The 72,089-nt window shown below is 36.3% G+C and overlaps 1 long non-coding RNA gene across 1 annotated transcript; it reads right to left on the bottom strand.

The window, feature by feature from the left end:
* Window positions 1–24,607: 24,607 nt before the first annotated feature.
* On the bottom strand, window positions 24,608–30,465 carry LOC124080497 (uncharacterized). Its single transcript, XR_006847733.2, has 2 exons — window positions 30,354–30,465; window positions 24,608–24,741 (listed from the first exon to the last, which is right to left on the bottom strand). It is a non-coding gene; the product is annotated as an uncharacterized LOC124080497 (long non-coding RNA).
* Window positions 30,466–72,089: the final 41,624 nt, after the last annotated feature.

Genomic DNA, 72,089 nt, shown 5'->3' with positions numbered 1-72,089 from the left:
GGGGAGTGCCCCCCCCCCCAAATTGGGGGATGGGTATGTGAATGGGTTTGCAGTGAGAGATTCTTTTCTTGGCCTAACTTTAGTTAGGCTTTGAATCTTTTTCTAGACCCACCTGCACACTTCCTTGTAAAACCCAGTCTTAGCAAAGAACTCTGCCAAGTTGGTTTAACAAGAAATCCCACCCTTGATAATGTATCATCCTTGCTATCTGATCAGGCTCCTTACCTTCCAGGTGATGTCTGATCACTATGGCCTGTCTCTGGTTAGAATCCTTTTAGGTCTGCTTAGGCAGAATCTCCAGTAGCTTTGGTGTCTCCTCTTGGTATTTTTCTATCACTGACCTTTATCTTATTGCTTGGCTGTAAATTCCCACTGGTCCATACTGTATTTGAAGTTGAGCCCAATCTCTCTTGCCACTGCAAGACCCCCTTGCAACAGCCCCTGTACCTATCTCCCTAATCCTGAAGAAAGTCTTTCTTAACATTGTTTAACAAGTATCCTTGGATAATTTTTTTTTTTTAATATCAGGGGCTGTCTTGGTTGGTTTCCCACTGAAAAGCATGCCAGAGCTTAATTCTAAAATAAAGGAGAGGGAAGGAGAGGGAAGAAAGGAAGAATAATCCGGGAAGAGGGAGGAGAGAAGCAAAAACCCACAGGAGAGATGAGTAGAGTATGTTGTGATGATCACCAAACAATTCATCTTGCGGTGAGCAAAAGGTCAGAACAGGGACAGTAGAATTTGTAAGAAAGCTTCATCAATAGCTTTAACCTGTGTAGGGAAGATATTTCCAGCAGTCTTCCTGATCCAAACAAGGAATGGTGCTCAGTGGCATGTTCAAAACCTGCGGGCTACATGACAATTTGTTAGTACTACAAAAAGTAAGAGAGCAAGGTCTCAGAATTTCAAATAGAGCTGTCCTTTATAAGAACCACATGCAGGAAGAAAGGAAGAGGAGGAGAATTGTTCTGATGTTTCTTGACACATGGAAATTGTAGGTTTTCTTTTCAACACTGCTGCTTAAGATCGCCTCCAGCACTGGTTTGTGGCTGGCAGAGGAGGAGGAATTGTGGCACTCAGAGAGGGCAGAGACCCTGGGGTCCTAGGTGGTGGATGGAGGGTGGATCTGTAGGGTAAACTTTAGAAAAGGCTATTTGAAAAGAGTTTGGAACAAATAATGCATAAAACAGTTATGACTTTGTTGAAGCTTGTAGTTATTCTAAGGATTGTCATGTAAAGCTAACCTATTGTTGAGGGGGCTGATTTTTTGCTTTCTTCAGTAACAATAGTAAACAAAGAAATCTAAGCACAAGGTTTGGACCAGATGGTCATTTGTGATGCTATATAGCTCCGAGTTTAGTAATTAGGAAATATTACTGGGAAAATATGCCTCAGGACTGTATTGTCTCATATCACACCAAGAAAGAATATCTTTGAGCGGAAGAAAGATAATTTTGACATTGTTGTCCATTTGCCTTTGCTTCTTGGGAATTAATAGAGAAACTTGCTCCCTAGCAGGAGCATTAAATAAGTTCTTTTTATGAATGAATGTGGTAGAGAAGCACTAATAATTTTCTGATGTCCTTTATCCTCATAGCTAATAGTTCTGTGTGCTAAGTAGCTTCCATGAATCTTTACACACACACACACACACACACACACACATCCCTTTTTATAGATGCAAAAGCAGAACAGCTAGGTTAGGCAACTTGTGTGAGATCACAGCTACTCAAGGATCGATCAGAAAGTCTTTCCAAGTCCTGAGGCTCCAGTCTGAGACTATTATATTGACAGATTTATTTGGCTTATTCTATTATTTGTTTTCTTTCTATATATTTTAAATTTTAGATCATTTTCAAAAGCTACACACAGAGAACAAGGTAGGAGTTTTTTCCCCCCTTAAATTTAGCCACAAGGTCCTTGGGCTTGTTAAGAAGAAATCTCAGGATAGCAACTTGCATTTCCCAAGGGAAGTCCCTGTCTGCTTTAGACATTTGTCCTATAATTTGGAGAACTGGTAGAAGCTGACAGTGGAGTGAGAAAGGTACAATCAGCTTCCTGACACGGCAGGAAAGACTGTGAAGAAGTCAACTCCCCAGAGACCCTGGGAGCCAACTGTGGCACAGAGCTAACGACTTCCAGAGGGAGCTGGGTCCAGCCTTGCCTTTCCAGATGGCTCATTGCCGGATGGAGGGCCCCACCGTGGGGGGCTGCAGAAGAAGCTGTCCTGGAGGCAGGAACAAGCAGGAACAATGAGAATCCCTTCCGATACCAACTGGGGCTCACTAGCCCTGAAAAAGAAGGATCCAAACTACTGTCACCTCCCAGCGGGGTGCTGTCTCTCACACTGCTCAGCTGGATGCACCCTGCACTCCCTTTGATGAGAATAATTATAAATACACTAGATACAGTCTTGCATATGCTCCATTCTTGGGCAAAAGTCATTATACTAATTACTGGCATTATGAGGGTGTGTCATTATAGTCAAACACTTGAGGTGAATGTGTTTTTTTTTTTTTACCTCATAAGCTGAAACACCCTGCACATATGGTACTGTATTAATGAGTTACCAAGAATGCAATTTAACAATTTTGACTATTTTCCTCTTACATATGCTATTTCCTCTCTACTTACCTGGATGTTGGTGCTTGCAAGGTCCGAAGCAATTGTAAGCAAGTTCCCATTTCTTGAACTTCTCTTTCAAACTGTATGATAAAGTAAATATAAAACCCACAAAGTTGATTTTGCATGAAAAGCTATTAAAATATGATTTTTTAAAAATCTATATTCCTTTGTTAATAAAATTTAAGAGAATCGCATGAATTTTTAAGAACCTTTATTTTAGCTTTCCTAAGATGTGATTATGTTGCACTCAGATTCATCTTTTATTGTATCACTAACCTCAAAGATCTTAGACAATGGCTAAGAAAATACATTCAATTACAAGTTGGAAACTACTGTTTGACTTATCATTTCCTTATTGTTAATTTGTTAAACAGCTGTAACAATGCAAACTTTTAAAAGAGCTTTTAACACATAAGATTTTTTGTTCATTAAAATAACTAGTCCAGTTTTATAGCTAAAATATTTACCCAGGGAACTTAAGTGACTTGCAGATTAGCAAGTGGGAGATTGAGGACCTCTGATTTTCAATCTAGAGCTTTAGTCATTGTGTTATTTTGCTTACCTGAGGCGGGGGAGGGGGATAATATCAGTTACTAGGAATCCTGCCTCAAGTCACTCCCTTCTATTCAGAGATTTAAAACAGGGTAAGAAGAGGAATTAGAACACGGAGGGGGGGTGTGCGGTGTAGGAGTCAATGGATCTGGGGAGTTTGGGCCTCTACTGATTTCTTCTGCCTCCTGGGAATACTTCTTTGTTGCTGCTCTCAGTTGGAAGCCCTCTTTCTCTCATAGATTTCTTGTTCAGTTATTATGGAAGAAATGACAAGATTAAGTTGAAGCTCAATGATCAAGCAACTCAGTCCCCAAATGCAGTGAGGGATGGGACTGGACAAGTTTAGTCACTCCTCTAGAATTTCCTGGGTCCCTTGCACCTCTTCTTTTCCACACTTTCTCTCCACCCTCTCCTTATTCTCTCTTCCTTTTTCTTCAGTGTTGCTCTGTTGCATCTTTCTCCTTCACAATTTTTGTGAGTCTGTTACTGTCGTTTCCTTTATTTATTTATTTTGTGTGTGTTAGAGTGTGTGCAATGGCTGTTGGTAGAATGAAGGACCTGGTTCATGTTTAAAATATGGTCAAGGAGCCAATGGCTTAGTGACCACATGCATGCTTTCTATGTGAATCATGGTGGCCTCTCTAGAGTGGGCAACACAGTCAGGTTATGTCTCTCTATCTCCATTTGATTTATCTCCATCTCTATTTTTCCTCTCTCTCTCAAAGTGGAATAGAAAAAATTATTCATTATATTTTGTTTTAACTTGAAATGAGAACATAATTTGATTTATACACATCTAAATACAATTAGTTTCTTATTTCTCCTGAACTTGCAAAGTAAGAGTTATGCATAACGGCACTTAAAATTAATTTGTTGAAACTAAAAACATAACATTTAATAAGAACATCTGAAAATGTTACAGCCAGGCAAGGAAGGCTGAGAGATGTCTGATTTCTACCCCAGGGAACCCTTCATTATAATGCCCAAGTCACTGGCAGTCATTGAATTGGAGACTATGTCCCTGGTTAACAATTTTTTTTTTCACATTCATGGAAAATTTTCACAATATATGTGATATTTATTACTTAAAATCAGTTGTAGGTTTTTTAAGATGGTGGAATACAGAAGGTTACTTTCCTGGCTGCTGTGTGGTGTGAAACCAAGAAAGCAGGCAGGCAGCTTCTCAGCAAGGTGGGTGAAAAAAAAGGGGGTTACTTTACTGAAGCTTAAAACTGGACATTCAAAGCAGATTGGGGACTCAGGAGGTTGGATATAATAAAATAAAGAAGAAATTCCCAGCAGTACAGCTGCTGCTGTGGTTGGGACAGAAGCAGTCAGAATGTCTCCTCTGCAAGCAAAGTAGAGGGATAAGGGAATTAAAGGAACCTGCATTTTTTAGGAGGCTTGAGTCCTGTCTGGGTATGGATCCTTCAGAGATCAAGGACATTGCCCTACTAAACTGAAAGGAACATGGCATAATAGCCTTGTCTGGGAAAGAATCTGCCATCTCTCCAGGTGGCATGCCAAGGACAAAGGAAGGAACCATTTTGCACACTGCAGCTCAGGGGCCAGCAGCTGTGGGGGCTGATTTCTGGCAAACCAGAGTTTGGCCTGAAATCCAGGAGGCCCAGTAAACATGTACTGCATGACATAGGGAGAGCTTAAGTGAGCAGGAGAAAATCAAACACAAAGAGAGGTTACACAGGGGACAACTGGTCAGGGAAACCCACCTGGCTCTAACCCTTCCCCCTCCAATCCAGCTGCTTGCAGGACCAGCAGGGAGAAACACATTTGGCTGGGAATTCTGAAGGGTAGGGCCAGGAGAGATTCAGTTTGGAGACTGAACCCAGACCAGGAAATGTGGGGTCTGCAGGTGACATAGGGGACTAAGAATTGGCTCCTCCACCAAACGAGTGGAATTCAGGGGAGATCGGTGGGGTACCGTCTTCCAGGATGAGCTGGCAATTACTGATTTTAATTGAGGTATGCTGATTTAAAGTCTCCATACTAGTTGGCATTCAGCAAAGAGCCTGGAGCCCACCTAAACCTGAATCCCACCTCCAGGAGTTCTGCCTATGAGATTACCTCTTTCACTCCAGCAATCCAGAGGGTAGAGTATCACGCTCCAGACAACCCCACCTAAAACTGCTGAGAAGAGAAGCTGAGAATCTTTTAAACTCCAATGATAAGAATTCTTTAAATTTTCATTGAGTCTTTTTTTCTTTTCTCTGTTTAATTATAACCTTAATGGTACATGGACATTCATACATACTCACATTTTTTTTTCTCATTTCTAACAGTTTTGAAGACAGTTACTTTTCATGGAACAGGTTTTTGAGGATTGGTATGTTTGATTAGTATATTTTAGTATTGCTTTGTATTCTTATTTTTTTTTGAGGATGAAATATTTTTTTAAAAATTCTTTTTAGTTATACATGACCGTAGAATGTATTTTGGCAGATTACACCTACATAGAGTGTAAGCTATTCTATTTAGGATCCCACTCTTGTGGCTGTACATGATGTGGAGTTATCCTGGTTTTGTACACAAATACAATTAATTCTACTGTCTTTCCTATTCCCCTTCCCCTCTCTTCTCTTCATTTCTCTTTGTCTAATCCAATGTATTTCTATTATTCCTCTCACCAACTTCCTTCATTTTGGGTTAGAACCCACAAATCAGAGACACCATTTGGCTTTTGGTTTTTTAGAATTGGCTTATTTCACTTAGCATAATATTCTCCAGTTTCATTAATTTACTCACAAATGCCATACTTTCATTCTTCTTTATAGCTGAGTAATATTCCATTGTGCATATATACCACATTTTCTTTATCCATTTATCTGTTGAAGGACACCTAGGTTGTTTCCATAACTTGGCTATTGTGAGTTGAGCTGGTATTAAAAGTTTGGATTGGATTAAAAATAAAAGACTCAACAATATGCTGTCTCCAAAAGAATCACCTCATAGGGAAAAACATCTATAGACTGAAGATAAAAGGATGAGAAAAGACATATGACTTACATGGATCATGTAAACAGGGTTTTCTATCCTCCTATCAGATAAAGTAGGCTTCAAGCCAAAGAGGGTCTGACCCAATGGTACTAAGCTGAGCCAGGAAACCCGGCAAAAATTTCTGGATTCTTCATGGCCTCCCTATGTGTGGCATTCTGACTCCTGGAATGGGGCAGGACTCTGGTCACATGAGGATTGTTACTGTTAAGATATGAGGTATTGTCCTAAAGCTCATGTGTGAGACAATGTAAGAATGTTCAGAGATGAAATGACTAAATGAAAGATTTAGCCTAATAGTGAATTAATCCACTGATATGGATTAACTGGGTGGTAAATGAGGCTTGGAGAGGATGGATGGAGGAGGTGGATCACTGGGGGTGTGGTTTAAGGTATATATTTTGTCTCTAGTGAGCAAAGCTAATTCTGCTTCTTGGCTGTCACATCTTGAGCTGCCACGCTTCTCCCAGACCTTTAGCATCATGAGGTTCTGCCTCATCTTGGGCCTAGAGCTATGGAGTCAGTTGACCATTAACTGAACTTCTGAAACCATGACCCAGAATAAACTTTTACTCCTTTAAATTGATCTTTTAAGAGGCTGGGGTTGTGGCTCAGCGGTAGAGCACTCGTCTAGCATGTGTGAGGCACTGAGTTCCATCCTCAGCACCACATAAAAATAAATGAAATAAATTGATCTTTTTTGGTCACCAAGAAGAAAAGCTCCTAAAAACAAGGATCTTCAAAGGAGAAGGGGGAAGTTAGGGAGTGATCTTTCTAGGTTTTTATGTCTTGCTTTGGGAAGTAGAATTCTAGTTTTTATGACCTATCCTCGTGGAAAGGAATTTTGACTTCTATGACTCCCTTTAGAGGAGAAAGCAGGATTGCAGTCTAGAGGACAAGAGAAGGTCAGAAAGACTTTTTTTTTTTTGAGGTCCTTTCAATCTCCTTTAGTTCAAAGTAATTGAACTAAATTCCTAAGCTCTGTGTCCCTCTAAGAAGAATGTACTAAAATGGAAGAATGTTGTATCTAATCTGGTTTATCAGCAAAAAGAAGATAAAAATTTTCTCTGTAAAATAATAGCATTTGGTTATCATGATAATTACTAACCCACTTATTTGCAATTTGTCTTTCTCCTTTGGCTTACTTTTTCCCTTTGTAATTAGGAGAATTTGAAGAATACTGTAATGCCCGTTTTTATGCTAATGTGGCAAAACATTTACCTAAAAAATTGTTTTGCCATGTTTTGATGTTTGTTTTTATAAATGCCCTTATTTTTAGCATTTTTTATAGGCCATATCCTAGTTAAAGACACCATGGTACAAATAACTTTCATTGAGTAAGTATAACACAATTGAGCTTGTACATATATGTACAGATCATTTACAAAGAAATGGCCCAGGGACCAATGAATTCATACTCTGAGGACTGAAGTGTTTTTACTCACAACAAACATGTTCTCATTAAAAATTGGAGATATTTTGGAAGCTTAGAGTCTACATTCAAAGAAGTGGTTCTGGTTTCTCAGCATTATTATTTGGTGGACATATTGCGTGACAGGTGGTCTTTTGCCAATATCTTTCCTGGTGGCTTAAATGAAAGTTAGATTGGCCCTGCCTACAAACCAGTACTGTGAAAAATCATTACTAGAAAAAGGAATGATCCTTTTGCCAGCTGAGGAAACTAACATTTTTTATCCTTTATCCCCCTCTAGTCATGATGGATAAACACATTAATTCATTGTGTACAAAGGACATGCAACTCAATTATTTACTAGAGGCATAAATTAAATGCTGAGCATAGTTCAGGCTGCCGGGCATCTTTCTTGAAAGAATAAAGGAGGAGAGAAAAGCCCTGGATGTTGCTAATTCTGCCTGTTCATATTATAGTGAACAAATTGGGTTTAATTCATTTCAGTGTCGGCTTTAAATTTTCATGTTTTCTTTCTGATTTTCAGTGGAAGCTGTTTTATGTGGACCAGCCATAGTAATTGTTTGTTTTTATGTAAACAAATGTCTCCATTCCCACCAAAGGGCTTGTGTATTCTTCACCCTTTCTCTTCCAAACGACCTGTCAAAACTCAGACATGTCATGTTAATGTTTTATGGATAGGCCATCCCCACTGCTTAGGAAACGGCAGCACCACCTCAATAATTCACTTTGTGTGTCTTCTCTCCTTTTTGGGGTGTCTGTAAAATTTCAGTAGTGAAAAACCAAAGGGCAACAGGGCATCTAGACAGTGCTCTCTCCCTAGAGCTTTGTCTACTTCTACTCCTACTCCCTACCTCCTTAAATGGGAAAGTCAAGCAATTTCCATTTTCTAGTGCTGGTGGGAACCATCAATCAATTCTCACATAAGAATGTTTCAAGTTGATGTTGTGGTCCAACTTCAACATTTCTTTTTACATATTGTGTATATTGACTATGTCTCATAATTGGCAATTTTATATTTATTTGTTCACCAAGGATTCCATTTATAAATATCTTGACTTCTTACCTAAATTAAAATACCTTGGCTGAGAAGAGAAGTTATGGCACTTGCATACATGTACACTACTTTCATGACAGTTTGATATAATCACATATGATGGGGCACATAAGAGCCTCTTAAGTTCTTGTCAAATTGAAAAAATATTACAATGAACAAAGTTTGTCTTTTGTTTAATATGTGTTGTGGTGGAGCAAAGAAAAAGGCGGTAGCCAGGAGGCCTAGGACTGAATGTGTTTCTTCTGTCCTCTTTTGGAATCATGGTCAAGGAATTCTGTTTTCCACCTATGGAGCAGGAATTTGAATATTTGTCTGACATTTCAGAGGGCTTGTGTGAGGATTAAGTGAGATTCCGTACATCATGTTTCATAAACAGACAAGATTAAACTAGATGAGCCCTTTTCTGTATTTAATCCAAAGCCTTGGAATTTATCAAACAAAACCAGCATCCATCAAAAGGGCATATGTTGAAGATTAATATTTAGGATTTTACTTTACGTGTAGATTATTTTTTAGATATGGCACTAAGTGTGATGAAAACTGTTAACAAACTTAAATATGTAATCTTATGGTATATTTAAATGACTTTAATCTAAATGTTTTGTACATAGTAGATTTTGGAAATTTCCCAATGTTCTCATATTCTATTTTTCTCCTTATCAAAAGGGTTAATGCCTTGATGTGGGAGTATTAAGTAGTGAGGTTTAATTTATACATACCTTGAGTTTATAATCATACTTACCTTATGGCTATATCTAGGCTTATCTTCCTATTGAAACAGGGATTCAATAAGATTTTTATAAACCACATAATTACTTGAACATGCTAGTTGCTCAATAAATGTTTGAAGAAGGAATGAATATTTTATTAGGTATTATCTGGACAAAATGATATCTTCACATATGATTTTCACAATGTTTTTCTCCCTGATGTTGACTATGGTATAACTCTTTGGCTTGTTAAGTGTGAATTCATGTGGCAAGTTATTTCATGTCTATTGGTGTCAATTTCCTCACCTATAGAATAAAGATGCTTCCATGGCAATTCCCAAATTATTGTTCAAGTTATTATGAACTTTTTTATCACTCAACTCTGTCCCACTTCCCGGTTTTGTATGCTATCACTTCTACCTGGAATCTCTCCTGTGCATTAATGCACACATGATTGTATGGAATAATGACGTTCCCATTCTACATGTATCTAAATTGTCCTGGAAGTTCTCTCTCCACTTTTTAAGGAGAAATTGGGTGCATGCAGGAACATTTGTGTGTGTGTGCGTGTGGGGGGGGTGCATGCATGTATGTGTGTGTGTGTAGAAATGGGAAAACGTTGGTAAAGTAGACATCCTTCATCTGTGATAAACTCATTTTTCTTATCTAACTGAAGAAAAGAAAATCAGTTTGTTGAACCAGGAAAGAATGATTTTCAAAGTTCTGGAACAATCTCCTACTATATGTAACTTAGGATATTGATAGAAGGGACACTCACACCAACAGCATCTTAGAGAAGGTAGTTGTAGAGAATAGGAAAGCTATATAAAATGTTGGGAAACTATATTGTTCTTTATTTTTTTATGGGGGATTGAACCCAGGGCCTTGTGCATGCAAGACAAGTACTCTACTAATTGAGCTATATCTCTCCGGCCTTATATTGTTCTTATATATTATATTTTCTTATGTTCTTATATTATTAGATTATAAGGAAGTGACTTATTAGAATAATATAAATAGTATTATTAAATGTATGTAAGTGAATAACTTGAGTTGAAAACTTTATAATAGTAGCTGTCATAAAAAATAAATGGAGCTTATTATTTTTCACTGGTGGCTATTTTCCATTCATGTAACCCATGGCATTACAGGGAAGGGAAATATCCCTGACAGTCATCACTAGAATGTTCCGCCTGTAGTGTGCATTGCCAAGGCTCTTGTGCTGCAGAGTTCCAGCTGTTCCCTCTCAATTTTTATCTTGGTTTAAAGAAGAACCACCCGCTTCTGCTCTTTGGAGACAAAAACGAACCATTTACCTCTGCTGCTTGTTCCAGTCAGCAGATGTTACTACTGTCTCTTAAGTAGATAGTAGACAAGAGCCACAAAAACAATTTAACATACTAACTATATTGTAAAATGACTTATCATTTGGTTTTCTGAATTGTGATTTATGAAAGAAACAAGCAAACAAGAGACATACTTGCAGGAGGAAGGTAAAGTGGATATAGTACCAAATTGAATATCAATGAGTCGTGAAAAACCTAAATGTGGTTACATAAGTTTAGAACATAACATTAGGTCTTGAGAATTTCTTGAAAGCTGAAACATGTAGCTGTGACATTTTCCTTTTGAAGGAAACTGGGCAGTAAGAAATGTGCTGTTTTTGGCAGAAAGTCACTGAGTGGTTCTTCAGTCCCAGCTGCAGGTTGATTGATGGCACCACATCGGAGAGCACTCTTGGGGGAGCCGTTTACCCCCATCTTCCATCTGGAGCTGCTGGGATATAGTTCATTGTGACAATGGCTACTGAATGAGCTGCACTGGCAGGACCTCTGTGACAAGAAAGGATGGTAGCTGGGGAGCTGGTCCAGAATCAAAGGACGTCAAGGAAATGAATGGAGCTGAGCACAAAAACAGCCAAGTCTTCTCAAACATGATGGGGTGGCAATTCAAAAAGAAAGATGGTGCACAGCTTGTAAAAATACAAAACGTGGAAACATTGTGTTCCTTTGTTCTTTCATTTTGAGAGTTTATAGAGACTTCATGTTAGCTACAGCTGAAATATAATGACTCCATTGGCCTACAGTTTAAAACACATTTGACCACGTTAGGTTATAAGCTTCTTTTAGAGAAGTCATCCAATATTTATTTGGGTGCATCAACAACCAGTATAAGAGAGGACTTGTTGATGCACAGGCTCTTTAGAAATCTATAATTTACTTGAGAAATTTCAGAAGGCAAAATACTCCTATATAGTGGGGGATAGTACAGAAAATTCCAAAAGAATAGTACAGAAAAACTCTTGCAAAGAATGGACACATGTAACGCTTATTCTACAACCACAGATGTAGCTGCAGTGCCAAAATGCAGTGATGGGAGTCTGCAGCAGAAGTGTGGGTATGTCTGGGAGTGAAGCCAGTGGGAGAGTGTCTAGAAACTTCTGTGGAAGAGAGTTGTAAGCAGAGCTTGCAAAGAGGGAAAGATGTAATGTTGTTTTTTATTTTTTTTTGTGGGGGATGATTTAACTCTGCTGTTTATAACTGCATATTATCACCGTGATGGTTTAGTTTTACACAACACTATTATAATGCATTTTTAATAATAATATTTATTTTCCATATTAATGCTGACAATTATAAAATAGGACATGTAAAATTTCCCAGGGATAGAAAACATAAGATTTTTGAGGGGGGTGAACACTTAAGCTAAATCTTTAGTTGGGTTGGAACTTGGGCAGATGTGACTTATAGATTCAATTTGTGAGCAGGTCTTGTAATTTGGTAGTTAATTGCATGATGATGTCCAAATGATCATTGAGAAAAGTAGAGTTAGCTGTGTTCAGTTTCTTAGGATTGTTTAGGAGAGGAAGTTCAATGGAGGGAAAGATGAAGTAGTAAGAACACAGTGAAGACATCTGCACACTTGGTTTTTCAAGTAAGCAGGGAAAGGACCAGCCTGAGAGAATATATTTGTTGTCAGCTTAAGTCTTTTATGAAAGTTTTGTTCATTCTGCTTTATGGAATTCATGGATTAATTCTGTGATTCCCTTTTTTTCTCATTATGGCCATGCATTATCACTCTGCTACCCAATTTTTACACAAAATTAACGTAAAGCTTTTTCTTTCTTTCTTTCTTTCTTTCTTTCTTTCTTTCTTTCTTTTTGCAGAAAGTACATTTCTTCAACTATGCTGATTAGATAAAACAAGCTGCTTTTGGAAGCAAAACTGCATTGTATATTCTTTTAAAAACTTTATAGGCAATTTTATAAAAAGTACTGCACTGAGAGACTCGTGGATTCTTATTAATTGAGGCAAGTATACACAGGCTTGGAATGACTAACACTTGGACATCAGTGGAAGGTACTAGTCACCTAATTTGGACCATTGCTTTGCATTTACTTGCTCTTTAATCTTTTTATGCAATGTTGTGATGTAGGGATTAAAATGAATTAAATACTGTGCTCAAGGTCATATAGTTAATGAAAAGATGAGCAGGGATTGGAACTCAAGTCTGAGAGGAAGCCTAGTGTCTTTCCATTACTCAGTTCTGCTTGGATTTTTATTGTGCTTGATCTATGGCTTGAGTTGTTCAAATTTTTGACATTTTCCCTGCTACATGTTAGCAACCTGCTCAAGGGAAAATGAAAGAAGTTTAATATAGAATTTATCAATCTTATTACTTACTACAGCTATTGTAATATTTTTGCTAAGGAGGAAATGGAAACATATTTAAAATTAGAAATTTGGTTACTAACTATAAGTTTCATTTTAAAAATTTTCTCTCCATTGTACAAAGTTGCCCCTCAAAAGCAAGGGTCATTGTGTGAAACTTACATATCTACTGTCAACCTATTAAGGGAACAGGAGTTTTCCATTCTTCCTTATGTCTGCACAAAATGTGGCTGCTGCTAGTTTATTAACTACAAAAATTGCTAGTTTTATTAAATATTATCCTAAAGTATTTAGCTCAAGTTACAATGCCTTTTTTTTTTTGCACTTTTTTTTAAAATTTTTTTTTATTGGTTGTTCAAAACATTTTAAAGCTCTTGACATATCATATTTCATACATTAGATTCAAGTTGGTTATGAACTCCCAATTTTACCCCAAATACAGATTGCAGAATCACATCGGTTACACATCCACATTTTTACATAATGCCCTATTAGTAACTGTTGTATTCTGCTACCTTTCCTATCCTCTACCATCCCCCCTCCCTCCCCTCCCATCTTCTCTCTCTACCCCATCCACTGTAATTCATATCTCTCCTTGTTTATTTTCCCATTCCCCTCACAACCTCTTATATGTAATTTTGTATAACAATGAGGGTCTCCCTCCATTACCATGCAATTTCCCTTTTCTCTCCCTTTCCATCCCACCTCATGTCTCTGTTTAATGTTAATCTTTTCTTCCTGCTCTTCCTCCCTGCTCTGTTCTTAGTTGCTCTCATTATATCAAAGAAGACATTTGGTATTTGTTTTTTAGGGATTGGCTAGCTTCACTAAGCATAATCTGCTCTAGTGCCATCCATTTCCCCGCAAATTCTATGATTTTGTCATTTCTTAGTGCTGCGTAATACTCCATGGTGTATAAATGCCACATTTTTTTTATCCATTCATCTATTGAAGGGCATCTGGGTTGGTTCCACAGTCTAGCAATTGTGAATTGTGCTGCTATGAACATCGATGTAGCAGAATCCCTGTAGTACGCTCTTTTAAGGTCTTCAGGGAAAAGTCCAAGAAGGGCAATAGCTGGGTCAAATGGTGGTTCCATTCCCAGCTTTCCCAGGAATCTCCATACTGCTTTCCAGATTGGCCGCACCAGTTTGCAGTCCCACCAGCAATGTACAAGAGTACCCTTTTCCCCACATCCTCTCAAGCACTTGTTGTTGTTTGACTTCATAATGGCTGCCAATCTTACTGGAGTGAGATGGTATCTTAGGGTGGTTTTGATTTGCATTTCTCTGACTGCTAGGGATGGTGAGCATTTTTTCATGTACTTGTTGATTGATTGTATGTCCTCCTCTGAGAAGTGTCTGTTCAGGTCCTTGGCCCATTTGTTGATTGGGTTATTTGTTTTCTTATTGTTTAATTTTTTGAGTTCTTTGTATACTCTGGATATTAGGGCTCTATCTGAAGTGTGAGGAGTAAAAATTTGTTCCCATGATGTAGGCTCCCTATTTACCTCTTTTATTGTTTCTCTTGCTGAGAGAAAACTTTTCAGTTTAAGTAAGTCCCATTTGTTGATTTTTGTTATCAACTTTTGTGCTATGGGTGTCCTATTAAGGAATTTGGAGCCCGACCCTACAATATGTAGATCGGAGCCAACTTTTTCTTCTATCAGACGCAGAGTCTCTGATTTGATATCTAGCTCCTTGATCCACTTTGAGTTAACTTTTGTGCATGGCGAGAGGAGGGGATTCAGTTTCATTTTGTTGCATATGGATTTCCAGTTTTCCCAGCACCATTTGTTGAAGATGCTATCCTCCCTCCATTGCATGCTTTTAGCTCCTTTATCAAATATAAGATAGTTGTAGCTTTGTGGATTAGTCTCTGTGTCCTCTATTCTGTACCATTGGTCCACCCTCCTGTTTTGGTACCAGTACCATGCTGTTTTTGTTACTATTGCTCTGTAAAATAGTTTTAAGTCTGGTATCGCTATACCGCCTGATTCGCACTTCCTGCTTAGAATTGCTTTTGCTATTCTGGGTCTTTTATTTTTCCATATGAATTTCATGATTGCTTTATCCATTTCTACAAGAAATGCCGTTGGGATTTTGATTGGCATTGCATTAAACCTATAGAGAACTTTTGGTAATATCGCCATTTTGATGATGTTAGTTCTGCCTATCCATGAACAGGGTATATTTTTCCATCTTCTAAGATCTTCTTCTACTTCTCTTTTTAGGGTTTTGTAGTTTTCATTATATAAGTCTTTCACCTCTTTTGTTAGGTTGATTCCCAAGTATTTTATTTTTTTTGAGGATATTGTGAATGGAGTGTTTTTCCTCATTTCCATTTCAGAAGTTTTGTCGCTGATATACAGAAATGCCTTTGATTTATGCGTGTTGATTTTATATCCTGCCACTTTGCTGAATTCATTTATTAGTTCTAGTAGTTTTTTTGTAGACCCTTTTGGGTCTTCTAGGTATAGAATCATGTCATCTGCAAATAGTGATAATTTAAGTTCTTCCTTTCCTATTTTTATGCCTTTAATTTCTTTCGTCTGTCTAATTGCTCTGGCCAGTGTTTCGAGAACTATATTGAATAGAAGTGGTGATAGAGGGCATCCCTGTCTTGTTCCAGATTTTAGGGGGAATGCCTTCAATTTTTCTCCATTGAGAATGATGCTAGCCTGAGGCTTAGCATAGATAGCTTTTACAATGTTGAGGTAAGTTCCTGTTATCGCTAGTTTTTCTAATGTTTTGAACATAAAGGGATGCTGTACTTTGTCGAATGCTTTTTCTGCGTCTATTGAGATGATCATATGGTTCTTATATTTAAGTCTATTGATGTGGTGAATAACATTTATTGATTTCCGTATATTGAACCATCCTTGCATCCCAGGGATGAATCCTACTTGATCATGGTGCACAATTTTTTTGATGTGCCTTTGTATCCGATTCGCCAGAATTTTATTGAGGATTTTTGCATCTAGGTTCATCAGAGATATTGGTCTGTAGTTTTCTTTCTTTGAGGTGTCTTTGTCTGGTTTCGGAATCAGGGTGATGTTGGCCTCATAGAATGAATTTGGCAGAGCTCCTTCTTTTTCTATTTCCTGAAATAACTTGAAAAGTATTGGTATTAATTCTTCCTTAAAGGTTTTGTAAAACCCATCCGGTCCTGGGCTTTTCTTGGTTGGAAGTCTTTTGATTGCTTCTTCTATTTCATCTATTGTTATTGGTATGTTTAAGTTGTGAGTATCCTCCTGACTCAGTCTGGGCAAATCATATGACTTAAGGAATTTATCGATGTCTTCACTATCTTCTATTTTATTGGAATATAGGTTTTCAAAATAATTTCTAATTGTCTTCTGTATTTCTGTAGTGTCTGTTGTGATATTGCCTTTTTCATCCCGTATGTTAGTGATTTGAGTTCTCTCTCTTCTTCTCTTCGTTAGCATGGCTAAGGGTCTGTCGATCTTATTTATTTTTTCAAAGAACCAACTTTTAGTTTTGTTAATTTTTTCAATAGTTTCTTTTGTTTCAATTTCGTTGATTTCCGCTCTGATTTTAATTATTTCTTGCCTTCTGCTACATTTGCTGTTGTTTTGCTCTTCCTTTTCTAGGGCTTTGAGATGAAGTGTGAGCTCATTTATTTGTTGGTTTTTCCTTTTTTTGAGGAATGACCTCCAAGCGATGAATTTCCCTCTTAAAACTGCTTTCATTGTGTCCCATAGATTCCGATATGTTGTGTCTGTATTTTCATTTATCTCTAAGAATTTTTTGATTTCTTCCTTTATGTCTTCTGTAACCCATTGATCATTCAGTAACATATTGTTCATTTTCCATGTGATGTAGGATTTTTCCTTCCGTCTTTTATCATTGATTTCCAGTTTCATTCCATTATGATCAGATAAAATGCATGGTATTATCTCCACCCCGGTATATTTACTGAGGGTTGCCCTATGGCATAATATATGGTCTATTTTTGAGGAGGATCCATGTGCTGCTGAGAAAAAAGTATATCCACTTGATGATGGTTGATATATTCTATATATGTCAGTTAAGTCTAGGTTGTTGATTGTGATATTGAGTTCTATAGTTTCTTTATTCAGCTTTTGTTTGGAGGATCTGTCCAATTGTGAGAGAGGTGTGTTGAAGTCACCCATAATTATTGTGTTGTGGTCTATTTGATTCTTGAACTTGAGGAGAATTTGTTTTATGAATGTCGCAGCACCATTATTTGGTGCATAAATATTGATAATTGTTATGTCTTGTTGGTGAATGGTTCCTTTTAACAGTATATAATGTCCTTCCTTATCCCTTTTGATTAATTTAGTCTTGAAGTCAATTTTATTCGATATGAGGATGGCCACCCCTGCTTGCTTACGAGGACCGTGTGCATGGTATATTTTTCCCAACCTTTCACCTTCAGCCTGTGTATGTCTTTTCCAATCAGATGTGTCTCCTGGAGGCAGCATATTGTTGGATTTGTTTTTTTAATCCATGTTACCAGCCTATGTCGCTTTATTGGGGAGTTTAAGCCATTAATGTTTAGAGTTACTATTGATATATGGTTTGTACTTCCAGCCATGTTTGATTATTTATCTTCTTCTTTTTTTTTTTTTAATTTAGTTTGTTTCTCCATGGTTAGCTTTCCCCCCGCCCTCTGTCTTTATAGAGGCACTTCCCACTGATGGTTTTGGTTATTGTTTTTCATTTCTTCCTCGTGTAGTGTTTTGCTCAAGATGCTTTGCAATGCTGGTTTTCTGGCTGCAAATTCTTTTAGCTTTTGTTTATCATGAAAGATTTTTATTTCGTTATCATACCTGAAGCTTAATTTTGCTGGATACAGAATTCTTGGTTGGCATCCATTGTCTTTCAGTGTTTGAAATACGTTGTTCCAGGATCTTCTCGCTTTCAGCGTCTGTGATGAAAAATCTGTTGTTAACCTTATTGGTTTACCCCTGAATGTAATCTGCCTCCTTTCTCTTGTAGCTTTTAGTATTTTCTCTTTGTTCTGTATATTGGATATCTTCATAACAATGTGTCTTGGCGTTGGTCTACTGTGATTTTGTGTGCTCGGTGTCTGTATGCATCTACAATTTGTATATCCGTTTCCTTTTTATTTCTGGAAAGTTTTCTGTAATTATTTCTTTCAGCAGGTTACTCATTCCCTTGGTTTGAATCTCTGTACCTTCTTCTATCCCGATGACTCGTAGGTTTGGTTTCTTTATGTTATCCCATATCTCTTGGATGTTTTTCTCGTGGTTTTTAACCAGCCTTTCTGAGTTGGCTAGGCTCTTTTCAAGATGATATATTTTGTCTTCATTATCTGATGTTCTGGCTTCTACTTGCTCCACTCTGTTAGTGATACTCTCAATTGAGTTTTTAATTTGGTTTATCGTTTCCTTCATTTCTAGAATTATTGTTTGGTTTTTTTTTTATAATCTCAATCTCCTGATAAAGATGCTTAACTTCTTCTTTTATCTGTCTATGTAATTCATTTTCAAAGTGTTCTTTCACTGTTTGGATTTGCTGTCTCGTATCTTCTTTAAGGTTCCATTCCATCTGTCTAAGGTATTCCTTGAGTTCTTTATATGACCATTTTTCTGCTGACTCTAGGTCCTCCTGAATATTTAGGCTGTCCTTCATTGTTTGTACTCCTTTTCTTCCTTGCTTTTTTATGCTGCTCATGTTACTTCTTGTTCTGTTTGACTGCTTAGTTACTGTTTACTCTTATAGATTTATTTGATGCTTGAGAGGAAAGATATTAGAAGGGAAGGGAAGAAGTCACTAAAGAGAATGAGAGTAGGCAGGTAGAATTCAAGGAAGGGGGAATAAGAAGATTGAAAAGAAATGAAAAGACAAAAGAAACAAGAATAACAAAGATTAGATAATAAAGAAAGAAAGAAAAGATGAAAAAAAAATTTTTAACAAAAATAATAGTGATAATAAAAAATGAAAATTAAAATTTAAAAAAATAATAATAATAAAATAAAATAAAATTAAAAAAATAGAAACATTGAAAAAAAATTAAAGAACAACAACAAATAAAAATTGAAAATGAAAGAAAAAGAAGAAAAAAAAAGAAAAAGAAAAGAAAAAAAATGATGATAATAATAATAATAATAATAATAATAATAAATGCAGTCCTAGAGTTCTATTAACTTCTCTTCCAGTAGGTGGAGCTGTGCCCACTGGGCCAAGCTTCTCCTCTCAATAGGTGGGAACCATTCACTGTGCAGCAGCTCTTTCTCCTAGACTGGGCGGGTCTCCAATCCTGAGTGTCTAGGGCCTTGTCTTGTGTTTCCTCAAGCCAGGCCGTGCTCACCTGTGGCGCTCACCACAATACTGGCTACACGCCAGGTCTGCTGCTCCTGGGAGCCCTGTTTTCATGAACACCTGGGCTCACTCTCCCTGTTTGCCTCCCTCAGACCCTAAGTTTGTAGAGCTTGGGGCTGAGATCCCCCAGCGAATTTGCTTGCCCTCCTGTAGCCACGCCCCCGGTAGCTGGTGCAAGAGACCTCAGTTGTCAGCACTGGTGGGAGCGGTAGCCGGGAGTTCCGCGCCGCGAGTCCCGCGTCACTCCTGATTCCCTCGGTCTGGTTATTGCGTTCACAGGAGAGCTGGGAGTGGCCCTTAAGTTTTCCCTGCTGTGTGGAGAGAGATGACTAGGGGATTACACACCTGTCGCGCTGGTTTCAATGCAGTTATCTCCTCCGCCCGTGAAGCCATTTCTCTGCCATGGTGATATCCCATGCAAATGGTGACCGTTTGTTCCCTTTGCCGGGTGACCAATGCAACGGGTGGGTCCTGACTGTCTCTCCCAATCCCTGTTTCAGTCCTGTGGCCACTGCCTATGAAGGCTCGGTTGGCTTTTACCTCTGTAAGTTCCTAAGGGCCGGCCAATTATTTCAGTGGGATCGTTAGTGCTGAGTCACACGAAGCAGGCGAACCGGAGCTTAATTGCCTCTGATTCGGGCTCTGTGTGTGTGTTCTGAAGGGCCCAGCCTGTACACCCCAGATCCACGTCAGCTCAGCATTGCCTAGTGATCCTGAGCAAACAGCATTTAGACAGTTTACGGCTCCCTATGCCCGCGCAGTTGAAGATGTCAGAGACTTGATCTCTCTGCGCCTGCCACCATGTTACATCTCCTCAGTGATATTCATGTTGCCCTTACAGCTTCCTGGTATAAGCAAGTTCTTGGGATTATACAAACTGCTGCTTCTGTTTCCAGTCCAGATTTCTAGAAATGAAACCCTGCCGCCGTCGCCTCCGTCTCTGGGCCGCGCTGACGAGCGTCCGCGCTTGTCTGCGACCGTAGCAGAGCCGCCCTGGCCTCCGCAGCTCTTCAGCCCGGTGCCCGGCCCCAGGGGCCCAAGCGGCTGCCGCCGCGGCTCTCTGTCCCCCTCCTCCGGGGCACGGGTCCCCTGGCAGGGGGGTGCAGAACGACCCCAGAGCAGGCTCTGCCCGAAGGTGCAACGGCGAACAGGCCACCGAGATGCTCGAGGCTGCAGTCCAGCCTTCGGAGGACAGGGCTCGGCACGCAGCCCAGCTCCAACCTCTAGGTGCGGCTGCCGGACAGTGTATACAGAGCCATCAAGACAGCAAGCAGAAAGCAAATGGCGGCTCCCGCGGAGTGGATTTTCGGCACAGAAACCACAGCCCCGCCAACAATCCCAATCCACAAACTCTCCCTGTATAAAAAATATTCAAAAAAAAAAAAAAAGAAAAGAAAAGAAAAAAAAAAGGCGGGGTGCACTGAGCTTTCTTTGCCTTGGGTACTTACAATCCACTGCTGATTACACATTCAGCTTCTCCGCCCGGAGCGAAGCGAAAGAGGAAGCAGATAGGAGCAAAGCGCCCGCGGCTCTGAGCAGCCAAGCGTCTCTTTTTCGATTTCTTTGTTCTTCCTGCTCCTTGGCAAAGTGGTCCACTACAGATTAACGGTGAAAGGAGCTTTAACAGACTGTGCGAAATCTCTATTAAAGCCGCTGCTTTGAGCACCACGCTCAGCACTTCAGCAACCCCCGTACGCAGCGGCCATCTTCCCTTTGTACAATGCCTTTTTAAAAATTGATTTTCCTTTTATAATGAGCTGCTATCTTTGTTTATAATTAACTTATGAAAAAAATTTAAGCTTCATTTTGACCCAAGGAGACCATTGACTTTAATGAAAGAATTTGAATATAGGGGTCTCTACTTAGTATTTGGGAGTCAGGTATGGCATATGTTCGGGTCCTCAGCCATGGTAGCTGCTCATGGTTTTATTTGGAAATAGGGCTTTTGTGCTTGAAATCAAATTAAGATGTGGTCACACTGGATTAGGGTGGGCTCTGATTTAATAACTGGTGTTTTCATAAGGAAAGGGAAATTTGGGTACAGACTCAGAGATAATCAAAGGGAGAAGAGCACACAAAGATAGGCAGAGGTTAGAAGGATGTGTATCCAAGCCAAGGGACATTAAGGATTGCTGGAGCCACCAGAAGGTAGGAATGAAGCATGTAGCAGTTTCTCCTTTGGAGCCTCTAGTAGGATCATATTGACTTCAGATTCTAGCCTCAGAATTTTGAACGAAAAATTTCTATTGTTTTATGTTATCTAGTTCATGACAGTTTTTTTTTTCTTTTTTGTTGTTGTTCTGGCAGCCTTGGGAGATGAATACAGATATAAAAGATCAAGCATAGCAAAGGCACATCTTTCTCTTCAGTATTTCCTGTTTCCAGGGACTATAGATATTGATAGACACCTAATAGACAGCAGACAAGCAATGTACATATATTTTAACACCTTTGTGAAGGCAAACCATTTCCAACTATAAAGATATGTTTAACTTTATACTTTCGAGTCCATCTGGAATATATATATATATATATATATATATATATATATATATATACATATATATATATATATATATATACATATATATATATATACATATACATATATATATATGTGTGTGTGTGTGTGTGTATGTATGTATGTATTTTAAAATTTGAAACGGCATAGGAAGCTTTCCTGATTTGAGATAAAAGTATTTGAACAATTTATATGGAATGTTGCACATCAGATAACATCCATACAATAATATATAGGAGATGTGCCACTGCTATGAAGCATTGTATGACCGGGAAAGCACGGACTTGGAGTTGTTGGGCAAAGGGACAATGGAAAACATGAGCAAAGAAGCCATTCTAGATCGAATGTTCTGAGCATCTGCACTAAACAGTCTTATTCTCATTTTGCCACTTTTCATTGGGAAAAATGATCTTTCATGCTAATATTTGTTTGTTGAATAAAAAATTAAAAAGGAGAAACAACAATCATTTAGAAAATAGAACACTAATTGGGCACTCTATACTGGTTACTTTTGCATATGTGATCTCGTAGATCTTTTAGTAAATCCCTCAAGATATAAAGGTCACGGACTATGTCTCCCATTTTTTTTCAATCATGCATCAGGGATGTTCAGTGACTCTGTCAAGACCTCAAAGCTTGTTGTTTAAAGTCAGGATCCAAGACTCTAATACAAGTTTTCTGACTCAAGAAGTAACCAGTTGCCTCTCATGATTAAATGTATTTGAGATGTCATTGTCCAGTAATCCAGAACATAAAACGCATTAGAAGACACATTCAGGTTAAAATCAAATCCAATGAAAGAGATGCAGAAAGTTATTATTTTTATCTGTTTTTCTTTGGAAACCAGAAGCTTGGCTTAAGAGTCAGATAAGGTTTATGTGATTCAAATATCTATATTTTTACTTGACTATTTTATGAGAAGATTTCTTTTGAATGCCTGAATCTTCCGTCATTATGAAGTAGAAATAATCAACAGACAATAAGAATGAACAAGCCTACAGTCGGTTCTGATATCAATCTTCAGTTTGGACTCAGGAAGAGATTGCTGATAATGCTTTTCTATTGCTGAGAGATTCCACTGCAGCTGGCCGTGTGGCATCCTACACAGGAAATTCCACTTCTCTGGGTGTGATCTGAACTCCAGGATGCTTTACTAACCCTCAATATTGACTTCTGAAATGGACCCAAATACAGATAATTGAGTGCAAGTGATTTTTCACAATGATGGTATAATATTGCACCTACTTTTGATCATGCTCCAAAATTGTGTAAATTCATGTTCACAAATGCCCCTTTAACCTTCTATCCAAGATAGAATGATTTACCGACATTTTTTTCCCCCAGCTTCTCTGTATGTTCTCTAATCTCTTAACCAAAGAAAGCTCACCTGGGAATTTTTCTCTAGCACAGATGTATTGACATAAAAAGATACCTTTTCTTCTTTTCTTCTTTTTCTCAGGTGGCCTTTTAAAAGTTTAATTGTGCTTATATCACAGAATTTTCCTTGCTTTTACGTTGAATTTGTCTCTGCAGGAAAGTTACTTTTGGTCATCATGGTCAAAGTGTATTGCCAAAGTTATCTCTGGGGGCTCTGAGTGGGCTCTTACAGTCGATGAAAAGCAGGCTTTTGCCATTTTGAGGTCAGTTTGGTTTTATTATTAAGTTCAACTTTGGTATTCAATTCTTGTTTTTTAAAATTCAATTCTACATTGAGAACATAATCAACTATAAAGCAACTTTTCTTAAGAAATATGCAAAATCTTAAAATGTGGTATATTATACTTGAGGATGAATTGGAAACTGACATTGTGCTTTTTTTCCCTTCCTCAAAATTATAGCGTGGAGACTACCCACTAGAGGGTGCAATCGAGCTGTTATGGTGGGATGACCTGCTGCCTCAGAGGTTTCTTGCTTGGCAGCCCTGGGTCTCTGAAATGGATCATGAGGACCTTCTAGCAGGCAAGGAGGGAGCAGTGGTGCTTTGGGGTTCCTAAGGTTCTAAGTGTCCAAGAGGGAAAAATAATAGAGGTTTTATGTATATTTTTAAATTTAATGAACAAACTCACAAACACACAGAACCCCAAATAAACTTAACGATAACCCCGTGGTAACTGACTTCAGTAGAAATATTATTTTCTTCAGTATTCAAGGAATCAAAGGTCTATATATTGCTTTTGGCCTGTCAGATTAATATTGTTTTTATCATAAAGATACGTTGAATAAAATGCTTCTCTAAGCATTACTGCTTTTTGCTTTCAATTATCTCTGATTATTAGATTTGACTGTAAAAATTCTAATCCAGATGAGTCATGGAACAAAATCAGATCAATGCTAACAGGACCCCAGACAACATACAAGCAATACCATATGCTCTTCAAACCTTCACATTAAGTCTCAAGTTTCTTTTTCCTTTTTTGATCTTAGAAGGCTATTAACCTTTATAATGTTTCAGTGTCAAAGTAGTTTTATAATCTCTAGCTTAGCCCCTTAAAATATTTTAGTCTGCTTCCTTTCATTAGGTTTTTAATAAAATGAAATCAGTAATGTCCTTAATATTGAAAGACTTATTAAAAATTATCAGGATTCTCTTATAACTGCTTATGAAGAATTTTCAAATTCTTAATCAATTAGATTTCCCAATGTTCCATCTCCATTAATACTTCCTTAGTTTTGAGTTATCACAGCAACCAAATACCACTGTTTTGCTGATTTACTGTTGTACATTTTATTAAAGAAATTCTTCGAAGCGTTGACTTGGCTTGCAATGTGGCTGTTGGATCAAACGGTACAGGTGCATGCCTTTGCTTGTTCTTGCTTTGACCAGGCAGAAATACCTATTAAATACCAAGTTTGACATTAGAGAAAATAATAAAACTGATGTCTCTCAAGTATCCTTTCAGTTGTTTTTAGCTTTCAGATCTAACCCTGGCTCTGGATGAAACTTTTTTTTTTTAATTCTCTTAAATCTTCTTAACTGTTTGTAACCAGAGATTAGCAATAGTTTTTATTGATTTCTTCTTGAATATTACTTAAAATAATGTTTTGTCTTGGCTATAACTTCACTATCTATATACTACATATTTTAACTATATGTAGTATAGTTAAAATATGTAATTTATATATATATATATATATATATATATATATATATATATATACACTATCTCAGTGGTTATCATTTTACTCTTAGTAATTCTTTAAATCCTTAAAATTAATTGGAGGCCTTTTGAGCTTTGATTTATATTATCATATATACTTGATATTTATTGCATTAAATATGAAAGTTGAGAAGGTTCTAGAATATTTATGAATTTATTTAAAATAACATTAAAATCAAGCATTTATTAACATGTTATAAGTATTAAAATTGTTTATTAATGTAAGTAATATTTTAATGGAAAAAAAAACTATTTTCCAAAACAAAAATGTTTTGAGAAGAATGGCATTGTTTTTCATTAATTTTTTAAATTCATTATGCTGTATTCATAGCTGCACATAACAATTTGATCAATCTCATTCTTCAGCTCTTCCCCTTTGCTTTTCCTCATCTTTCCCTTCATTCCCTGGCTCGAATGTACCATTTATTATTATCTATTTTATTAAATTAGTGCATTATAATTTTATATAAAAGTGGAACTCATGGACATAGTATAATTTGGTTGATTTTTGTCCCCCAGTGTTTCCCATGCCCTTCCCTTCTCCCTCTCTCTTAATCTCCATCCTTTACTATACTGGTCTCTCTTGTATTTCATGACAACTCTTTTTTATTTCTTTTTCTCTCTCTCTAGCTTCCACATATGAGAAAAATTGTTTGATCCTGGACTTTTTCAGTGAATTTCTAAATTCACTTAGCATGATGTTATTTGGTTCCATCCATTTACCAGCAAATGACATAGCTTCCTTAGTTGTAGATGGACACAATATCTTTTATTTATTTATTTTTATGTGGCGCTGAGGATCGAACTCAGTGCCTCACACATGTGAGGCAGGCACTCTACCACTGAGCTCCATCCTTATTTATGGCTGAGTAAAATTTCTGTGTGTGTGTGTGTGTGTGTGTGTGTGTTTATCCATTCATCTGTTGATGGGCACTGGATTGTTTTCATAATTTGGCTATCATGAATTGTGCTGCTATAAAAATTGATATGCTTGTATCATTATAGTGATGATTTCAGTTTTTTTGTATAAATATCAGGGAGTGGGATAGATGAGTCATAGGTTAGGTTTCATACCTAGTCTTTTAGAAATTTCCAAGATATCTATACTGATTTCCAAAGTGGTTGTACTATGTAAAGTGTACTCTCCTTGCCCCATTCCCTGCCTATATCCTGGCCAGCATTTATGTTTTTGTATTCTTGGCAACTGCCATTCTAACTGGATTGAGGTAAAATCTCTGTGTAGTTTTTATTTGCATTTACATTATTGTGAAAAATGCTGAACATTTTTTTCATCTATTTTTTGATCATTTGCATTTTTTCCTCTTTTTCATTTTTTTTTTTTTTAGATTTTTCTGTTACTGAGGATTGAACCAAGAGGCACTCTATCACTGAGCTACATCCCCAGTCCTTTTTTATTTAGAAATAGGATCTTGCTAATTTTTGCAGGCTGGTCTTGAACTTGCAATTCTCCTCCAACCTCCTGATTAGCTGAGAATACAGGTATGAGACATGGTGCCCAGCTCCTGTATTTCCTCTTTAAGTGTCTGTTTAATTCATTTGACCATATATTGATTGGGTTATTGTTTTTCTGTTTTTTTTTTAGTTCTTTATATATTTTATATATTAATCCCCTATCAGATGAGAAATGGGAAAAGATTTTCTCTTATTTTGTAGGCTCTTTCTACATATTCTTAATTGTTTTCTTTGCTGTGAAGAAGTTTTAACTTGATGGCATGACACTTATTGTTTCTTAGCTTTATTTCTTGAGCTTTAGGATTCTTATTATGGAAGTTGATGCCTATACCAAAATTTCAAAGTGTTGATTTTATGTTGTCTTCTAGCAGTTCCGGTGCTTCTAGTATAAACCCCAGGTCTTTTATTTTCTTTGATTTGACTTCTACAGGGTGAGAGATAGGAATCTGATTTCATGCTTATACATATGGATATCCATTATTCCCAGAACTATTTCCTAAGAAGGCTGTATTTTCTCTAATGTATGTTTTTGGCACCTATGTCAAAGATCAGACGTATGTATCCCTGTAGTTTTGTCTCTGTGTCTTCTGTTCTATTCCTTTGGTCTTCATGTCTGCTATTATGTCAATACCATGCAGTTTTTGTTACTGTAGCTCTGCAGTAAAATTTAAGATTGGGTTTTGTGATGTCTCCAGCTTTGCTCTTATTGCTCAGTATTATTTTGGCTTTTCTGGGTCTCTTATTGTTCCAAATGAAGTTCTGTGAAGAATGTTACTGGTATTTTGATGGAGATTGCAGTGAATCTGTAACTTGCTTTTTTTAATGTGGCCATTTTGATAATATTATTTTTTTCCATTTTTAAGGTCTTCTTCAATGTATTTCTTTAATATTCTATAATTAACATTATAGAGGTCCTTCAGCTCCTTGGATAGATATATTTTCATATCTTTTATTTTATTTTGAGGCTATTGTGAATGAAATCATTTTCCCAATGATTAGCACTTCTTTTTCAGAAAATTCATTATTGGTGTATAGAAAACCAGTATATATGTTGATCTTTAGTTCTGCTACTTTGTTGAATTTATTGTCTCCAGAAGTCTTCTGGTGGAGGCTCTTTGGTCTTCTAAGTATAGGGTTATGTCATTTGCAAAAAAGAGATAATTTGACTTCTTTTTTTTCCCTATGTGTATCACTTTAATTCTATTCTCTTGCCTAACTTCTCTAGCTAGAATTTCAAGTGCTATATTGAATAGGAGTGGTGAGAATGGACATCCTTGTCTTATTCCTGCTTTCAGTATTTCACATTCAGTATATTAGCTTTGGTTTCATTGTAGCCTTTAAGATGTGGAGGTAAGTTCCTACCCCTACTTTCTTCAGTGTTTTTAACATGAATGGATGCTAGATTTTGTCAATTTTTTTCATCTATTGAAATTATCATGTTATTTTTGTCTTTAATTCTATTTATGTGATGAATAGTATTTACTGATTTGCATATGTTGAACAAAATTGCACCACTGGGATGAAATCAACTTAGTCACAGTGTACATTATTCTTAATGTATTTTGAATATGGATTGCTAATAGTTTATTAAGAATTTTTGCATGTATGTTCCTCAGGAATAATGGTCTGTAGCTGGTTACAGTATATGAAGACTGTTCAGTCTCAGTTGTATGGTTGGAAAAGGGAGATGTATTTATTAGTATTTCATACAATCATGGATATTTTCATTGAAACTATAAGTTTTAACAAGTGGTGGTTTTATTTTTTAAAATTTATTTTCATTACTTTTGGAGTAGCAGACATTGAACTAAGGGGTATTTGGCCACTAAGCCACTCTGAAGCCCTATTTTGTATTTTATTTAGAGACAGGGTTTCACTGAGTTGCTTAGTTGCTTAGCCTTGCTTTTTTCTGAGGCTGGCTTTGAACTCATGATCCCCCTGCCTCAGCCTCCCAAGCTGCTGGAATTATAGTGGTATGACACCATGCCCAGCCAAGTGGTGGTTTTAAAAATAGTATTTGCAAGATAGAATTTAAAATCATAGCAAATAACATTAAAATTCATTGATCTAACTTGCATTTTCAATGGATCTGTTACCTAGGCATGATATAACATTATGAACTGGTCTTTTGGAAAATACTTATTCCCCAGGTTATATACATTTTCCAAATGTTAACATTTCATCATTTACTATCAAAACAAGAAAATGAACCACACTTATTAAAATCACCACAGATGTTATCAGAAAAGTCTTTAAAAAGTGTTTGAAAGCTGCCAGTCTCCTAGTGATGGACACCTCTCCCTGTCTGCATCTAAGGTGCTGGTAGAATTATACACCAGCGTTTTTGGATCATCAATACAAGTACAAACACAGTGAAAAAGTAGATATAACTATATCTTAGTGATCATTACTTAAATAATTTGGTCTCATAAGTTTTCCCAAAAGGTATTGGAGAATACCCAGGGTCAGTTTGCTACCCTTTGCAGAATGCTATATTAATTCAAAAGCCTTTCTGTAACTCTAGACCCATATATCAATGGTCTGCTAGGTTTGTTAAATGCATTGTCAACTCAAGTATCTGAACTGGATGTTGTCACATTTTATTTTCTTCCTTCAAGCTGCTTCTTTATCTTATATTCTATTTCAGACATCTTCCTTCTCCAAGCCACTTCAGTCAGAAACCTAGGGATGGCTCTTGATTTTTGTTTACTCTTAACTTCTTTTGATGAATTAGTGACTATGTTCAGTCTTTCAAATATACTCTTTCTTGTTCAGCTCTATCAAGATTTAGTTCAAGCCATTAACATCTCAGACAACTGACTCTATTGAGTCCCTTTGCCCTAGGTCTCCCTCTTCTATTAATATGCCACATGGTTTCTAAAGTTAGTTTTCAAAAAGCAAATCCAGATATGCAACATTTAGAATCAGAGTCTTTATGTCACACAGCACTGGCCTCATTTCTTTCTTCTGTAACTTCACTGAGTGACTATGGCAAATTACTCAGGATCCCGGTGTTAACTCAGCAATAAAAGAGAACAAAATCATGGCATTTGCAGGCAAATGGGTGGAGTTAGAGAAGATAATGCTAAGTGAAGTTAGCCAATTCCAAAAAAAAAAAAACCAAATGCCAAATGTTTTCTCTGATAAAGGAGGCTGATTCACAGTGGGGTAGGGAGAGGGAGTGTGGGAGGAATAGATGAACTCTAGATAGGGCAGAGGGGTGGGGAGGGAAGGGAGGGGGCATGGGATTAAAAATGATGGTAGAATGTGAGGGACATTATTATCCAAAGTACATGTATGAAGACATGAATTGGTATGAATATGCTTTGTATATAACCAGACTATGAAAAATTGTGCTCTATATGGGTAATAAGAATTATAATGCATTCTACTGTGATATAAAAAAGAGAGGGTCTTTATTTGTAAACAATTTCTATGCAAAAAAATATTTATTACATTTGGCTAAAAAGATAGGTGGAGCACAAAACCTAGCATACAACAAGTTCTTAATGGTGGTTTTTAATTTTTTGTCCAATTCTTCCCCCCAAATTCTCACCTTTGTATTGAAAACATCAGCTGCCATGATAGAATTAGAATTACACTCTTTAACTTATTCTTGATTTTATTCCCAGGTCTTAACACCTTGTCTGAAACATGATTGATACCTAATAATTATTAGTTGGTTAAATGAAGAAAAGTTAGATCTAAATTATTGATAAATATAAACGTGTTAGTTGTTTTAACTTTTTCGATGGTAGGACCCAAGGACCCAACCAGCACAATTATAGAGGAGGAAAGTTTATTTGAGGACTCACAGTTTCAGTGTTCTTAGTCCATAGAAGGCCAGCTCCCTTCCACAGGGCTTGAGGTGAGGATGAATATCATAGGAGGAGAGTGTGGCAGATGGAAGGAAGCAGCTCACATCATGGTGACCAGGAAGCAGAGAGAAAAACTCCACTCTCCAGATAAAAATATATACCCAAAGCCACGCCCCAAATCCCACCCCCTCCAGCCACATCCTACCACTTCAGTTAATTAACTCATTTCTCCTCTAAACTTTCTTGCATTGTCTCACATGTGAGCTTTTTGGGGATACCTCACATCCAAACCATAACACTAGTCTTATTGCTGCTCATATTTTTTAGTCATGTACCTTTATTCTTGAAGATCCTACTAGTTGTCAGATGAAAATATCTTGTAATGATGTAACATGTATTATTTAACCTGAATAAAAATATTAGCCTGTGAACATATGGCCCTGAAGTTGGTAAAATTCTTAAGCCCATTAAATGAAAAAAAATTTTTTTCTAAAGCCCTCCAAGGGCCAAACTTGATTATGGGTGGGTTTGATGAGGGTGGGAAAAGTTCCCCAAACTCCTGAGATTATGCACAAAATTTAATGAATTTCACTTATGCAATATTTTTCTTTTGGTGGTGAGGTTGGGTTGTGGGGAATCTTTGCTTTTGCCAGACTCTCAAAAGAGATCTGTGACCAGACAAGTAATAACAACTGTTATAGAGATGGCAGGGGACATAAAGCCAGGTTGCCAGGATCCATGACAAAGTTAGTGGGATGTACTTTTCTGCAGGGAAGATTTTTGGAAGGAATTAAATCACACAGTGAAGGCAATTGTCCTATACTTAGAACTGAACTTTGAAAATAAATTATCTGAAGTCCACAACCTTGAACCCAAGTACCTGAGCCCTGAGCAGGAGCCAATAAATAAAATCATTAGCTCACAGTGCTATTGTACCCATGCTTCTTCAGTGTCCCTTGGGTTTGTGGCCAACCCTGCTGGGGCTCACATAGAGCCTGTGATGATCATAGCCTTAGGCTTGGTTTCTTTGGTGTAAGTCTCCTGATTTTTTTCTTTCATTCTTTGTGTGTTCTCAACGTGGTGCCTTTTATTTTTTTATTTTTAGAACTAAAATCAGAATAGATCTAAAAAAGGAACATTGGAACATCGTGGCTTCCCCTTTTTAAAAGCATGAGCAGAGAAAAAAGAGCTGTTGTTTGACCTTCTGACACCTTTTGAAAATATGGTGGTTACTAGAATTTTTTTTATCATGCTCCTTTTGAACTTTAAATTGACTATGTGGATAGTTTAACTAAAACTCAGCGAAATATTGGAAGATTTACTCAGATGAAATATAGTGTCTAAGTGTAAGATCAGGACCAGATGGGACAAGAATTGACAAAGAGCCAAGAAATAGTGAGGAGAATGCCAAAACTATCCAGAGCGGAAATGCTAATTAGCATCTTTGATCTGAAATTCCATATGTGATTTTACATGTATCAGACTAGATTAGGATCTGGGATCCTGTCCACTCTCCTTAGGGCAATAATTTATCCCCATTTGTCCAGGACAATCCCAGTTTACAGTCATTGCTCAAGAATCTCATTAGTTCCTCTTTCACCCTCAAAGGTGTCTCAGTTTAGACCACAAATCACGTGGATCTGCTATTTGACACTAATAATGTTATTTATGAGTTCATTATGCCCCAGGGATTCGTCAAATATAGAGTCCTCATTGAAACCAAAGAAACAAAGTGTGGAAGAATACACTGGTAACCTAGGGGAAAAGGCCACAGATTGTGTTGCTTTAAAGATTCAGTGTTACAGTGGAGACGTGAAGCATGACTGCATAGAAACTTAACCTCGTCACTCAGAGTGTTCTTGGTGGACAGCCCATGGGTCAGTGGTCTGTGCAAAAGAATTGTGATCAAGACCTTGTCGACAGAAGATGGAGAAATGCCTCAGTGGGTACCATGGTCAGCTTTTCCTCCTTGTGGTATTTTTTTCTTAGTACTTGTGTGCACATTTGCCAAATTTATGAGAACTGAAACTCTGATAAGGGTGTGGGACTACAGGTACTATCCAGTGCTCCAGGAGGTCTGATAAGGGACATGCTTTAATCAGATTTTCTGGTTGTTCAGTTTCATGTGCAGTTTTTGTAAATAAAAAGTAGAAATTATTAAAATGTATCAAAATGAATGTATTGCCAAACTCTAAATATAACATGCACCTTAAAATAGTTTCATGAGAACTGACTGATTATATTTGGGTGCCTTTCTTTATTACTCTTTATGTGAAGATCTCTGTTTCTCTCCTCCATCCATGTATGGTTCTCAAAAGAGATATTTTGGGCTTTTCTCTCTCAGTTGCTTATTTATTAAAATTTGGGGATGTACGTATGTGTGGCCCAGATTTGTGAAGGGCCTTGGTTCCACTTTGCAGTGTGGTTGCACACTTATACCCCTTTGGCTACTCCTAGGCAGACATGTGAATGAGTGAGAAAAATGTGGTTCCTCTTTTTCTGAAAACTCTTATTAAATTAAATGTTTTATTCCCCTACAAAACTAGAAACAAAATTGATCATCTCAGGAGAACTCCATCTTATGTCTCAGAAGTTTTGCTGTAAATTTTTCTTCCTTCCTTCCTTTTTATCTTTTGGGAAGAGAGAAATGTTTTCTTTCTTTTTTTCTTTAACTGTCTCTGGCATTCATATACCTTGAGATTTAGGTTCTTTACAACATACTTGAATAAATCTTTTTGGAAACAAACTACTTTTTGACACAGAGCTTCTGGTTATAGGAATCAGATTTTAAAAATGAATAGTTTTAAAATTGCTTGACTAAAATATGGGCTTTGAATGGATTTAATACCATTTTTTATGATAGATATTTTGCTTTCCTGAGCTATCCCATCCATACTTCACATACTAAGAATAGCCAGAAGTATATCTCTTTCTTTTCCTTTGCTTTTGCCTTGCTTACTTATCCTAGGCTGTATATAATGGCTATAAAACCGGTGACTTAGCCTTTTCCACATATTGAAAGTGCTTCAGTAATAAAAAGGGTAGGAAAAAATAATAAATAAATGTGGCAAATATTAGGCAATGCCACTTTACATGCATTCTTTTAGTGATGGGCTGGCTCATGCACACTGAGAAACTGTAAGAGATGAGTGGGTACTACATGGTGTTCTGTAGTGTATTTGGTTCTAGGAATCTTGTATCTGGGATCTTACTTTGGCTTTGGATATTTTGTGGAAACAGTGACCTCTGGGAGTGATTTAGAGACAGGCTCTGCTTATCCTATTGCATAAAGGCAGATGTGGGTGAAAGGACTACCCTTATGTGTATCAATATGTGACTATCTGTGTTAATACATGCATATATCAGTCTAGAAAAATATGTGTCTGTGGGAGGCATGGTTCAGTCAGCACCCTATCTGTATGTGTCGATTGATGCCTGCAGGGGTGGTGTGCCACTCCATGGGTGTGCAGGTGGGTGGGCAGGTGGGTGCAGATGAATATACTTTGTGTCAGTCATTCCTGTGTAAGACAAGGTGAGAATCAGATTTCAGCTTGGTTGGTTTCAGGCCAGCATAAGATGGTGACTGGCTTTAAGCCAAGATTACTATTTTCTTACCAAATTATATGTACAGAAGTGCTGGCATAAAGGACATACGTTTAGAAAATTGCAAAGAAAGTTAACTGTGAGCTCAGAGTTCAAATTGGAGCTGTATTGAAGGGAACATATGTAATTGAAGTGCCAGGGGCTCCAGTTCTGTGGGTAATTGTAGCTTCATTGCTTAATGTATGTGAAATTTGTATAGACTAGGACAGAATTATTCCTATTTATGTATTCCGTTTTGCTTATATTGGGCAATGACACACCAATTATCACTGTTCAAATCACTTAGTGCTCCTATTACCATTCACTCCAAAGTGTGTGCTTTTGATTTCAGTGCCTAACATCAGAGGATAACTTGGGAAATTATGCTTGGCTAATGGCTAGAGCTCCCTCACTCTCCTTTGATAACAGTGCTGCCCTCATTGTATGCTTTTGTACATGAATAAAAATAGAGAATTGCTTCTAAGGGGAAGCAAGTAAGTTGTTTGACACGAGGCCTTCCAGTGCCTTATCCCTGGTGAAATCTCAGTGTCTGCCTGTATTTATAACTCCTTCGGGTCTGTGACAGATTATATAATCACAACTGAATCCCAGGAGAAATGGTAGCTGGATTATCACCGTTTTAAAGGCAGATCCATGTCACAAAGGAGGCAGAGTTAAAGTGACCTGAGTGGAAGTTGACAGGTCGTGAAGGTGAATTAGCTGCTCTGGTGTCAGTGGGTGCAAATCACTGTGGGGGGCGGTCACCACGGAAGAAAAGGTCTCTTCTGGGTTAGCTGCTGGGCCAATTAGGTGCTAATGGCAGCAGAGAACTATTCTTTTGGTGGAATAAGAGGCCCGCTGAGATCAGAGTCAGCAGGACAGCAAAGATGAGCATTTTGTCATCATGTGGAAACAACAGATACTTTTTAACCTTCTCTTTATCTACAAAACACACAGAGATAGCCCATGGAAGTTTTGAATTTTCCTTTTACCTTCATTAAAAACAAAATATTTCACCTTCTCACTGTTGTGTCTCTGTGTTTTCCTTCTTTTCAATTATATATTTGGCAGCATACAAATCAGATATGCCCTTAAAAAGCTAACTTTATAGCAAGAATCTGGTTTTGAATTATATTTTTCCATTGATCCACTCTTAGAAAATTGTATATGTATCTGTCTAGAAAGTAGTTTATCCCCTAATTGTAAAGAGAGAACCTAAATGTGATTAAAACTTTACCAATTTACTTAAAAATCACATATTATAAAGAGCAATTATTCTATTTTGATAAATTAATGTCTTAAGAAATTAGTCAAGTAAAATAATAATGGTGCTACTGTAAACAAATCCTACCACAGAAAACTATATCTAAATTAAAATTGTGGTGTTTATCGTATGGTAAGATTTAGTAACATCAGTTGGAATTCTGAAAGTTGCTCACAGGTGCAGAGCTGTGCAAGAGAGTCTATAGATCTCCCTCAGTATCCATGGAGGATTGGTTCCAAGACTTCCATCTAATACCCAAATCAACAGATGCTCAAGTCTTTATGTGAAATGGTATAGTATTTGCATGTAACTGAGGCACATACTCCTGTGTACTTTAAATCATTTCTAGATTACTTATAATAATGTAAATACTATGTACATAGATGTATTTCTTAGAAAGTAATGATAAGGACAAAAATATCTATATGTGCTCAGTGCATCCACAATGCTTTTCCAGAGTATTTTCTATCTAGGCTTAGTTGAATCTGTGGATAAGGAGGAACAGCTGAAAACATTCTTTCCTTTTGATTTCCATTGGGTATCTTTGACTTCTGCACTATCTTGGCAGGAAGTGTCCCATAAAAGGGATCTGACAAGGAGTAAATAATAAACATATGAGACTGAAATTATTTTGAAAGTTAAAGAGGACCAAAAGGAGGACAAATGCTTAAGCCAGAAGAAAGAATCAGCACACATGCACCACACACACACACACACACACACACACAGCATATGATGAAACAAGGAGGGAGAGTGGAATGGCCCTTTCCGCTACCTTTCAACAGTGCTGTAAGTACACAACCTATTTCACGTCCCCAATCTGTGCCCTTTTTAATAGTATTTTAAAAATAATACTTCTTTCATTTTACAAGATCTTAAAATATTGGATGTTTTCAATCCTTTTACTAAGTTTGGTTTTATGGTTTAGGTATGAAGTGCCCCTCAGAAGCTCACGTGTGAAGCAATGTAAGAAAGTTTAGAGGTAAAATGATTGGGTTATGAGAGCCTCAACCTAATCAATACGTTAATTCACTTGAATGAACTAACTAATTGGTAACTGTAGGCAGGTAGTGTCTGGCTGGAAGAGGTAGGTCACTGGGGGTGTGCCTTTGGTAAATATATTCTGTCCCTGGTGAGTGGTGCTCTCTCTCTCTCTCTCTGCTTCCCGTTTGCTATGACCTGAGCTGCTTTTCTCCTCCACACCCTCTTGTCTTGATATTCTTCTTCACCTTGGTCCTAGAGCAGTGGAATGGGCCATCTATGGACTGAGACCTCTGAAACTCTGAGCACCGCATAAACTTTTACGTCTCTAAAATTGTTCTTGGAAGGTTTTTTTGTTTGTCACAGTGATGAAAAAGTTGACTAGAACACTTGAGATATACAGATTAAAATGAATCTCTGAATCATTGAAAATGATTAGCAATCAATAGATTCAAATAATCTTCAAATAAACCTGAATTGTTGTGTTCCCAGGAAAGCTCAAGTTATTAAAAATTGCAAAATAAAAATAATTATTTTAGTGAGAAAAAGAGCGAAGGGTTAAGCAGTTTGGCTTTATAATAAGAAATTATTGTTTTCTACCAGAAATTTCAATAATGAGTCTTTTAAAATAGTTTTAGGTGTAAAGCCCTAAGACCCAAATATTAAGGAGCAAGTTCAGCAATTGATCACATTTATTTCTGCCCAAGAGTGTGGGGAGAATTTCTATTCATTCTGAGTGCCTCTATCACTCATCATTGTGCAGGACAAAACACAAATCGCCTCAAATTCACCAGCTCCTTGCAGCAGAACTAGTTTTTTTTTTTTTCCCTAGCCCTGTCCTGAGCAGAATTGCCTTCTATACTATTGTAGTTAGCATAATAAAAGCTGTCTCTTCTAGTGTATTCAGTTCTTGTTAAAGAACTTTAAGTTGACAGAGAGACATCATTTTTCTTGTCTTTGTTGTTGGGATGGAGACTTATTCATGAGAGACAATATGGGGTCTGTTGGGTCATTTCAGGAGGTACAATCAGGACTTGGCAATCCTGTACTCAGGAAACTGATAATTTGCGTTTCCCAAAGTGGGATAATGGTTTTTCTATATACTTCCCTTCATCTAGAAGCAGAAGAGGGGACAATAGGCTTCCTTTAGTGTCTTTTGTCAATTATTTCCAGTTTTCTCCTATATCTTTTCCACTCTGTCTTGTGAACTCATTCATTTCTGTCTGCTTTCATCTTTACCTTTGCAAAGAGGGTGGGATTTGTCTGAAGCTTAATAAGGAGAATTTAAAGAAAAATGGAGCAGATATAGGATAACTGAGTCACTGAGAATAGATACAGAGATAACAGAAGTTTAGAAAGACATTAGGCAAGTTGTCATTTTGTTCCTATTGTGGTGAAGAGATTGGCAAGTCTTGTGCTCATTCATTACCTATTGCTCTCGACTGCCTATTCCTTTTGTGTGCTTCTGGCAATTTCCCCTTGGTTTTCTGACTCCATTGCTGGAGGCAGCCCAGCCCCCCTGTGCTGGTCAGCACCCAGCCGGCTGCTGCTGACACTTTCTTGTCATCTTCACACACGGTGCCAGGCACGTTCACATCTTGTCAATCATGTCATCACTTAGCACTTATCAATATTACAGGTGTCACATTCTTGATAGATGCATTTGGAAACCGGTTAATGTTGCACTTTTGTTTTAAATTTTGTTCATGAGCATCCCCTTTGGGTCAGGCAGAAAAAAATGAGTTGAGAGGTTAGGGAACAAAGAAAATGAAGATGGCTAAAAATTAAAATATACCTTTACCTTAGGCTTAAAGAATTATTGAAACCATACTGGACAGATGAAAAGTAATTCTGACATATACTGGACTCAATTTGAGTCTGAGAAAGTATTTAAATACCTTTTTTAAAAATAATCATCTTGGGCTGGGGTTGTGGCTCAAGCGGTAGCGCGCTCGCCTGGCATGCGTGCGGCACGGGTTCGATCCTCAGCACCACATACAAACAAAGATGTTGTGTGTGCTGAAAACTAAAAAATAAATATTAAAATTCTCTCTCTCTCTTTAAAAAAATAATAATCATCTTGTGTATCTGTATTCTAGTCCAATTCTATAATTATATGTTACAATGAAAGACATTTGCATTGTCCATTTATTCAGAAGAAAAAAATGAAGTATTAACAATGATTGACTTTGGTAAAATTATGGGAGATTTTGTTGTTACTTAAAAATGTTTTCTTAAGTTTCTAATTTTATATTCTATGAGCATTAGGAAACTACTACTCTATGATTATGAAAATATAAGCACAGGACATTTAAGTAAAAAACAAATGGACAAATAGGCATATATATAATCTATCTCTATGATCTCTCTCTTGTATCTTCATGTGCAATACCACAGACATTCGTGACCTCTCAGATGGGTCACAATTTTAAGCCTTTGGCTGTACTGGAGGGTGGGGACAGCAGCAATATGTTGTTCTGTAAATGGCCTGAATTCATTTTTTAGTTAAATGTGGTCTACTTGTTTATCTCCATAGCATCTGCAGAAGAATGTTGCTTTTGGGTACTTACATAATTTGCTGTTCACTAGACTCTGATCTCCTTCAGAGCAATAATTATTTTATTTATCTACTTTCAAAACCCCCAAAGTCTAAGAAATTCAGAAAAATACTTGTTAAATAATTGAATGAATAAATTTAAAGCACTGGAATTACTTTCCACTTGTGGTATTAGATATTGGCAGTCTAGTATATTTTTAGAGAAAAAATTTGTGTGCTTAAACTAATGGGACTTGCAGTTCTATAATATCTCCACAGAATTTATTACCACATGGGTTTTATATATTTATTTTATATATTTGTTGTTTCCCTTTTCCTTTTTCCAGTCTTGCAAGAACTCAGGTCCCCAAAAGGCAGGGACTTCTTTTGTTTTTGTGCCAGTCCTGGAGCCACTATGTCACCAATGGCATCTGAGTCAGAGTACATATTCATCCAATATTTCTTGGATGAATGAGTCTAATATTCCTTTATAAAATCATTAAGTGTGAGAAATGCTTACAGCAAAAATATCTAACCGGCATAAAAATATATAATGATGACAATAAAAAGTCACTCAAAGTTCAATTACTCAGAGATAAATCATTGTTAAACATTTAGTCTGTTTCCCTTCAATATTTTACTCTGCATGTGCACAATAATGAAATGGCAATGTATATATTGTTATATAACCTGATTTTGTCCCAAGATTTGGTATGAGAAGGATATCATCGATTGTCATGGCTGCATGTTATTTCACTAAAATTTCTCAAAAATTGTAACATAGGCTTGTGTTCAGTGGGAAGGGTAGAGAGTCTGGAATCAGCCTGATTTGAATTCTGACTCTCCTATTTACCCGCTGTGTAATCTTGCAAAAGTAACCAATACTTCTGTGCTTTTGAGGCAGCATAGGGGAAGAGAGAGAAGGGACTGGTAGAAAAGCAAAGCAAAGAGACAGTCTGAAAAGGAGGGGAGAAGGAAGAAGGGAGGATGGCAGAGCCCATGCCCTGTTCATTCCACGCAGAATGTCTTTCTTGTCTGTGCTCAGTTGCCAGAAGCACGATGCCATCACAAGGCAAACGGAATATTTTATCTGCAGTCTCAAAATCTTCTCTGTCTTCAGCTCTCATGGCCAATAATAAACACATCACAGATAAAATTTTAAACACACTCATCTTTCTTGATGGAGCTGTGTGTGCAGGGGCTCCTGGCATTACTCTCTCCCCACCCTAGCCATGTGCAAGTGTATTAGTATTAGCAAAGGTGACTTACAGTCTCCCTAAAGGAATGCCATTTAATTTTGCACCAGTTTCTTTTCTGTGGTAGTTATTTAGATTTTTAAAGAAGCTCATAAACTCATTGTAAGTGATTTCATTTGTCAATAGCTGAATCACTTTCTACTTGCCTTCTTTTTCTTCCCCCCGTTTCTTTTGTAACTATGAGCAATTCAAGCCACATGTAATGTCGGAATCTATTTTTCTGGGATGTTTATTAGTAGATTATTTCTAAAGAAGAACAAAATTATGCTATTTGCAGGAAAATGGATGAAACTGAAGAACACAGTGTTGAATGAAATAACTCAGACTGAGAAAAGAGTAGTATGTCTTTGCTCATATGCTGAAGCTGGAGGGAAAAAAATACAAGGTAAAAAGAGACACCATGAAAGTCGAAGAAAGGTCATTAGGATACAGGAAGAAGCTCAGGGGAAGAATGAGAAGGGCAATGTTATGATTGGGATGTGAGGTGTCCTCCAAAAGCTCATGTGTGAGACAATGCAAGAAGGTTTAGAGGAGAAGTGATTGGGAGGCTTAACCCAGTCATGAAGGCTGGTAGGGTGTGGATGGAGGAGGTGGACACTGGGGGCATGGCTTTGGGGTATATATTTGTATTTGGTAAGTGGAGATCTGTCTGTTTTCTGATCATCATGCGAGCTGCTTCCCTCTGCCACACTCTTTTGCCATGATGTTCTCCTCATCTGAAGCCCTGAGGTATGGAGCCTGCAGTCTATGGATTGAGACCTCTGAAACCATGAGCCCCTAAGTAAACTTTTCCTCTTTTACAATTGTTCTGGTCAGAACTTTTAGTCACACCAGTGAAAGAAAGCTGACTAAAACAGCAAGGGAGGTACTGGGGAGTGAAATTGACCAAATTATGTTTTCATGTATGTACAGATATGCTACAATGTAATCTACCATTCAATGTAGTTAACATGTACCAATTAAAAAAAAAGAACTTGCACACAATTTCTGATAGGCATAGTGTATAGTGATCTTTCACGGTTTAAGTGTTTTTTAAAGAGGTCCAACCCTTCAACTCAGTCCAGTTCCCAAAATGTCCTTCCTCTTTCACCTTGATCATAGTGATTTATGGCCCTCTTGGAATCTCCATTCTTTTGGGATAAACATTATCTTAATCATAACTAACTTGGTGCCAGTACGTATTTCAGAGCCAATGTGGTAGATGATTTGTCATGAAACAGGTTAAATGGACCTATTATAGGGTTCCATTGAAGTTGTTTTTGTGATTGAGGTACTGATAAGTGCTTCTCAAAATAGTTCATACAGGGAGGTTCTTTAGAGTGACATTCCAATTGTGCAAATATTTAAGAGAGTTTCAAAGCTTTTTCCTGAGAAAACCCTGGCACTTACAGTACAGGCCAAGTACGTAGGACCAAAGAGATCACTGTTTTACTTGAAAGAAGGCAATGATCTAGCTCTCAGAATAGCAATTTTCTCTCTCAGCTTCTTTATTTTGGCTTTATTCTCAGGAAGAAAATTTCCTTCAGCAGATGGCTAAGGGATAAAATGGTTACCAGTAGCTCCAAGTTTATATCCTACAGATTAGTAATCCCAGAGAAAGGAGGAGATATCTATCCCATAATCTTCTGTGAACTGTTTTAGATTTGAGTCTCATTAGTCCAACCTGAATCACACATCTGTGTCATGAGTGGTATGATAAACACACACACACACACACACACACACACACACACAGAATTGCTTTCTGGTCAGAGAGAGGACTCATGGATCAAGCTTTTTTCCTGGGTGTTTAGATCATTTTTGGAGGCACACAACACAAATGTGGGAAATGATTGAGGAGGGTTCATCTTTGGTAATGGTACCCTGAAGACAGTCCTTTTCTTCTTGTTGCTGTTAATAGCCAAGTGCTGGTTGGTTATAGCCTCTGAAGTCCCCTGTACATTATGCTAAGAGGGAATAGAGCATTTTCAGACTCAGCCTGTAGTCTTCCTCCGTGACAAAAGAACTTGGAAATATCAAAATATAGTATTTAAAGTAAAGAGAGAAAGAGTACTAGATTTTATTAGACATGTTGATTACTTTTAGAAGCTGGAACCCAGACAAAGTGGCTAGTATTATTTTTCAGGGTTAGATTTAGAACATTGGTATCAAATTCAAACCAGTTATTATTCTATTAAAATTACATGATTATTAGAATTTGTGAGAAAAAGTTTTTGGTAAATTTAATGCATTAGTTCTGAAGCGTAATTAAAACAATTATGTTAAAATAGTATGTTAATAGGAAGACATATAATTCATTTCAATCTATTTGTATTTCAGATCTCTGGTTTCCAAGTGAATAAGATGAAAGCTAATATAACCAAAATTTGCTTATACAACCAAACCCATTTGAGACGCTTATTATTAAAAAAAAAAGTGCAAAGGAGAAAAATAACCCTGAACAGAAAGTTGTTTTATTCCTCATTTCAGAACAATAGTATGACACAAATACAAAGCAGAAGTCAAGATAACCAGTTCCTTTAAACAGGATATACCAAATTGTTCTATGTCATTTCCGAGTGTTTTCTTTAGTCTGATTGCTTCTTTCCATATCAAGTGCAGAATTGCTGTGTGTTCTAAGTTAGATATATTCTACTGACAGCTGAACCAGGTTTGATATGCTTTCCCCTATGGCACTGCTAAAATGAAGCCAACCCCCGATCTTTGTAGTCTCTTCTGTCTTATATGCATGGATCTATTAAACTATTTTATAAATTAGTTCAATCAATTCTAGTAAAAATTCATGTTATTTATTATTTTGAGTGTAAAGTAGGATTCTGTGCTTTATTTTTCATTTACCCTAACATTATTTGAGCATCTACTATGGACTAGACATTGTGCTAGAAGCTGAAGAAGGCAAGGTTTAGAAGACATCTCTGTATTTAGAATTACAATCTGGCAAGAAAAATAGTGATATTAAGAGATAAAGTCAGTGTAGTAGGAATAATAGTGACTAAGCTTTTGAGTAACGTATATAGGGGATAGGGCTGGGAGTCAAACTCATGGTGCCTAGTGCTAAAGTCCATTCTCTTGGCTGCTGTGATAGTCAGGCAGAACAAGTGCTAACACATATCTATGGGTCTATCTGGGAGCACAGAGGAGTGGTAACCACTCATCCTATGGGGTAAGGCAAGACTTTGTCTTATATGGTCCCCTAAATTTACCACTTAGGAAAATTAGGAATTAGCCAAGCCAAAATGAGAAAAGGCTTTCTAAGGTAGAAGAAAGAGCTTAAGAAAATAAAAACATATGATGAGCCTGGTGCAGAGTGCCAGGAATACTTTAGAAAATTAGGAACATAATGTGCAACAGAGAAAAAGTTGACATTTTCTTTTTTTTTTTCCAGAAACTCTCCTAAAACCAAAACATAAGCTCAAACTCAAAGAAAAACCTGTCAGAAACACCGATATTAATTATGGGAGTACTTATTGTTTTCATGCAGAATGGCAATGATTTTGGATGTCTATTTTAGAAAATACCTTAAGAAAGTCAGATTTGAGGTAGAGAAGCCAGTTAGAAAATTCCTGTCATAGTCCACATGGGAAATGATACCAGCTTAAGATGAAGTGGTTATGAGGGGATGGAGGAAGAAATCAAGTTATATTGTACAAGTGGGATTGATAAACACAAAGGCACGATGTAAGAAGGTAGAGTCAGACAGGCCAGGCTTGAAAACTGATTGTGCTGCCTATCAGTTATGTGATCTGGGGTGAATTGTATAATCTATCTGAGATTCAGTTTCCTTGTCCTTCAAATGGGAACAGTAGCAGAACCTATCTTATTGGGTGGTGGAGAGAATTAAATGTTAATATGTGGAAAGTATTTAGAAGAGGGTCTGCCATGTGGATGTGAATGATTGGGAGTTGCTCATTGGTGACTTGGTGGCTGGCAGTACAACCATTTGAAATAGAAAATACAGAAGAAGCTTGTTTGAAAGGAACATTTAAAATTTAAGTTTTATATTTCTTGGGCTTGATGTGTTCATGTTGCACTACCAGGGAAGGATATTTTGTAAACACTTGCACATAGAATTCTGGAACTCAGAAGTGGCTTTTGAGAAGATGAAGATCTGGGAGTGATCATTATTTCTACGTAGGTACCACTGGAAGCCATAGATACCGTGGAGATTGTCTATAGGGAACATCCAAGTAACGAGGGAGAAAAATGCAAAGCAATATTTAAATAAATAAGCATTTAAGTTAGAGGAGGAAAAGCTGATGGAGGGGCTCAGGCAGGTTTGGGAGACATTGATGTCTTTGCTAATTTATGAGTGTTAGATCATTTAGGTCTTTCTTCCACTCTTAACGACAAATAAATGCGAGTCTTTCAGTAGAAGTGACAGAAAAGAAAGGTTTCATTTTGTGGAAAGTTCTACTGACATGAGGGTCAGCCAAATCTTTGGGTTTTCATCTCCTTCATGATTCAGTCCTGCTTTCTGTTTTCTGAGCTCTGCCTCACTTCTTTCTGGTTGACAGTCTCTAGTTTTACCATGCCTATTGTGAGGGTGGCAATGAAAACTTGCATGACTATTTAGCTATGGATAAATTGCAGCTTTTATAAAGAAACTTGTTTTATTTTTAGTGTTCAAGACTCCATTGACCTCATTTACTGCAAGACACATTGTTGTTCTGGTTCTACAAACATCTAGCTTTCTGCAGTGATTAATGGTTTCTTTACTGGATGTAAAAAAAAAATTCCAATTCTCAATTCTTAATTTTCAAACACGGATAGAAAACAAAAACAAAAAACCTTTCCTTCAGGGCCTCTAAGGACAAATTCTTCCGTATCTAAAACTTCTCTTTCCTTGCAAATCTTTCCTCCATGGTTTATATTTGTGAACCTTATTACCTACCATATTCAAAAAGAGCAATAACAAGCTTATCTCATTTTCATTTTATATGATGTGTGGGTTATTTAGAGCCATAAACTGCATGAATACATAAATGAACCATTAAAATTGATTTAGTCATGTACTCACTGGTGCAAAATACAAAACATGATGGGACGGAACACATTCCTCTTCTTTTTGATATAATTTGAATGGATTCTTTTGTATCATTAAACTGAATCTTTTGACTTTGACCTCAATAACGTTTGAACTATTTTTCATATTAATTTGAATGCTATAAATGTTGTCTATAATCTTGGTGAAAAGACCATATATTACTTTTTAATGTAAGGTAAATGTGTATTTGAGCATCAAACTTTTGGGGCTTTATTTTTGAGTGAGATTAAACCACACAACAAGAGACTATGTGGAAAGAATGAGCACCAGTTTTAGAAAAAAGGGCCTTTTTACAATATAAGAGCATTTTTCCTTTGAGAGAGCTTTTGAATCACTTTTCTCCTGATTATACATACTTTCTACCTGTAATGTAAACCTTGAAACATAAGGTTGTCAAAGGTACCTTCTTGTTTACATCACAGGGTAACTAACACAAATACTGCTTGTCATCTTTGAGAGACTAATGTGCATATTTACACCATAATGATTAGGGATTTGGTTCCTGTGGTTTTCCCACAATGATGATTTGTTCCTGTACAGTGTGAAGAATGAGCTTATAACAAAAGAACACAGACTGAACAGTATTAAAAGTAGCTTCAACCAATAAAATGTTGAAACTGTCTGTAACTACAGAACTCTGGATGTTATAAAAAATATGGTATCTCAGTTATCTATTTTTTTAGCCTTATTCCTTTTTCTTAAAATAGTTCAATTGCATACCTTATTTGATGTTATAAACACATGTTTTAAAGAATGAAGGTTTTTTAAATAGCTTTTAAAAATTTAATTTAGATTCAAGATTTTCTTGAGCATATTTTGGTAATTCTCTCTTCTAGGAAAAATAAATTTTTTAACTAGAAAAATAGTGATAATTTAGCCAAAAATAGTTATCCTAAAGAAACTAGTTGGTTATAATTTGATATTACTATCATCAAATCACCACTAAAACAACTGTGTGTGTGTTCATATATGAATCAGAAGATGGTTAAGAATTAATTTCTGGTTCAGTTTTAAAAGCAGATGAGGAGAGTGGAAAACAATTTTCTTCAAAGACAGTAATAATCTTGGTACACTTTTTTTTATATTAACAGACAGTAGTACCTCATTAACTGAATTCTAATTTAACTTCTTAAAAATGATTAAGATCATTTATATGTTTTCAAGCAAATCATTTAACAAAATGTTTATCAATATGCAGAAGAAATAAAAACTTGGAACTAGTTCTTCATAAACTGGTAGAGTTGACTAAGGCCTCTTCCTGGGAGCTGTTTTCTCTATTTACCTGGCAATCTCAGAATCTGATTTCTTTAGTAACTATTCTTGGCTTGTTCTTTTACAGAATTGAGTTCTTACTCTTTAAATAAATATCTTTTTCAAGTCTCTATCTCTCTTTTTTTCCCCCTCAGTACTAGGGATTGAACCCAGGGTCTCGCACATGCTAGGCAAGTGCTCTGCCTCTGAGTTACATTCCCAAATGTTAAATGAAGATATTTTAAAGAATTATACCCACTACTTCTTAGATTACTGAAATGTCTCTCTTGGCATTCATATAATTAAAAGCAAGTCACCTTAGAGACCACATCTTAAAGAACAGTGAGTGAAATAGATGGTCACCTTGGCTTAGAAGGGACTCATCACAGAAGCAGTTCACATGAACATAGCAGGTATCAGTTGAAGGATAAACATAGTCTCAACATTTTGGAGAGCAAAGTTGACTAAAAAAATTGAACATTTATTTTCATTCTAGGCCTCATTCTTTTTTAAGTTTGAGCAGAGACAGTAATGAGAAATCTATATGGAAGTGACTTTTTCTTACTGTTCCTTTTTCTCTCTAGTCCTAGCCATGAACTACTTTTTCATTATAAATTTTTCTTATAATGAATAACTACTTCTTCTTTATAAATTTTGTTGAACTATTTGGCCTTCTATTCATCACACTATTCATGTGAGGCAGGATGTGTATCCATGGGTATAAAATTCTCTCTGCAACACTTAGGAAAATGGACAAAGTTTCTAAAAAAGGATGTTTGTGGTTTGTTGAATATAAGCTAACTTTGGTGATATTTTTGGTAAGCAAAGGGGCAAATGGAATGTTGCCCATCATCTTAGCCTTTATTCTGCTTAAATATGCTACTAATTGCCCGGCAACACTATCGGGGCTGCCATATTTCTCCTATAACAATGAGTAAATAGGTCATGTTGTAAATAAATTACTCATAACGTCCTTGGGCCAGAAGATGATCAAGTTGCTAAAAAAGCACCATGAAAGTGAAGGAAACATAGACTTGGGCTGCATTAACAGCATTCAAAGGTACCATCAGTTCCAAACACGAATTTAATTGTATCATGCAAATCTTACTTACAACTGTGGTTGGATATCTCATGTAGGTTTTACCCCCAAGTACACTACTATTAACTGTGAAGTGTTTATTTTAATTTTACCATTGCTTACTCTAACTATAGACTAAAAATTATTTTTATCTAACATTTCTTTTGTTATTATGATTCTCCAGTCAGTTTTGTAATCCATAATCATTTTGCTTGTAATCCCAGCAACTCCAGGGGCTGAGGCAGGAGGATTACAAATTCAAGGCCAGTTCCTGCAACATTTTTTTTTTCTTTTTTTGTGGTGCTGGGGATTGAACCCAGTACCTTGTGCATGCAGGCAAGCACTCTACCAACTGAGCAATATCCCCAGCCCCTAAATCATTTTGAAATATTTCTAAAACATTTCTGTTGATCAAAAACCACTTTACCCTTAGACACATAACATACATCATAATTAGGATCTGTATCATGAAGTTCCATTTACTTACTAGCCCTTCAGATTTATTGATTAAATATAATGATAACTTTTAGGGCTCTAAAGTAATTTTAATTTAAGTTTCCCCTGGACTTGTACAACACTTCTAAGGTCAAGGGTTATAAAGCATTGTTCAGTAAAGAACAAAAATTCAGGAAATATAAATATAATGTAGTTGTTAGATTTTATCATCCAAATTGCTTAGCATCAAGAAGGCTTTTCCAAGGTCTCACTCACTGGTAACTTCTCAATAAGCATCGGTGATGAATTGGGAAGTAATTCCACCCCAGAGTACAGTCTCATCAGCTGTCACAGGTTTAACAGAATGGAACTGGCCATAGTCAATAAGGCTGGCAAACACCCTCAAGGTCCTAAGTAAAATGCTGTATTGATTCTGTAGGTGGCTTATCTTTCTACAATTCAATATCTTCATCTATATTTCAGTCTAATATTTTTAGGTAACACATCTTTTCTTGGGGTTTGAAGACAATGTTCACATTATATTTTAATAGGGCTGCATTTGTACAATCCTGAAATAATTGCATATTAAAAGAAACATCAGTTTGTTCGGGTATGTTCTAGAATGCTTGTTTGATTTCTTCTTTTAACTCTTTTATAGCATCATTATAACTTATATAATTTTTTTGTTGTCATTGTTGAGTTGAATGTTTAATAGAATTCATTTTTATCTTTTTAACTTTGGCTATGTGATCCATAACATGGTATGGATGAACTTTGGAGCTCACTTACTCCCTAAGCAAGAATTTAAATAAGGATGGAACTTTGGAGCTCACCTACTCCCAAAGCAAGAATTCTCTAAAATTTTGGAAGGTACTCTTTGGTCTCTATTGAACACTTTCAGCATCATGGTTTTCATTTCTTCATAAGGCTGCCAATTTTCCATTTATATATTTTATGTTATGAGCCAGGGTCCTTGTGTATCTCCTTCCTCTCTATTCCTATCCTATTACTTCCAGTTTAGTGCAGTTCTCCACATAAAGAATGCATTCATTACCTCCCATTTATTTTACAATTTTAAATTCACTCTGTGTAAACTATGCTTTTAAAGTCAATGCATCAATAATTCTTTCAACCCTTCTTCTCATCTCCTGATTTTCAATATTTAAGAAACCAGGTTTTTTTTTCCCTAAATGTTCATAGGTAGCTCTCACACTTACTAATTTTTTCCACAAAGAGTTTAAAACATGTAGTCTACTTCTTAGTAAAGTTCTCAAAGTCTCCATGTCTTGTCTTTCTTGAAACTTATCTGAGGGTCTAGCACAGATTGTGTCTCCTAAAAGAAGTAAGTTCAAACTAAATACTTAAAAAAATAGAATGAAAATGTATTATCAAAATATAATTGATAATTTTCGAAATCAATGAATTGTCTAAAGTGACTGATTGTACAGCTATCAGATGCATTCCCACATTTTTTTCTGGGCTTAGAGAGTTGGAAGGGAACTTGAAAGTTTTTCTGGTGAAGGCCTGCTATCCCTAGGGCTTGACATTCGCTAGAAGCCTTGGTTTCGGGGTGGGAGGGAGGCAATTGAATCCCCATGAGTTTGGGTAGATCATTCTCTTTTCCTTTGATTCATTGGGTATATCATTTTAGAGGAACAACAATTAAATTGTATTGAAATTATTACTATGATTGTAAGTCTCCTTACTAGACAAATATTATTTGTATATCTTGAGGCAATTTGTTTACATTATCATGCTTAATCCTCCTTTTATTCTAATGCAAAAACTGATGCATAGATGTGGTTAGATTGTGTACCCAAGGTCAAGCAGCTATTAAAGGACAAAGGTGGATGATTCAGAATTTATTATCTTTGCATTCCTAGAATGGCATAATACTTATTTTTATATAGCTTCTAATTTCCTATAATTATTGATGGAATAGATATATTGGTTTATATTTAAAATTAAATTTGTGTTTATATCATCATTATTTATATATTAATCCCAAAAGGTTAAATAGTTCTACAAAGCTTACAATAAAAAAAAAATAGTCCTTTCACCTCTCCTTTCCTATGCTTAATTTAAAAGTTGCAGGGACAACAATCTTAACATCTTTGTCTGCTTCTGGAATTCACCCCTAACTTACTAAAATTGTGCTTATTTTCTTATATTTGTATTATTACTATTATTTTTAAACTTATTCCTGAGGAGAGTAAATATTTAACTTTCTTACTTCCTTTTACCCATATACTTGCATTTCTTTTCCTCTCTGCTCATGAGTATAGTTATATCACAACTTTTGTTAATTTCATACTTTATTATTCAAATGTAAACTGTTTTTTTACTTTACAATTGAGCAATATGTTAAACTAGTATTTTATTTCCTGTCTTGCACAATACTTTTTGTTTTTCCAGGAGTTGATAATTCCCTTCCACATAAAGAAAAGTTCAGTTTTAGTTTTATATGTATCACTTTAGTTCTTCTCTAATTTTATGATGGAAATAAAGGTCCCTGTAACTATCATTGGTTTTATCAGATAATTTCTTTCTCCCCTTCCTTCCTTCCTTCCTTCCTTCCTTCCTTCCTTCCTTCCTTCCTTCCTTCCTTCCTTCCTTCCTCTTTCTTTTTCTCTAAGAAACCTTCATACAGAGAGTTTTAACTGCATGCTCTTCTCTTGACTGGCTTTTATCTAGGCTTACTGCACAGATGTCATCTAAGAGTCCCTCTCTATTACTGTGCTGGGAATTCTAATACCTTCTCTCTTGTGTTGAATCTCCTGCTTTGTGTTTTGTTTGAGCAGTTCCCTCAGAGATTCTTCAGAAAGGCTGTACCACAAGTACATTTTTCAAACTAATTATTTAAAATACTTGATTCTACTCTATTCTATTTGATGATAACTATATTACTTTTTTTTTTTTTGGTACCAGGGTTTGAACTCAGGGCCACATGACCACGGAGTCACACCCCCAGCCCTATTTTGTATTTTATTTAGAGAAAGAGTCTCACTGAGTTGCTTAGCTCCTCACTTTTGCTAAGGCTGGCTTTTAACTTGCAATCCTCCTGACTCAGCCTCCTGAGCCACTGGGATTACAAGCATGAGCCACATGCCTGGCATAACTAAACTACTTTTTAAGTTGGAATTTTTGAAATCAGAATTTTGATGGCATTTCTCTATTATTTTCTAGCTTCCAGAGTTGTCATTGAGAAATAGTAGTCTTTTGATGAAAACTGATATGCTTCTTCTGGGAGTATTTAGAAACTTCTATTTATCCCCACTACTCTGGAATTTCATGATGATGTCCTTTAGTGTTGTCCCATTCCATCCATTTTGCTAACATATATATATGAATATATAGTTCTCAATTTACTAAATTTTTCTTAAAATTTTTTGGGTAATTTGTCATGTTTTTCTTATTTGTGTTTGTGGAATGCCTATTAATTGTGTGTTGGATTTCTTAATTTAATCCTTTATTTTCTTATATTTCACTTTTTTCTGTCCATTGGAATTTTCTTTATTTAGTATTCAAAAGGTATTGGTGACTTTTAAAAATTGTTTTACATTTGCTCAAAGCTCTTTTGTGTTTTCTGAATGTTTTTAAAAATATATTTCTGTTCTTGTTTTATGAATGAAATATTTTCTTTTTGAAAATATTCTTGCAGTTTAAAAAGCAATTTTATCGCTAAGCCTGGTGGTTCATGCTTGTAATCTCAGTGACTGGGGAGACTGAGGCAGGATGATCACAAGTTCAAGGCTATTTTCAGCAACTAAGTGAGACCCAGTCTCAAAATAAATGTAAAAAAAAACTGGTATAGCTCAGTGGTACAGTGCACCTGAGTGTACTCCCCAGTAGCAAAACCAAACCAAAACCAAACAACAGTTTTCTTGTCATTCTTGCAATGTCTTTTATACTTCAGATTTTCCCCTACATATATAATTTAAACTTGTTCCATTTTAAAATTTCCCTACAGTGCTGATTGCAGTCATGTAAACATGAAAGATGGAGGATTCTAGTAGTCTAACTGCTTCTGACAATGGACTTCCAACAAATTTAGTTTAGAATCCATTCTGGAGCCACTGTCCAAAGAAACATCTGCTTTTTACTTAATTTCTTTGGAGTTTATTGTGTGAATTAACTGACTGGATCAGAAATGTGCAGGGTTAGGGAAGAGGGAAAGGAACTGTCTAAAGAACTGTTCTAGGTCCAGAGAATAGCTTAAGTAGTATCTTATTAACTATTCTTTTGTGTGTGTGTGTGTGTGTGTGTGTGTGTACACACACACACACACATATACCTCTGAATATTGTATTACACCTGTATCACTTAATTCATTTACTCATTATTTTTTTTCACAGCAACAGTTCATTCTTTATTGTTTATGTCAACTTTTTAGATCCCAAATACAATCAATAATGAAATTGATATATAAGTACATACATTTATCTTTTAATTACATAGGTGGAGAAATAAATATTTATCTAATTTATCTAATACCTTAGCTCAACCCACTGGGAGAGACTTTGAAATAGTAATTTCCTATGAAAAATGACCTATTACATATATAAAGCTTCACCTTTTCTGTCTTATTCAGTTTTCCATAAGATAACAAAATAACTGAGACGATTAACTTACAAAGAGGAAAGGATTATTTTTAATTCATTGCTCTGTATACTCTAGCACATAATCTACTGAGCCTGTGGCAAGGCACCATACCACAGCAGGAGTACATGGCAGAGTAAAAACACTTAACTCAGAGTTCAGGAAGCAAAACAGAAGGTCCCACAATTTCACTTGGAAGACACACCTCCTATGCCTGACTCTGACATTGAATGGTTTACTATGAAATTAATACATGTTGTAAATTTGCTTATTCTTAAAGTTTCTTATTCCATTTTATATCTTCAAGCTTTCATTGCATTTATTTAAATATAATATTTATTTTAATGTTTGTATGTGATAATTTCATTATTCACAATCTTTAAGATTCTGAAATTATGCAATCTAGTATTTTCATTGTTCATGGTATCTAGTGCACTTGTGTATTTATGATTTTTTTTATATATATATTTTTTACTGTGGATTCATAACTTTTGGGTCCTTTCTCTGGGGATTCAATTTGAGACCTGAGTTAAAAGCTTAAGGTTTTCTCTCTCCTTCCTTCCTTCCTTCCTTCCTTCCTTCCTTCCTTCCTTCCTTCCTTCCTTCCTTCCTTCCTTCCTTCCTTCCTTCCTTCCTTTCTTCCCTCTCTCCCTCCCTCCCTCATTTGTTATTGACTGTTTACTTTGTTCACAATTTTATTTTTATTTATTTATTTATTTATTTATTTATTTATTTATTTATTGTATCAGGGAATGAACCCCGGGTGCTTAACCACTGAGTCACATCCCCAGCCCTTTTTATTTTTTATTTTGACACAGCATCTAAATAAGTTGTTTAGGGCCTTGCTAAATTGCTAAGGCTAGCTTTGAACTTGTGATCCTCTTGCCTCAGCTTCCCAAACTGCTGGGATTGCAGGTATATGCCACAACACCTGGCTGTTTTCAATTTTAAATCATTATAAACAATAGCACAATAAACATACAATTGGGTATTTTTTGATGTTTCTGCTGAGGATAACTTCCTAGAAATGGAAAATCTAAGTCAAAGACTGTGCAGCATTTAAATTCCTGTGATGGTGAAATGGATGAATTGAAGTGAGTTTTTCTCCTTTTGATGTCCTTTTCACTCACCTTGAACAGCAGTCTGAATCATTTTGGGTAGAAGAGGAAAATGGTTATAATTAAATTAGTAAGAATTTAAAGGGATCTTTGGGCAAATAAATTCTTGCCACCTCATTCCTAGTGATTTCCTGGAGAAGATTTAAGGCCAGGTAAAAACCAGTTCTCCCAAGGCATTTTGATAGAACCAACAGTATCTTATGTTTTTAATTGAAAGTCTTTATTTTTAAGTTTTTAAAAACTTACTTCTTTCAGGTTAACCTAGATGAACCAAAACAGAAGTGTTTCTTACTCTAAAAATTTTTGCTTTTTTCAATCAAACAAAATGATGATAATTGTTTATTGCTGCCACTGATATTCTTAATCAAATGACTTTTATGAAATAAAATGTTTCTTGGACAAGTTTAATTGAAAACCTGCATAAAATAATTGTCCCTAATTCAAACAGATTTTGTAGGTGTAAAAGCCAGGGAAACTTTGCACCTGGCCAGGTGGTCTTGGACTCTGTTTGTGGAGATCCATTCCACCATTCCTCTTTGAATTTTAACCTTACTGCAAGCTTCTGCCCACATTAGAAATCACATATTTTCATAATACAGTATTTTAAAACCTTTACCCCCACAGCATAAAAGGGTTTTAGATTTAAATGTGTGGTGAAAGAAAAAAAAATTGTATGGTGATTGGGTTGGTAGAGATAGAAGTGTTTCATTCACATGAAAGTATCATAATTGACTTCTTTCATGGGGTTAAATACTTGCAGACCCCTGGAAATTTACAGATGATAGTATAAGATAGAAAAAAAAAACACAATTAAATAAAAAAGTCAATGTGGATTTAGTGTCTCTTATATCCTATCAAGAAGTAATACCGTCACTTAAGTGAAGTAATTGTAATGGCATTACATGATTAGGGTGTTTAGGTGAACTTATTGAAAAGTGTATATGGAGAATTGCTGGCCTCCTTCTTGCATAAATAGAATATTCTTTACAACATCATAATCACACATAGAAAAAGTTGTTTTTCAGATGACTTTTTTAAATGTATTTTGCCTGTATGTTTGCCTCTTTGCATTTTCAAATTGGTTTTGACATTCTGGCTCTTTGGGACAACTCTTGGTAGCCAGCAAAGCAGACATCTTCTACCATAACCAAATCTAAACAGAGACAGAAACAAACCCTTCAATATCCTCATGGATTAATGCTTCTTGGAGATAGTTTCCTTCAATAATTGATTATTTGCTGCAGTTTGACCATATGTTCTGGGGACAGCATGTCTGTTGCCATAACAAACTAATTGAGCAATTCAATTGACATGGCTTCTGGTTCCTGCAGTGTGGTGAACTTCAGGCATGACTGCTGAGCACGACTGTCCTCTTAGAACAATACATCTGGGAGTTTTGAGACTTTTCCAATTCCCTTCACCTGTGACCCACTTTATGGATTTTAGACATGTGTGAATCTGATCCCAGAAGGGACAGCCTACTTCAGTCCTCTGTCCCACAGGCCAAGGATGTAGACCATCCATTACCCTCTCCCTCTCGTTCTTAGGTTAATGACTACATTAAATATTAAACGGGTTTCCGTCTCTAGAGTGCCCATGTAAGTGATTTTACATTAGCTCATCCACTTTTGGCACTGTCTTTTCTTTGATTTCTGATAAAGCATGTTGCTTCTGTGTAACATAACTCAGAGGAAATCATGATTGATTTGACAGCCATTAATGTGACGCTTAATATTAACCTTCATCTTTAGATATGGAAGAGGAGGGTGAAGAGGAGGAGAGGGAAAAAGAAGAGGAGTTAGGGAGGGAAATGTGTCTTAGACTTTTTTAAGGTGACAGGGACTGAATGATCTTATTAACATGCCACAAATTTTAACACTTTCTCCTCGCGTCTGTCTTCTCTGAGTCACTGCAGGATCTCTGTTCAAATGCTGGTTCTAACTCTTTCCTACCCTTCACAGAGTTACACCAAGAAGAAAAGATAATTTGGGAACAAAATGATCTTGGGATTGGAATCTGTAAGCTTTGCTGCAATTTTTCCAAAAGGATGTGTTTCACCTTCAGTTAATTTGACATTTAAGGAGAACAGGTGACTTAGGAGAGGCTTGAAGGAGAGCAGAATTAAGACAGAATCTCTACCCACTGAGATCATTATCAGAGTAGACAGGCAAGGCTCAGGGAAAGCAGGGAGTGGAAATGGCAAAGCATTGAGGAAGGCGGTTACCTGTGGGACTCTAGCAAAAAGACTCAGGGGCATCTGTCAGCAGCAGTTTTCAGAGGCTTCAACCAGTAAAGGAAAGGCTTCTATGTGACTCTTCTTTCTTAAGGTGAAATTTACTTATTTTGCAGTGATGGGGTTTGAACCTAGAGCCTCACTCATACCAGGCAAGCTCTCTACCACTAGCTATATCCCAGCCCCTAAAACTCACCTTTAAAAAATTCAGCCTCTTTTTTATAAGAATGAGAACATAGTCATGTCTCTTTTTGCTGTTCTTTTAGGAATAGATTTATATATTTTTTCATTTTCCCTCAATGAGTAGGGAAGAGGAAATCTCTGGGTAGTTGCAGAAGTCTGTGGTTTTTGAGGCTAAGGATCCCAACATGGCAAAAGTCCATTCCCACTCCCAAGTTCTCAGAGAGCAGCTGTGTTTCAGGCCTGTTTATGATAGAGTTGTTCTTTCTCACCTCTCAGAGACAATCTTACACATCTTCTAACAGGGTGGAAGAGTGGAACACTGGCCTAGCAACATTATATTCTCTACTTATGTTTATTAGTATTTGTCTACTCAATGAACCAAGTGTGGATGCAAACTTTTACTATATATTTAAACATTTCACTCCCTCAAGAGCAAATTTGTAAGTATGTTGCATAAGTATTAAACACACACACACACACACACACACACGCGCGCACGCGCGCACACGATCATGTTCTAAGTATATGGGTAAACTTTTAGGATAGAAAAGGGGCTTTTAATTTGCCCGACTTTCTATTTTACTCACAAGGCAGGAGATATCTTTCTTGGTAAGTCGTCAAAGTTTTTGTAGCTGATAGTGGATGGTTTAGGGAGACCCAGTCTCATATCCTCATTTTATGAAACACCATGCTGAGGATAAAAACAGACTATTTAACACACCATGATGGGAAATATGGTTGAGAGCCAACTAGTCACCTATATTCTAGCAGATGATGATGATGATGATGATGATGATTATCATTATTTTGATAAGTTATCTTATGAAAAATCTATCATTTGAGGCAATGTCTGGGACAATCAAGTAATAGGATCAAAACATATTTTATATACAGACTGAAAATCTGCTCAGTCTTTTGATTTACTTTCTTTCTTTGTTTCCCCAGGAGCTCAAGAGTATGCAAATAAACAACAACAACAAAAGAAATCCATAGTGAAATATAAGTTTATGCAAATCAATTAATTAGAACAGTGTACTGAAGCTGATGATTATGGATGGGCAAGGTATCAACAATGCAATCACCATCAACAGCTGTAGGTCCTGAGGAATCTTTCTGTGACCTGTAGATGCTTAGAAGCAGTGTGAATTGAAAGATCAGATTTTTAGTAGCAGCACTATTGACACATTGAGCTAGATAATTTTTCTTTTGTGGAAGGAAAAAAACAAAAAACAAAAAACGCTGTCTTGTCCATGGTGGGCTGTCGAACAACACTGCTGGCTTCTAACTACTAGATGGCAGCAAGCACTCCTCACCTTGTGAGGATTGCCTTTAAAATTCCTAAATATCTCCAGACATCATCCTGAGAGGCAGCAGTAGGGCAAAATATTCTCCAGATGGGAACTAGTATATCCAATGATAAAGTCACTTTGGAATCAAACTATACAATCTGTTCCAGACCACAGAATTCTGCCTTTGTTTCTTTAACAGGAGACTACTCCCAAGAATTTGAGTATGTACGTGTGTGTGTGTGTGTGTGTGTAGAAAGGTGAGCAAGCTAATCACACACTTCTTTAATCAATTAAAGGCAGAGAGAGAAGGGATAAATAAGGTGACTATATTAGTTGAAGTCTAACCAGGAAAATAAACCAGAGGAATAACTGCAAGGAACTGTCATATTGGCAATGCATGGAACTGATAATTTTATGAGGAAATTTTAGGAAATTTAGACATTAGCAACAACTATGACCTTCGGCTGGAGAGAATTGGTGGTGGTGGTGATGGGGTGCTGTCATCTGGTACTCAGGGGCCAAGATCATTCCAAAAGAAAATGGGACCATGACAGACCTCTCTAATGGGAGAAGTCCCACCCTCCAATCATTTCCTTGCACCTCTCCATTTTGGGGGCTAGTCTTCCTTCTCACGGCCCATGATGTACAGAATATATCAGCAAGATTTGGAAATGAATCAAAGTGCAAGTGGTCCTAAGGCATGTACTACTAACTATGCTTAAACCTGTTCCAAATATCAAATGGCGTGTCCTATTTCCTAAAGAATTGGAAGAGATAATGCTCTCCTGCTTTAGATCCTAAATATGACATAAGTCTACTTTGGTGACTTTCTTCTGCCCTTCTTCTGCTAATGAGGCACATGTACAAGTGCCAGGTGAAGCCTGTCTTTGGGCAATAACCAGTGAGTTTTCTACTGATACTGATTTAAGATTAAACAAACAAACAAACAAACAACTCTGCAGTAGAGAATAGCTTACATATATGGAGCACTTACCTTGTATCAGAGTCTACGTAATTACATGCATGATTTAATTGATATTTCCAAATTGTTTATGATGTAGGCACAATTAGTATCTGTATTTTAGAGGCAAGTAAACCAAAGTAGAAAGCAGTGAAGCAAATTGCCCAATGTCTCATAAATGGTATGTATAGGAACATGATTTGTATTCAGGTCTACTGTTAATAATTCAGTATCTTGGTACTGTGCTACATTGCCACATTGTGGAAAGATGGTGATGATGTTGGTGGTGGTGATGATGATGTGATGAATATGATGATGATGATGATGATGATGATGACTACCATTTATTAAGAAGCTAGAGTGCCTAGCTACTTTTTAAGTGCTTTTCTGTGTACCATTTTTAACTCATTGAAATCATAGAATAGCATTTTTTTTTGATAAGGAAATTCAAGCCTGAAATGATTAAGAAATTTCAAGATCACAAAGTCACTGAGTCATAGAACTGAGTTTTGAACCTAAGCAATTTTGGCTTTAGTCTTCTGCTTTTAATGACTAAATGATATGTGGTATTTTGTGTATGTGATTTATCTATTCATTGTTCCACTTAAACCAGCTCCATTTAATGCCGGGCACTTTTGTAGGCTTTGGAGCTATAAAGATGGCAAAGACCCAAATGGGGAACTTGTCATTTCATGGAATTTATTGTTTAAAGGAATGCTTACACATATCTAAACAACTGATGATGATTTCACATGATTGCATTGAAAGAGAAGTTCACCCTCAGAGAAATGGAGATACACATGGAGACTGGGATTTTTCTTTCTGTTTGGGATGGAATAAGGTAGCCCCATAAATGAGAGGTTTGTAAGAGAGCTACCTCTCTTAAGATGTATTTGCGCTGTGGAAATTGCACAGGCATATAAAGTCAGCAACAAGAAGAGTGGAAACTGAAGATAATTCATTGTGTTGAGCATAGACATCTGGAAGTTCTGGGCAAGGATGTTAATGAAGTAGACAAGATTCAGATTAAGAAAGGCCTCATATGATCCAGTGTGTTGATGAGAGGAATATCCTTTGTAGTGCCTTTAAAATTCCTGCTGGGCATAATGGTGGGTACCTACAGTTAGCACTCAGGACGTTCAGGCAGGAGGATCCCTGGCCAGGAGTTCAAGGCCTGCTTGGGCAACATAGTGAGACCCTATTTCTATAAATAAAATAATGAAAACAACAGCTATACATTTTCCTTATGGCACGTGCTACATTTATTCTGTATTTCCATCTTCTACCAGTTGTAAAATTATATTTTCTGATGCTGTTGAGTGCACTACATGTTATTGACAGTAATGAATGAAATCTTTCTCTAATGGTACTTCCTTGTAGCTGTTTTGTGAGTGACACATACACAAGCTCAGAGCTTGGTCCAGCTGGCACTTAGGAGACTCTGGTGACCTGAATTTAGAACAGGCCTGGACCTAAGACAGTAAAAGCCCTTATGGAAAGATTCCTGCAAGTATGCTTCTGAAATGTCACTCCAACCTCACTCTCTGATTCATTGCTGTCCAGCTATTCCCCAAATGGCTTTCTCTGGTGGTTAGTTTCAGGCTGAATATTCAGGTCATTCAGACAAAGCAGAAACCTTCAATTTGTGATTGAAATGCACCATTGGATCTTTAGCCTGAAGATGTCACAGCTTTTATTGTTAGAATCCATAGAACATAAAAAGGTAATTAAATTCCCCCATCATGGATGCTGAGCTTGGCTCAGACCTGGAGGAGGATCTGCTCTGGGCAACTTGGCCTCTCCCTTGTTCCCTGGGCATACGTATGGCATTTCCAGTTTTCAAAATCCTGAGGTGACTTGGCCAGAGAGGAGCCTGGGAATAACAACCCCAACTTGAATGAGATTTCAACTTGTTACCATTGATTCATTTTTGACAAATAGAACAACCTAATGAGTACTCTTAACCTCTTTTCTGAACTATAATCTGTTTGTTCCATGGTAGCTGATAAGAATGTAGTGAATTGGAGGAAATATTAATATTAAAACAGCAGAGTGGAGAACAATGACAGAAGTTAGAAGAATGTGGATTTGTGACTGTCAGGTCTCCTTCCTTTCTGTGCATCGACATTGGGAAATCATGTAATCTGTAAATTTTAGTTTTGTAAATAAAATGCAAAATAATTCTTCGGCTCTGCAGTTGATGTGAAGAGTAAATGGATTTACGTATCGACAGCAATGATTTATGAACTATGAAACATACTCCTGTTAATATTTTGACAAGAACAATAGCCTGTTAGCAGTATTTTCATCACATTTTGGGTTTTTACTAAATGCTTGTGTTAGCAATGGGACCTTTCCATAAGAATAATTTTTCTAATAGCCAGCACTTCGTTTGTGTTTAAAACCATGGTCCAGAGTTGGCCAAGTCATAGACACTGTTATTGAACCACAATAATTTCACCGTGGCAGATGGATAATGTGGAAGCACCTTGTGAGTTTCTGCATCTGAAAAAGGGGGATAATAATACTTACCACAGAGGGTAGTTCTCAAGATTAAATGAGTTAATTCCTGTAAAGCACTTAGCATAAACTGTGAAATGGTAGTCAATGAATGTTAGCACCTGTTTTTATTATCATTATTACAAGCCCCGCAATCTGTAGGCTGTTGTAAGGAATATTTAATTTCATTTTGTGCTCACTGGAGAACCACTAAGGGATTTTAAGCCACTTTGGAGTTATTAATTTGTATTTGAAAATCACTTCTATTGTGCACAGTTCAAGGTACGCTTAATGTGTGAGCATGGCATTCAAATCCCCCCTCTTCCTTGTTTCCTCTAGAAAATAATGTGACCTTGTAAATCTAGTATAAAAAACAGCTTTCACAATGATAATTCATCTATCAGACAACAAATGGAAACTTGCAACTTAAAGGACTCTTCAGAGGAATTTTTGGAACGTGTTCGTAAAATTTAAAAATGTTTTATTAGTGCATTATCGTTATGCATAATAGTGGAGTTCATTTTGACGTTATCATACATTCATGGAATACAATTTGCTCCATTTCAATGCCCAATGCTTCTTCTTTTCCTCTCCTTCTCCCTCCATTTTCTCTCCTCTACCTTTTTGGTTTTTCACTTATTTATTTATTTATTGGTGCTTTATAGATACACATAAAGGTGGAATTCACTATGCTGTATTCATATATGTACATAGCATAGTTTCATCAATCTCATTCTACAGTTCCTTTCTTTTCCTGTCCCTCCTCCCTCACCCTCAACCTCTCTCCTCTACTCTACTGATCTCCCTTCTACTTTCTTGAAATCCACACACCCAGCCCTTGTCCTCTTTGCTTTAGCTTCGGCATAAGAGTGAAAACTTTCAACTCTTGATTTGCTGAGTCTGTCTTATTTCCCTTAGTGTGATCCTAGTTCCATCCATTTTTCAGCAAATGCCATAATTTCATTCTTCTTTATGGCTGAATACAACTCCATTGTGTATATAAACTACATTTTCTTTATCCAGTCATCTGTTCATAAATTTTTTGATGAAAAACCTTATACTAACTTATTTGAGCATGTTGAACCTCTTATGGCAAAATTGATTCATATTTAATAAAGAAAAATGAGAAAGAAAAATTAGCAAAGAAAAAGAAATTTAAAATCTCTATTTCCTCAACAAGAGATGATCTTTATTAATATTTTGGTATATAATTTGGGGGGTTAAAATTTACAAATTTGAACTTACTTAAATTAGGCATAGGTACTTAGCATATAACTCTGAGAAAATAAAAGTCCTGTCATAAGAACTTTACTTAAAACTCAAAAGGAATAATGTTAAAACCACATTCTAACTTAGAGTTCTTTTTGTAGCTTCATTTAAATATGTAATTCAGATGAGAGTGTAGGAAATCTATTGTGTATTGCTTTCCTAAACTGGAATAACCAACTTTTCTCTTTTGCCTTCTTTGCACCATAAGCAATAAATCATGAATTGTCACTTCTGTACACACTGCTTTCTAGCTAAATTATCCTGAAAATTTCCAAAGGGAGAGCCATTCAAAGAATGATTTAAAATAGGAGACTATACCCACTTCAAATACATTTCACAAAATGATTCACAGAACATGTCTTTTGTGAGTTCTTGAATGTCATTTTGAATATGCTTTGTCTCCATCGTTTTTGGACTTATCTCTGCATTTCCACAAATTGCTGGGAATTACCAATGATATTCCTGGTTTCATAATTTACTATTTACTCTTTGATACAATAGTCCTGGGGAGCAAATGTCCTACACTGTGCCAATGTAATGACTGGAGAAAACCTTTTTATAAAGTAGGGATACAGTAAGGTCAAGTGCAGCCACAGACTATTTCATACTTACCTTAATTTGTGGATACATGAACCATCTAGTCAGTCACAAAATTCTGCTGTCCAGTAAATTGATGGTGCCATTCTTGAATTGTAAAAACTGGTCAAGAGCAAATAAAACTTACTTAAATTAATATACCCTGATATTTACAATTATCATAGCATCAACCTAAGAAAGAGATGATTATATTTATATCTCTATCATGAAATTTAGAAAGGAGAATTGGAACACAATTCCTTCACAAATTCCCATTTATTTTTTTGCAACTATTTCTTCAATTTAATTTAATCCCCAGAAACAATAAGGTATGATTCCTTTCCTCCCATTTATCCTTTACATATGGTCATAGGATCATAGAGATGGTGAACATTAACAGCCTGTCATCCCAGTTTAACTCTCATCAAAGGATGATACAGGATGACACTTTAAAACTCTCCCCACTTAAGTGGGCAGCAGCAGTGCATTGGCTTGCTTAGCTTGTCATGTCAGAGAAAAATTGTACTGGACAAGTTAAACAGGCAAGGAAGACTTTATTCAAGACTATTACAATAGGGGTCAAAACTATTGCAAGAGGGGAGAAAGATCCAAATCAATTCCACTGAAACAAAGTTGAGTTTTTAAGCACTGGACAGAACTAATGAAAAAATATTGAATGAAGTGGCAGAGGGGGAGAGGTTAGTTAATGTGATTAGGTCATCTGTTTTCTAATTGGTACCTATTGAAGTTAGGTTCTTGTCCTCTTACAGAGATCAGGACATAGAGGAACTGTCTTTCTTGATGATTGCATTTTTAAAGGGATGGTTCACTAGTCCTTGAGAAACACATTCTTGGGTTGTAAACCTGACAGGAGTCTGGGAGTGGTTTCATCTCAAGGGGGAAGCAAAGAAATTTACAACTGCCAAGTTTTCTCAAGTAGATGCTCTAGAAGGGAGATGAGGACATTAAGTAGGAAGAAACCTGTCGAAAGTTGTCATCTAAGGGGAATTATTAATGGCATTTTGGTCAGTTACTACAGCCACATATCCAGGAAGGCTGTCCTGTAGTCAAGAATCTCAATCCTTCCAGATCTTGTCTGATTCCATTAACAGTTATGGAGTTGGTTTTCCTAGATGGAATGACTTGTATGTCATATACATATATGTGCAAATGTATATCATATACATGTACCACATACACATAACACCATACATACATACCATACATAAATTTTCATAAACAATACACATGTGTATCTCTGTATTCCTATCTTTATCTCTTTTCTTATGAAGTGTGTGCCTGCAATTAAGAATGATACTTATGGGGAAAGTTTTCTGCCCTTTTAGGATAGCAACTCCTACATAATTTAAATCCAATTCTAATTAGAAATGTATTACTTTAGAAAGACTTTAATTTTTTCTGTTTTATTATAATTATTGGAGAATATATATAATATTATACACATATACTCACATACCAGGGAACGGACCCACAGTTGCTTAACCACTGAGCCACATTTCCAACTCACCCCTCTCCCACTTAAAAAACAAAAACAAAAACAAAAACAAAAAAACAAACATTTTTTAAGACAGAATTTCACTAAGTTGCTTAGGGCCTTGCTAAATTGCTGAGTGAACTTGTGATTGATCTGCTGGTATTACAAGTATGTGCAACCATGCCTGGCTGCAGAATCTATTGTTATAAAACTTTTAGGATGAATAAAGATCTTATTTAGCAACTATTTTAACATTAATTTTTATTGAACTGTTTAATTGGAGAGAAGCAGTTCTATGGTATAAATACACTTTAAATTTGTTTTATCAAGAAACAGGATAAAAGGCTTACATAGAACATTTGAAAAGAGAAAGTGACAAAGTACTGTGGGCACACAGCAAGGAATGACTAATTCTGATTGTGGGTGCAGGAAAAGGTATCCTGGAAGAGAGAGCATTTAGGTGACTCTTAAAGAATTTCGATAGTATGAATGAGAAAAGGGAAGTTTGGATATGGTTGTCTTGCTCTTTGCAAGAATAAAGGTGTGAATGTGAGTAAAAGGGTGTATAAGTGATGTTGAGTGGATGGGTTAAGACTGGGTTTGGCAAGGAGGCTGTTCAGGATCTCATATTTGTATGTACAGACTTAATCCCTGATCCCATGGTATTTGGGGTGGGTCTTTGGGAGGTAATTGGATCATGAGGGTGAAGCTTTTATGAATGGCATTAGTGCTTTTATAAAAGGGACCTGGATGACCTTATTTGATTCTTCCACCACACAAGGACACAGAAGACAGATAGCCACCTATAAACTAAGAAGTGCCCCCTTCACCAGACACTGAATCTGCTGGTACTCTGATCTTAGACTTCCAGCCTCCAGAATTGTAAGAAATAAATTTGTGTTGTGTATAAAGCCACCCAGTCTATGATGTTCTATCACAGAAACCGAAATAAACTCACACAGGGTCAGATCATAAACAGACTTCTATTCAGTGCTAAGTAAGGAATTCTAATTTCATTCATTTAGAGAACAAGAAAGAGAAGTATTTTTGAAAACTAAAATAACAGCAAATCTATTTTAAGAACATAATGATTGGACCTGTGCATTCTTGGATAGTGGATGGGGAGTTCACTAGCAGTAAGGGCAGAGAGGAAGTTGGGACTGTCTTTGCAGTTCAAGGTTTAGACTAGCTTAGGGCAGTGGACATCAAGGTCTGGACATATAGACATTTATTGTGGTGTCTTCAGAGTCGTGACATTTATTTCTAGGAAGAGGATTTAATAAATATTGGCTAAATGTAATGTGTATCTCTGTATTTCTATCTTTATCTCTTTTGAAGTATGTACCTGCAATTAAGAATCACACTTACAATGAAAGTTTTCTGCCCTGTTAAGATAGCAACTCCTACATAATTTAAATCCATTTCTTATTAGAAATGTATTACTTTAGAAAGACCTTAATTTCTTCTGTTTTATTACAATTAGTGGAGAATATATGTAATATTATATATATATATATATATATATATATATATATATATATATATATATATACACACACACACACATATATGTTTGGGTATGTATATACACGTATACACACACACACACACACACACACACACACACATATATATATATATATATATATATATATACACACACACACACACACCAGGGATTGAACACAAGGTTGCTTAACCACTGAGCAACATTCCCAACCCACCCCAATATTGGCTGAATGCAAGACAAAAAAGAAATTGGATATAGGTGATAACTGACAGCAAAAAAATGGAAAAAAATCTCCAATGCTTTTAGATGGAATCACTTAGAAGATCAAGATGTAGTCATTATACAAATTTAACCAGGAATTTACAGGTTACTATGCCATGAGATCTTAGAGGAAGTAGCAACTTTCTCTGTCTGAGTGGGTCAAGGAGGTAAGTGATGCCCTGTGTATCTAGTGAAGAAGGAGGAAACTAGGCAAATGGACAAATAGGCACAGAGGTAGTTGGAAAGATAGTTGATTGGAGGACAGGCTTTGTGGGCAGGAGTGATCAGAGATGAACTATTATTTCCAAGTAAGGGAATTTTGAAAAATGGCTTTTATAATTATCATCACTGTTATTATTATGTGTCTATCTGAATAAAGCCTATTAATTTACTAACTATCATTCAAAAATAGCATAAAGTATAAGAGAAATTCCCCAAATAGCTGTTTTTTATGGTTTGGATATAAGATATTCCCTCCAAGAGCTCACATAGCAATGCAGGAATGTTCAGAGGGGAAATGATTAGGTTGTTAGAGCACTATTCTAATTAGTGATTAACCCATTGGATGGATGCATAATTCAAATGGACTACTGGGTGGTAACTGTAGGGAGGTGGGCCATTGCTGGGGGAAGTAGATCCTTGGGGCCGTGCCTTTGTGGTTGTATCTTGTCCTCTCTTCCTTTCTGCTTCTGGGCTTCCATGAGATAAGCAGTTTCCCTCTGCCATGACCTTCTGCCATGATGTTCTACCTCACCTTATGCCCCCAGCAACGGTGTCAGTTGACCATGGACTGAATGAAATCTCTGAAATCGTAAGCTCCAAATAAACTTTTCCTCTTCTCGTTTGTTCTTGTCAGGTATTTTGGTCACCGAAATAAAAAGCTGACTAACACACTGTGTTATCACATAATAATCAACACTGCTGCCTACTCTACTGCCCTATAACTCTAGCTGACAATAAAATAATTGCCTTTTCTCCTTTTTTAGGCATCACTGTACATAGTTTTCATTGCAAAATTATATGGTTATCTCTCAATCATTTATATATCTGAGGAAGCTGTCTCATTTGACATGTGAATAATAACACATTTTACCACTTTGGTTTCCCTAGACCATTTTCTTAAATCCTCTTCCTAGAAATAAATGTCATGACTCTGAAGACAGTTTTGAAAATTATTGTAATGGTGTTATTGCATTTTTAGTATTACTTATGAGTGCAAAATTAGAATCTCTTAGTATTGGCTATACATCTTACATTATGAACTTGGGGGGGGGGGAGTAGGTGGGAAGTTTTACCCAAAAAGGGCTCTTCAAGTTTGATTTTTTTTTTTTTTTGAGTATGTGAATGAACAGATAATTTTATTGCTTCAGGTAAAACTACTTCAAGGACAGGCAGCACAGTCGAGGATTTATCACTAAATTCTTAAAATTGTTTCATGTTCTCTTTTCTAGAATAAAACTAATCAAACTGATGTATATTTCATCATGTCTTACTTGTTATGTTTCCTTTTTGGATATTCTCCTTCCCCATAGTCATTTATTTTTCAAGAAGAAATAGAGAAATGATCTAAATTTTATATTATATCCAACATATTATTTTGTGCTGAGGTACCTAAAGAGTAACAAGAAACAACAGATAAGCTACAGGGAACTTTATAGTTAGGAACCTATGTCTGGGAACATGGATGCTCAGGAGGAAGGTCTCTCAAAGCTGTGTGTACACCTTCCTCAGGAAGGACAATGGGGTTTAACTTGCTGGTTTACATTTAGAAACCAATCTTAACATGGATACTCTCAAATTGAGGGCATCATTCACTAACCCATATTATTTAATAATCTGTTACTAAATCTAACCTTTAATCCAGACTTATTCACTGGAAAACACTGAGATATGTCTGTTGCTTAGTTGTTTGATAATGTTATGTGCCATCTAGCTTGTCAGTGACTGCTTTTCGACCCCTCCTCCCATTGTATCTTCTTTTCTCTGATGCCCCAGTCCTTAAAATGATCTCAGATATTTTTCACCTCCATCCAATCTTACTCTCTGCACGTATTGGTTATTGTAATTCTTTGACAAGGACTGATTCCCTCTCGAATTTGCCCTTTCTTTAGATGGCCTGGTGTAGAAATCCCATACATTTTGTAAGAATTGGTCCAGATAAATTGGTTCTGTTTGACACTGGGTAATATTGGAAAATCAACAGTTATGGAATTATTTAACCCAAGGCAAATGATTGCATTTTACTTGATACTGAGGGCATTCTGGTATGTACCTGCTAATAGCTAATATATTTTCCTGGAATGGGAAATTTAAATTCATTGGTTTGCTATCTTCCTAATTTTTAAAGAAGAAATTTTATTACATCCAAAGATTCTGGTTACTTCTATTACTTAGGAAAAACCAGTCTTACTGGAAATAATCATGAGAAGTACATTTTTTTTTTGATTGTGGATAATACAGGAGGGATAGATTTTGAACTGTGTACCACATATGATAAAATGCTTTTCTCCTGATTCAGTCCTGCCTTATGATAGGTTATAGACACAGAGAGATATCTAGATATCCATTTTCAAGGCACACGAGTACTTTCAAATAGCTTGGTTTAAACGTTTCCCTTTAATTCTTATGTGAGAAATGTTCTATGATTTTTCTGAGAACTCAGACTCACTGAAGTAAAAGATTTAAAATCTTTTTAGTGACCTATTTTCTTCTATTTCCTTGGTCCAGTTACTGAAAGTGATTCATATTTTTTTATATAGAAATGGTTTCAGGGTCTGTAGACAAGTGCTTAATCCCGGGCACATGTGCAAACGGCCTATAAAAAGTAGCATTCCTATGTATAGAGTCAAAGCTATGACTTTATACATTTTTTATGACTTTTAAAAACATCATTCTTCCATTTTTTCAGTTTTATAACATCAATTTCTTTATAGTAATTAAGAATAAAATCTTATAAATACAGAGAAGTTGTATTTCTGAAATTCAGCAAGGAAGTTGTTCTCAGCCTGGATGTTTCATGACAAAAACTATAGACATTGAAGTTTTCTATGCATTAGGGAGACCTACAAGCAGAAAACACAACATTATTATCTGTAGATAGAACAGAGGGGGGAATCTTTCAGGCAAATGGAAACGAAACATCTATGCATGCAGGTAAAGACACACATTGCAAGTGGCAGGCTTCAGCAGACTCTAGGGCAGAATTTGGACTGAAAGGGCTGAGGAAGACAGCACCATTACAAAGAAGTCAAAGTCTCTTAGAATGCAAGGAAGGTCAGCAATGCAGACTCAGAAGCATAAGAGATAAAATAAGGTTTAGGTCTCTTAACTTGGCTTATGATGATTCACCTCTCAGAGACAGAAAGAAGGTGCAGTTAATCTGTGAGGGTTATCAGAGCAGAACTAAAGCAGCTCTAGGAAGAATTGAAACTGAATTCTAGATCTTTTCACATTCTCATACAAAGTGAAACTTCTTAATGATACTTCTTAGTTGCAAAATCTTTAAAGTTTTCCTAGGAGTTAAGAATGAGTACAAAGTAGGAATTATGGAAACATAATTTATCTTGATGGGTCATTTTTTTCAAACTTACTTGATGTTGCTTTTTCTCATCGTGTTTATAAACCTGGAATTCCATATGGAGGTTTGTGTTAATCTGGAGTACTGTGTTTATCCCCATACTCTCTGCCTCCATCAGGCTGGGTCAGAGGACATTTTATGGTTTTTTTTTTCCTCTTCTATTTTCATGAAATCTCTATCTTGAAGAATTTAGTGTTATTTGACCACTTTTAGATAGTGAAGCTGTTATATTAATAGCTACTATACAAAGAAAAACTTTTTATCAAATATATATGGAGATTTGAGGGTTAAGATATTTCCTTGCTGCACGTTGTTTCAGAGGTTTTAATTTGCTCTAGTCATGGTGAATCTCTAAGATATACTATTCACCATTCCCACTCTCATTCTGAAGCCATGGGCCATGTTTAGGTGTAGCATCTGAGAGGCTGATCTTCTCTAGAATATGTATTAATGAATTTTTTAGATTGTAGACAGTGATTATCTTTCACTTCTTTTATGAGTTTGAGTTATTTTGAAGATTGAAATTAAATTTTATTTATTTTTATTTTTCCCAAAATTGAGTATAAGTACCTACCTGTAAAATAACTAAGAATCACTGAAAACTAAGTTACTTGAAAGGGAAAAAGGCCACCTGAAAGGATGTATTGGGACCAAGAACATTGACACCTTAATTTGAAAGATGCATATTCATACATATTGTATGAGTAGCTTAACTTCTTTATTTTTCATTTATGGTCTCAGTGACCACTTATTAAGCCCCTCTTACATTTCATGTACCTTGATAAATCCTGACTTTAAAGATTAATAGGACAAAACATCTGTCTGTGAGGGATGGCTGTAAGGGAGGATTTATTACCTTTTTCCAAAAACAAAATCTTTTGTCAAAACTTACTAATAATCCATTTCTTTTTAGACTTAGGCTTTATAAAATTAGGTCTCCTGATCTTCTATCTTCTATGAGGAGTAAGATATAACAGTGTTATTTCTTTTTGAGAAGTCAATTAAGAATGAGGTAAGAATTTTTCTGCATTTATTGATCTGGTGTACACTACTGATTCTACAAATAGGAAATGCCTATGCCCAAACTCTGTGAATTTGTTTTAGAAGGGATTATAAATTTATTTCAACTTCTATCCTCAATTATTGATAAAATCTATGTGAATGGGAATAGTCTTCAATTTCAAATAGAGTAAAATGTTTTAAACATACATCTAATAACTTGTTACGTTTCAGAAAAATTGGATTCATGTCTTTCTCCCAGGGTAAATTAGATGAAAGTAAGTTTATTTGTAATGATAATATTACTATGTGTTTATTCAACAAGTGTTTTTAAGGGATTGATATTATCAAGTACTTCAGCAAGATTCAATATTAGAAAAAATATAAACTTTTGGAGGCCTCACATTTTATTGAGAGAAACAAAGAAACAAAGAAAAAAGACAACACTTCATGATACAAAGAATAAAAAGAATAAGGGCAAGTAGAGCACAGTTGACTTACAAAGGCAGAATAATGGAGACTTTATAGAAGAGAAGAGATAATTCATAAGGTACTTAACATCTGAGTTCTAAACTAAAAGAATAAATTTTTCTGAAAGAGGTTATAAAAGGGAAAAGTAAAACATGAATTGACTCTGGGTTGTGTGACGATAAATCTGTGCTATGGGGTTGAAGAGGCACATTGGGAACTGATCACACATTTTGGACAACAGGAATTCAAAGAGGTAATTTGCAGGGAATCAACATGTTAAAGGTCTTCTGGCAGGTCGGGTAACAATGCTGCCAACACAGTAAGAGACAGTAGAGATCTCTGCCAAGGCAATTAAAATGAAAAGAGGGAAGAATGGGAAATGCTGAGACAGGATCTAATAGGTGATGGAGTGTGACATTTGTGGAGAAGATAAGAATAAAATATATCTCAAGCATTTCAGTTTTGTTGACCCACACCATGAATAAAAAAATTGATTGGAAGCAGACATTTTTTTTTTCTTTGTGGCTTCATTTATTAGCTTCAGAAATGGTGGAATGGATGCATCATTGTTAGTCAAATGAAGTGATCGAGATAATCCAAAATTACTGAGATACAGTCTTTAAAATAAACACAGCAGAGTAAGAATTAATGAAGATAAAACGTGAATATTTTGGGAAGTTGAAAAAAGAACACAATAAATTTCTAAAGTCAAGAATGGAAAGATTTAAAGATGACAGCGAGGGTTGGGTTGTAGCTCAGTGGTACAGCACTTGTCTAGCACGTGTGAGTCACTGGGTTTGATCCTCAGCAACACATAAAAAAATAGAGAAAAAAGTATTGTGTCCATGTACAACTAAAAACATATTAAAAAACAGGAAGTAGTTGAAGAGGTTAAATAAAATAAAGTCTGAAAATAGATTGTGTAGTTTTAGTCCAGAGGTCCTTGGGGGATATTTATGAGGTATTTCATTGAATTGGGAGGAATGAAAGACTAAAGAGTTTCAAGAGCAAATAGATGAAGAAAGCATATGCAGAAAAGTGCCTACTCCTTTAAGAAGAGTTTTAGTGAATAGAAGGAGGAAGACGAGGAAGTAAGTTGAAAGAGAGAGTGGGGTAAGGGGAGAGTTTCATTTTTTTCCCATGTAGTATCAAGCTGAATTTGTTTTTCAGCACAGGGACAAGAGCAGGAGAAAATATGGAAGCAGATCAATCTGTTGGCTTATCGTAGTCAGAAAGAAAAGATCAATACCTCCTAACAATTCTTTG

Source organism: Marmota monax, unplaced genomic scaffold (assembly GCF_021218885.2).
Source record: "Marmota monax isolate L192 unplaced genomic scaffold, Marmota_monax_Labrador192_F-V1.1 WCK01_AAM20220418_F8-fsc00174, whole genome shotgun sequence".
Classification (NCBI taxonomy): domain Eukaryota; kingdom Metazoa; phylum Chordata; class Mammalia; order Rodentia; family Sciuridae; genus Marmota; species Marmota monax.
Note: the sequence above shows the minus strand (reverse complement) of the source record. Positions and strands in the feature narration are given on the sequence as shown.